The sequence below is a fragment of the Microcebus murinus genome, chromosome 7, assembly GCF_040939455.1.
Source record: "Microcebus murinus isolate Inina chromosome 7, M.murinus_Inina_mat1.0, whole genome shotgun sequence".
NCBI classification, from domain to species: domain Eukaryota; kingdom Metazoa; phylum Chordata; class Mammalia; order Primates; family Cheirogaleidae; genus Microcebus; species Microcebus murinus.
The window spans coordinates 60134477-60206319 of NC_134110.1; the positions used below are offsets into that span (position 1 = coordinate 60134477).

General features: G+C 45.2%; 1 protein-coding gene, 1 long non-coding RNA gene and 1 pseudogene across 2 annotated transcripts; 2 read left to right on the forward strand and 1 right to left on the reverse strand.

The window, feature by feature from the left end:
• Positions 1–28160: 28160 nt before the first annotated feature.
• On the reverse strand, positions 28161–36411 carry ODF1 (outer dense fiber of sperm tails 1). The gene is made up of 2 exons (XM_012784316.3): positions 35971–36411; positions 28161–28763 (listed from the first exon to the last, which is right to left on the reverse strand). Exons 1-2 carry the CDS (start codon positions 36291–36293, stop codon positions 28286–28288), a joined length of 801 nt encoding a protein of 266 aa, XP_012639770.1. The 5' UTR covers positions 36294–36411; the 3' UTR covers positions 28161–28285.
• A 1652-nt stretch (positions 36412–38063) lies between these two features.
• On the forward strand, positions 38064–40462 carry LOC105882168 (uncharacterized). The gene is made up of 2 exons (XR_012920031.1): positions 38064–38182; positions 40348–40462. It is a non-coding gene; the product is annotated as an uncharacterized LOC105882168 (long non-coding RNA).
• Positions 40463–55512: 15050 nt separating this feature from the next.
• Positions 55513–55613, forward strand: LOC142872016 (uncharacterized; annotated as a pseudogene).
• Positions 55614–71843: the final 16230 nt, after the last annotated feature.

The window sequence follows — 71843 nt, forward strand, 5'->3', positions numbered from 1 at the left end:
TCAGCAGATTCTTGGAGGCTTAAGTTAGGCATAGGAGCTTACATCAGAATGGAGGTAAGAATAAATTTCTGCCATCTCTGTGCTCACTTTTGGTAAGTGTGTCACCAATTTAGACATTTATAGTTCTGCATTGGCCTCTGGATAAAAACAAATCAGGGCCACGAATGCTTGTGCTCATGAAGTTGCCTGTCTACAGGTGCTATCTGTATGCATCATGATTTTTCTGGTATAATTTTATGGTGTCGAAACAAAACCTTTAAATATTTGCACGTTTATATTCATCAAATCATGCTTATTTTTCTCATCAGTCAACCTTATAATAGAAAAAGGTCTATGGGGGCAGAATTGAAAGGTTGATGAACTGAGCTATGCCAGTTAGGAATCTTTTGCTGACAAGTGAAAGATGACCCAACCCAAACTATTTTAAGCAAAAAGGTAATTGATTAACCCACCAAACTGAAAAGGCCAGGAGTAGGCTGGCTTCCGACACTGAGCAGGAACTCCCATTTTGTCATTGGGACTGTTTCTCCTCCTTTCCCTCAGTTCTATGAAAGCTCCATCCTCTACGAAGCTTTCTCCCTGCGGTCACCAGCTGGCTGCACTGCTCCTCACCTCCACCCCAGCTTGTGTCCAAAGGAGAAAAACAAAAGCCTCTTTCTGTGAAGCCCCAGCAATTGGGTCTTGTTGGCTCTTGCTGGATCATGTATCCATTCCTAAACCAATCATACCAGTCAGAGAAAGTGAAGCTTATTAACTGGGTGCCTTGAGCAAGTCACTTAAACCCCTCTGTGCCTTAGTTTTCTCATTTCAAAATGGGAAAGATAACAGTACTTATTCATTAGGGTTGTTATGAGGGTTAAACAGGCCAACATTTATAAATTGCTTAGAACAGTGCCTAGTTCAGAGTTGGCAGCATATAAATATTTCTTGAGTGGATACGTGGGCCAGGGCTGAGTCACAAGTTCCCCATTGCCACCCCCTTAGGTCACACAGTGACTGTGGGGGGAGGAACGGTCAGTGTGGGACAAAGGGAAGATGGATCCCAGGTGGGCAAGTGAGCCATGTTCTGTGGCAGGCTGGAAAAGCTGGAACGGAAGAGCTCAAGGTTGAATGAGGTGGAAGGATAGATTTAGGAGGAGGATATGGGATTATGACCAGAAAGGGGAATTTCAGGGTTGCACACTTCAGTAATGTTGCAGTTCTGTGTTGGAGAGGATCCAAGAGTGGCTGTGTTTTGTGTGGCTGAAGTCGAGTCGAGGTAGAGAAAACTAAGAGGCCAGGGGTATCTAAAGTTTCGTCTGTGGCAATCCCTGGACACCTTTATCAACTCAGTTGGGCTGAATTGTCTTCAAAAATGAGATTTTCAAAGAATGTTGGTTTTTAGTATTCTAGGTTTCAAATATGAATATTTTAGGTTTTGAGTAGCCAAAAGCCAAAGCATCAATGTGTGTGGATGTGTGTGGAATGACCCACCATATTCCTTTTTTTTGGTCTATTCTTTTTCTTCAAATCAATCGCACAGGATTTTAGGGCCCAGACAGATCTAAGAGCTCAAGTCCAGCCCAGCTCCTTCAGGCTTTCAGAGTAAAGGGACTTAACCTCACAAAGTGGCAAAGTGAAGCATCAGTGTCATTACCAGGAAAGCTAGACCAAAGAACCCCGAGGACACTTGGGGTGGCAACAGGGCTTCTTCCACCCTCCCCTCAGGGTAGATGCTGTGCTCTGACCCAGCCAGCTCGAGTGCCCCAGGGGTCCACGGCCCCAGGCCCGTCTGCAGTCTGAGGCACCTCTGGAAGCAGGAACAATGGATTGCAGTACTGGAGCCAGGCAGAGCAGCCCTCTCGAGGGAGGCCAGGGGTGGGGAGAGAAGGTCTGAGTTTGCTGACCCACGTGTTCCACTCGCTGCTGGGTTTTTAGTTCTCATCCGTGACCATATATCCGGGGAGAGTCCTCTGAGAACCCAGATTCTTCTTTTGCTGAAGCACTGCACCTTTCTCCCATTTTAGTTTAGAAATCCAATTTTGGGGGACTTTGCCCTCTTTCCTACTTTTATTTCTACTCTGTTTTCTTATTTCTCTCCATGTTAAAATCTGCCTAATGGGGCAGTGTGGTAGGTGGGGAGTTAAAAGCTGGGGCTTTGTCGTCATACAGACTGGGACTGAATCCCAGTCACTCCCGAACCTGTGACTTTGGGGCAAGAAGCCAGGCCTCTCTGGGCATCTGCTTCTTGCCTCCCTATAAAATGGGGATCGTAACAGTAATTACTGTGTGGGACAGGCAGGTTGTGGGAGGTTCAAGTGAAATAATTTTTGCAAAGTGCCCTGCACAGTTCCTGGTATATAGTAACTAGTCAATAAATGTGAGCGATTGTTTCATTTCCAGAAATCTGTGAAGGATATGTATTGAGGGCTCACCTTGTTATGGTTCTTGTCCCTGGGAGCTCTCTCCTGAAACATGAGTCTTTGTTTTGAAGAGAGTTTAGTCCCGTGTGAGTTCAAAATTGTTTTGTAGCCTCAAAATCACATCCATAGCAATCTTGTTTGTCTGTCATTAATCCTGTTTTTAAGCAGTTTCCTCTAGTGATTAAAAAAATGATGCAAGAGAAGATTGGAAAACACATGCCACACTGAAGGCTGTTTTGAGGTGTGTTTCTCTTTCTGAACTTATTTTTGTTGTTCATTTCATAATAGGCTAAGATTTGACATTTGGGCCATAATAATATAATAAAAATACACTTATATGTCTGTGAAATAAAAGCATAATCAGCATAATCTATTATCTGTATGATTTCCATAGCACAAATATACTTAGAATAGAAATATTTAGGGGGCTATTTTATTACTTGCTTGTGTTTTAAATCTGTTTATGATATTTAAAATTCATATTTGGGGGCTTAAGATGAAAGTCTTTCCTGTGATCATATTTTTTGGGAAATAGTTTTATTTTAGCTTGGCATTTTCTATGGCTACAAACTTAAATATAGTAGCTGGCATCCATATTGTATGAACCAGAATATTCTTGCTAGTTACTTTACCTTTGAACTCAAGCTATTTAACTTTTACACAAATGGAAAAAATAGTTCAAAAAGCAACACATCTTCTTCAGTATTACATAGTGGCAGTTAACACCTAATTTACACCTCCAGGTAGAAAGAGAAATCAATCCTTCCCTCAGATGTTAAGAGCCAGTTCTCTTATATTGCATGCTTAACATGATTTTACTATATTATTTCTTCTACTGTTTACTAAAAATAATCTTTCCTTTCTCTGGTTGAAAAGTAATCAATGCTTTTAAGATAACTTGAAAAACAGAATTATCTCTTGACTAATCCTGAACTTTGAAATAGTTCTCTTTTTAAAAATCTTTTCCTCAAAAAAAAAAAAATCTTTTCCTCAAAGTTGAGAGCACAAACAATATGTTACTCCCAAAGTAATAATCAGAAGTACAGGAAGAGATTTCATTTGAAGACATTGTTTCATCATAGTGAGATGTGGAAATAAATAACATTTTTCATTTATTACAATGAAAAATTGCAAACCACCTAGATGTTAGGTAAAATATGGTATATCCATATAGACTAAAGTATACCTATCACAAATAATATATTACATAGCATTTATTCTTTTTCTTTCTATTATTATTCTTTTTATTTATAAATTAACTCAGTACAAAGTATGCTGATTGAAAAGCTGCACAGTGCTAAGACTACAAAGAAAATACTCCATTTTTTAGGACTGAGAGAAATGCTCACAATCTAACAGAAATTGAAAAAAAACATAAAATTGAACATATAGCTTGATCACAGTTATGTATATTAATTTGTGACAATATACTAATATTAGTAATAACAAGCTATCTCTGCCTGGTGGAATTCAGGTAATTCTTAATTTTCTCTCTTACTTTTCAGCACATTCCAGAATCTCTATACTTTTATATGTTGATAATCAAAATTTAATAGAAGACAAAATTTTAAAAAGAAAAATATGTAGTAGAAATGAAAAAACAGAAAATACAGAAGCCAGTGCATTTTTTAGACTTTAGGGGACAAGCCCACAATGGCTGCTGATTCGCAGGTTTGGGGCTGTTTTATATGGAAAGACCTAAGCCCAGGGATGGTTTCTGTTGTCACTAACTAGTGTCGTTCTGCCAGTAAAGGTGTTCACAACTCAGTCTGGCTGCTGTCATGCTGCTCTGCACTGGCCATGCTACTTCATCACCAAGGCCTCAGTTTCCCCTTATGAAGGGTTAGGTCCATACAGTCCTGAGATTCAATTTCATATAATTTAGTGCTTTTTTTTCTAACAGCATCTGTTGAAAAATATTTCACTTTGGCTAAGAAGGTTGAATTCAGTTGAATACACTGAACATTTGCTTTCTGCCAGGCACTGGGATGAGGTGCTATATAGAATCGGGTAAGGAACGATTCCTGCTTTTGAGAAGTTTGCTATCTGCTGAGAGGGCCTGGTACGAACAGAGGGTGAGGGGATGTTAAAAGTATGTGCAGAGAGCCAAGGGCTCAGATACGGGGTTTAGGCCAGACCTGGGCTTGGAGAGTGAGCGGAACCTGAGCGGCTCTCCTGGGAGAGAGGACCCGAGCAAAGCTGTAGAGCAAAGATAAGTCAGCCAGAGCTGGGAACGTACGAATGACTTCCATCCTTGCACATCCTAGCAATGCTTAAGGAGGGACTAGTTTGTTTTAAAATGGAAAGACTTAGAGGCAAAAAGATTTCAAGTGGTTACTCAACAAGGTCAGTGAGTGGTCAGCACAGAGTAGCTCACGCCATGCTTTGTGATGCCCCTCAAATCTGGAAGGACGGGAGGCATTATTATCAGAAAGCAAATAGCCTGCCGGACTTCAACCATAATTCTTTCCTTTTCCCATGGAGGCATCGTTCATTTCCTACACAGACTTCATCCCACTGGTCTCCAGGGCTTTGCCCTCACCAATATCAGTTCCATCACCTTTCCCCTTGGTCCCTGCTACTACCACTCGCCATCTACAAGGCAGCCTAACCTTCCTCTTGTTAAATTTGACCTCTCCAAGCATAACTTACATGTGTCGGGCCAAAGAGCTGCTGTGAGACCTGGCTCCTATCTTTGGACACATGCCTAAAGCCTGTGCCCTTTTCCCCACTGATAAGACATGGAAAGCACAGTGACAAAAGCTGGATATCATAATCAGGCGGAGACAGACGCCCTGCTGGGTCTGCGTCCGGCTCGCAGGGCCCAGTGGGGAATTGGCCACTTGAGGCCGAGGCAGGTCCGGCCAGGACTGTGCAGGTGGAAGGGTGCAACTTAGAGCACTTTCTGTGGGTTTCTCTGACCCTCATTGCTCTCTCAGGGGCCCTTTCCTTTCCTTTAGCCCATGCAATGGAGGAATGGAGATTTGTAGCAACCTCAGACCTGAGTGATTCAGACTATATTCAGATGCATGCTTGCTGAGTGCGCTCCTCAGCTCCCAAAGAACTGCACAGACTAGACTATGGGACAGGAGAGGAAGGAGGGGAGGAAGGGGAAGGAGGGGAGGAAGAGGAAGGAGGGGATGCAGGGCCTGGGGCTGCCAAGGCAGGGTTGGGGGACGGATCCACTGCCTCCAGGACCTGTGCACAGGAGGAAGAGGTCTGAGATGAACTACCCTCAATCTTCTCCGTGTGCTCTGTCCCTGGTGAGCAATTGTAGAACAGTCATGCGTTACTTAACGATAGGGATGTTCTGAGAAATGTGTCGTTAGGCAATTTCATTGTTGTGTGAACATCGCTGAGTGCACTTACACAAACCTAGATGGTCTAGCCTATTACACACCCAGGCTATATGGTATAGCCTATTGCTCCTAGGCTACGACATGTACAGCATGTTACCGTACTGAATACTGTAGGCACTGTAACATGATGGTAAGTATTTGTGCATCTAAACATATCCAAACATGGAAAAGGTACAGGAAAATCATGGCAGTATAATCTCATGAGACCACTGTCTTATGTGCAGTCTGTCATTGACTTAAACGTCCTTGTGCAGCGTGTGACTGTACTTAGGTGAATTCTAGCTGCTGTTACAAATCAACCACAAAATTTCAGTGAACACAATCAAAGTCAATTCTTTTTTTTTTTCTTTTGGCATATTATGGGGGTACAAATTTTAAGGTTTCAATAAATGCCCTTTCCCTCCCTCTCCCCACAAGTCTGAGTTTCCAGCACAAAGTCCATTCTTTGTTGATGTAACAGCTTATTGTCAGTGCTCCTGATTAGTAGGCAGCTTTGCTGGGACAGACATTCTGTCTTCTAGCCATGGATGCTTTGGCCAGTTGGCAGCTGATAATTATCCCTGATGGCTCCGGCGTCTGCAGCAGGCACTGACAAAAAGGGGTCTCTTCTGCTTTACAGACACTTAACTGCCACAGTACAGGAGGGCTTGGAGGGAAGGAATGAAGAACAAGGAAAGACTGAAAAGCTGTTCTCCAATAATTCCCGAAAGCCTTGTTTTCCCCCTGAATCACGACTACAGTTGGCAGAATGAGCTCAGACTTTGCAGTCAGATCTGCAGGCAGATCCCAGCACTGCCACTTCCTGGCTGCGTGATCGTGCGCCACTTACTCAAGTCTCTCTGAACCTCTGTTCCCTCATTTGAAAAACAAGGATACCAATGACTCACATGACTGTGATAAGGATTAAATAAAATGACATCCCAAACACACCAGGCACCTAGGTCAATACATACTCTTCCCCTAGGCAGGGTCTCTAGACTGGTTCCTGAGTGTCTCTTGCTGCTTAAAGGAATCCTTAGGGCTGAACACAGTGGTTCATGCCAATAATCCCAGTGTCCTGGGAGGCTGAGGTAGGAGGATCCCTTGAGCCCAGGAGTTTGAGGCTGTACTGACCTATGTCCTACTGCACTCCAGCCTGGGCAACAGAACATGACCCTGTCTCTAAAACTAGAATAGCATAGAATAAAACAAAACAAAATAAAATATAATAAATACAAAAGAAATTTTGAGAAATGGTGTTAGGGAGACTTCCATTTGACAAAAAGTAAAGCAGAATTCCCTGCCTCCTCCTTCACTCCCAAATAAATCCAGGCAGATCAAAGATTTCACTACTTATCTTGGAGTATGGCCTTCTCAAACATGATTCAAAATCTGGAAGGAAAACAATGCTCAATCTAACTATGCAAAGATAAAAAATATCTGCATGGGGGAAAAATTGACATGTGCAACCACATCCCAAAGTGCTTTCATATATTATTTTGTTTAGGTTTGGTTTTTTTTTTGAGACAGAATCTTGATCCGTTGCTCGGGCTAGAGTGCTGTGTGGCATCAGCCTAGCTCACAGCAACCTCAAAGACTCCTGAGCTCAAGTGATCCTCCCGCCTCAGCCTCCCAGAGTGCTGGGATTATAGGCATGAGTCACTGTGCCTGCCCCCACAGAGCTTTTTAAACTCATGCCCATACCTTCATACCCATTCCCACCTACCTGCATACTTCTGTCTTTGTTCATGCTGCTCAAAGTTCTGGGCAAGCTAGATCAGATGCTGCCTCCTCCAGGAAGCCTTCATTCATTCTCCAGACAAATTAGTCTTGGCCTCTTTGAAAACCTTGAGTACTTTATCCCTCCTATGGAAATCTCTGGAGGGTGGATTCTAGAGGGAGTAAAAGAAAAGAAGGGAGGAAAGACAGTAACACTTATTGTGGGTCAACATCGTGTCTGGCATAATGCGGTGCTTTCACTGATCTAGTATTTTAGATCAGTGCCATGCATCTCCCCAAAGGCCTGGCACAGCTCCCTTCATTCAATGCAAACGGCTTCTGAGACTCTACAACATATCAGGTAGTGTGTGTGGTGCTGGGGATACCGAGATGCATAGGGCAGGGCCCCAGCCCTCCAGCGTGTGTCTAGTAGCGAAGCCAACCATGTGCCCCAATAAATCATAACTGAACATTGTACCAAGGTGGGGTGGAAGAGGCCTGTTGGGTGGTGGATAGATGAATGTGTGCACCCTCTCTGATGCCTACCTTCACTGTAAAACTTGCACAGTTAATCACAAATTCAACCCTTAAAATGTTGCAGATGGTGTCTCATGGCTAAGATTTGCCTTTTCATGAATGGTGTTAGGGTTTCAAAAGTCTCCCTCTCACATTGTCTCCCTAGAACTGCACTGTCCAGTACTGTAGCCGATGGCTACATGTGGCTATTTATATTCATTGCAACTACATATAATTTAAAATACAATTTCTTACTTGCACTAGCCAATAACCTTGCAGAACAGGCATACACGGGCCTCCAGAGTCGGGAGAAGTGCTCAGTAGCCACGTGTGGCCACCGTACTGTACTGGACGTGCAGTTATTATAGGAAACATTTCTACCGCAGTGGCGGATTCTGTTTCACCATGCTGAGCTGCAGCCTCCAAACCCTGGCCCGGGCTCTCCTCCAGCTGCTCCCCGGGTGCCCTGCAGAGCTCACTGGGGGCTCTGCGTTTCAGTGTCCTCCTCTCTGAAGGCCAAGAATGTTCCTTAAAGAGTTCAGAGGCAGCACGGCCCTTCTCTACGTTCAAAATATACCAAGTGCAGTCACAGATGACTGAAGCCATTCCCCTGAGAAGGGGGGGAAGTCTGTGGCAGGATTCAGGGCCCAGGGGGATGTTCCCACAAGAGGAAAGCACCCCCTTTGCCAGGAGTCTCCCCCAAGTCTCCTAGTCCTACCCTGATAGGCAGCAGACACAGACTCCTACATAGATGGAGGACTTGTCAGCAGCCCATCTGGGTGGAACAGTGAATGTGGGACATGAGACCATGGGGGACATTCAACTCTCGAGGCATGCCCATGGGGTGCAGCAAGGTGAGGGGTGCCCTTGGGCCGCAGTCCCGGCTTCCACTCTCAGCACAGATGGGCAAGGCAGGAGTGGCTTCCACACTGGCCTCCCTCCAGGTGCCAGCCCTCCTGCCCTCCCCGGCCTGGGCCGCCTGGGTCACCTGGTGCCTCTGCAGCTGCCGGCAAAGTGCCCGTTCTCCTGCCTGGGAGTGGGGTGGGGAGCAGAAGAAATTGGTCCTCTGCGGAAGTAATTTTCCTCTCTCCTTCCCCTGCCCTGCCCGGACACTCAGAGCCTCCTCTCCAGACCCTGGACGCCACGGTGCTTATTCCGCGGGTTGTTGGTCCAGCTCCCAGAGCAGTTTCCGCCCAGCAAGGACACCAGAGCCAGCCACTAGAGGGAAGCGAACACCCTCCTTTTAATTCTGAATACAGTGGGTGAGAAGGACAGCTCCCAGGGTGCTCACTGCTCCGCGTCCCCGCAGAAGCCAAAATAAAACAGAAAACATTTAAGAGAGAAATTAATGCAAACTAGATTTTCACGTTTTACATGCATTTCCAGGTAGAAGTGAATCCAAAGAAATTCCTCAGGAAATCAAACAAGGCACCTTCCAAAGCAAGCTATTCAGTGTCCGTTTATTACTGTGGAATCTATACTTATAAATTCCTCTAATAACGTGCCCTCCAAAGCCCTGGTAATCTAATAGCATTGCCATGGAACGACGTTTGTTCTGGAGAAGGGATTTCGCAAGGGGAAGACCAAAATGCAGGTTTCTCTCACTCCCTTGACATTCGGCAGCCTCTTTTATTATATTTGTCACATGGTTTAAGACCTAAATTTAGAAATGAAACGAAAATGAAAATGCAATCCTGCCTGAGCTTAGTTCTTGGCAATCAGCTGCGCTGTCCCCGCCCTTGCGCAGGGACCACGGAGTTCCAGAATCGCGCTGCAGCGGCGCCCGAGTCCCGGTCGTGCACACCGATGCCCCCTAGCGGCGGCACCGGAGCCAGGAGGTTGACATAACCTTTGACCTTTCACAGGGCAAGTTGGGGTTTACTCATCAGTAGACCTGAAAAAGCCCCCACCGCTTGGCAGTCAGTGGCTCGGCTTCTACTATGTGTTCTCATGTATTCTTTTTCATCTCTAACGTGTTTACATATCTTTAGAGGACGTCGGCTCCATTCCTTTCCAGGAGGCTGATCCATTTTTCATTGACAGGCAAAACAGAACAAAATAATCCCTGTTGTATGAATTCTGTTAGCTAGATGGACCTGTGACATTTTCACAACAGCCCTGCCAGGTATTTCTTGCTCTGTCTATTGTGTAGATGAAGAAACGGGCACTCAGGGAGGGGAGGTGTCTTGGCCAAGGCCACGCAGCTGTCCCTGGGGGAAGCCTGGGCAGCGTTGCCCTCCGCTCTGGTGAACCCATGGAGGACTGCGAGGTGTCAGGTAGTCTCTGAAAACCCCCAGCACCTGGCCCAGCAGCTGCAGCAGGCCCGCCAGAGGCCCTCAGCACCTGTGGCGTGTCACAGGGGGTGTGCCTACTTGGGAGAAGGAAGAGAGATCTAGAAATTGCCAGACCCCGGGGATCTGGGGGGCTAGCCAGGCTGTGCACTGGTGCGTGCGCTGCAGGCTGGCGGGCAGAATTCACGGTCCAGGGGACTATTATTCCTACTGCCCTTTCGACTGCTGGTTCCACTCTGCAATTCTCAGCTCAGGCCCGGACTCAGCGAATGAAGCGTATTACGACTGGGGCAGGGGGTGGGGAGAGAAGAAGATAATCTAGGGGCATGCCAGGACATTTACTGAATGGGCACCTACTGTTGCCTCTGGTGGTTGGCAGAGTTATTTTATTTAGTACTCTCCAAACCCAGCAAGGCCACAGCCTTTGCTATAGTTGAGAAAAGGAAGCCTCAGAAGTGTTAGTTACTCATCCAAGGAGCAAGAAAACTTATTTTTAACCCTCTTTCATACACACATTTTCCAATTTAAATGTGTGTGTTTCTTTTTTAAAGTGATTGAGGCCGGAAGCAGTGGCTTATGCCTGTAAGTATTCACAGTACTTTGGGAGGCCAAGGTGTGAGGACTGCTTGAGGCCAGGAGTTTGAGACCAGCCTGAGCAATAAGGTGAGACCCTGTCTCTACAAAAAGTTTTAGAAATAAGCCTGGTGTGGTGGAATGCACCTGTGGTCCCAGCTACTCGGGAGGCTGAGGCAGGAGGATTGCTTGAGCCCAAACGTTCAAGGTTACAGTTAGCTATGATCACACCACTGCAGTCCAGCTTAGGTGACAGAGCAAGACCCTGTCTCTAAAAATGAAAAAAAAAAAAAAAAGTGAGAGGCAAGGAAGTGGAGAAAATAGGGACTTTCATGGAGAAGTTGTATTAGGATTTGTGGCTGAATGACGCAAGGGGTTGAGGAAGGATTTCTTTTGTTTTTGCTTATTAAAGAAAAGAATCCTTGGATTTGTGTGCTGCTGGGAATGATCCAACAGAGAGAGAGAAACTGATGATACAGGAGCGGGCAGACAGGTTTGGAGCATGCAGGCGAGGCAGGGCAGACAGAACTGAGTCCCTGGCGAGGGCTCACTGCATCAGGGGCCGCTTCTTCCGTTTTGCTCTGGAAGCAGCTGAGCGCAGTCGGGTGCAAGCAGGAAAGGCCTCAGGTAGATTCCACAGCTTTTCAGCTTATCTCGGGTAAAAACAAAAACATCCAGTCTGGACTGAGATGGAAACCCCGAATCTCAGTCCAATTTGAAAGTTCTTCCCTTCTCAGCTTGGGCCTGCCTTGTGCACAGGGTGGTAAAGGCAATGTAGTTGTTACTTCTCTCTTTCCCTCTGCACCTCCTGCCCCTGCCCCCCACCAGCTGCTGGCTTGTGGCTGTGCTGGGGAAGGGAGGTGGGTCACTGACCTTGACCTTTCTTGACTCCTTCTTGGTGTGAGCAGATACACAATCCCTGATCCCTCCTCTGGGACAGGCACTTAGGTGAATGCTTCAGAGCCTCCCTGCTGGGGATGCTTTACCCACCTGGGGCTGGCCTCCCCAGCTTACAACCCTACAAGTCCAAGTGCGGTCCGTGGACCAGCAGCATCTGCATCTCTTGGCAGAAACGGGGACTCTGAGGCTCACCCACACCTGTCGAATCAGGGGGGCGGAGCTGCACAGAAGTGGCTGCAGGCCAAAAGACTTCTTATCCCTGTATGCCCCAGGACCCTTTCACGACCCTGAGTGTGCCCTGAAAAATGGCTGCCATTGGATTTCCCACCACACATACACAAAATGAGTTTGGAATGGCTATGACTCATGCTTTATAAATGCCAGAAAATAACACATTTTCACTTGCTTTAAATCAAATTTAGTCTCATTGCCTCCACCCTGCCAAGCTGGTGGGAAGTCAGTTCCAAGTACAATCGGTGCTTCCTCGCCTCCCTAATGTTGCCTAGTATCCAGGAGGCCAGCAAGGTGCCCCAGATGAGGAAAGACCTGTCATCTTTGATTCAAGAGGAGCACGCAGGGTTCCCTGCAGTCCCTCTATGGGCTATGATAAGAATAGGACAAAGTCCCCTAACTACTTGAGGAACCCCTAAGCCTCAGGGGATCTCCCCCTACCCCTTTCTACTGCCCAGGACCCAGTCTTTGCCGGGCTAGATAGGGACAGCTCTTGCTTCCTAATCCAGCATCACAAACCTCCCCCTGAGGCAAAGGGTGAGGGGCGTGAAATTCAGGGAGAACCAAACACAAATTGCTATCTCACTGACCAAGGGTCATAGCAGCATCATCCCCTAAGTCACTGTGAGGATGAGGAAAGAGGCCAGCATTGGCCAGCACCGGGCCAGGCATAGAGCTCATTCTTGGCCATTATTATGCGTGGAAAACCTTTCCAAGTGGATGACGTTTGTTCTCCACCTTGCATGTTCCTTAATCTTGTCATCACAATCAAAGTTGCACGAAAGGTTCAGGCAAGTCCTAGAAAAACTTTACATTCCTTCCAGCTAGTTACTGTACCCCCCAATTAAGAAGTGCCACCACTCGATGAGAGATGTCGGTACCGGGGTCCAAGCGCATGAAGCGCTCGCCAACACTTGCTTGGCAGAACCGAGGATCCCGGTGGCGGCCAGGATCCTGCACGCCTCTCCTCCAGCTGCAGGGAGTGGCGTTGACCGACAGCCCGGGCAGCTGGGCTCCGAAATCCTGCGCCGTCTACACCGAGGCCACGCCTCCCGCTGGCCACTTCCGGCCAATGACGGGGCTTGGCAGGGCCATGGAGGCGGGCCCACTGCTGGGGGCGTGGCCCCCTGTGACAGGTGACGGGCCAGAGGACTCCCTGACAGCCATGCCAATCCTTAGACGGCAGGGCCTGCTTTCCTTCCTTCGCGCCTTCACTCAGCATCAGATCTGCCTTGCGGTCTGAAGCCACATTCAAGCCTCTTCTGGCTCCCTCCCAGATGTTTCCCCTCATTTCTTGCATATTTCAACTTGTCTCGCATCTGCTTCTGGGAGGACCCAGCCAAAGAGCCTCTCCCCATTCAATGCATTCACTTTTCTTTTCGGAGCATATCATTCATTTAGATAGCAAATGCTAGGTCAATTCACTTCCTGTACTTAAGCTGTGAAATGAAGCATATAGGGACGAACGTTTTAAGTGTAACTGTTCAGCTTTCTTCCTACATTTAGCATCAATTCTTGTTTCAACTGCAGTTTAACTTCTTCCCCCACCCCCTGAATTTGGCACCTGCCACCATTCAGTCTGATTTTAAAACCTCAAGTGGCTGTCGAGTTCCCTTTGCTCTTAATTCTCCCTAGAAACTCTGAACTATTTAGAAAAAAAAAACCCAATTGCATTAAAAAATATATAAGCAATGTAAGGACATTATGGTCACAGTTGGTTGTGCCTGTAGTCCCAGCTACTGGGGAGGTTGAGGGAGGAGGGTCACTTGAGCCCTGGAGTTCAAGACCAGGGCAACATAGTGAGGCCCTATCTCAAAAAAACAAAACCCATAACCTGCTCCCCCAATATAATGACATTAAAATTAATTAAGAAGATACAGGAAGAGAATTCCCCATGATGCCATTGTCCTAACACAAGAGCTGCCATTTTGGGGACCCTCTCCCACTTCTTTTTTTTTTTTTTTTTTTGGTGAGACAGAGTCTCACTCTGTTGCCCTGGCTAGAGTGTCGTGGCATCAGCCTAGCTCACAACAACCTCAAACTCCTGGGCTCAAGCAATCCTTTTGCCTCAGCCTCCCAAGTAGCTGGGACTACAGGCATGCGCCACCATGCCTGGCTAATTTTTTTCTATATATTTTTAGTTGTCCAATTAATTTCTTTCTATTTTTAGTAGAGACAGGGTCTCACTCTTGCTCAGGCTGGTTTTGAACTCCTGACCTTCAGTGATCCTCCTGCCTCAGCCTCCCAGAGTGCTAGGACCCCTCCCACTTCTTGCCTTCTCCAGAGCCCTGTTTTCTCTAGAGGGTTATTTACAGATCTGCCTGCGTTAGGCACGGGCTATGGGCTCTCAGCCCTGGGCGCACATCAGAATCACCTCTGGAGCTTTTAAAAATGACTGAGGCCTAGCCCTGTGCTGGATCTTCTTAAACCTGCATCTTTTTTTTCCTTCCTTTTTGAAGTCCAGGTGCAGAACTGCATTGATCAGACTTCTCAATAAATAGCACTGTACCATCAGCAGTGCATTCCTAGTGCCTGTCTTTTTATTTTATATATTATTTTTCACCTCTTCATCTCTCATCTCTGCTCCCAGCCCCCTGTTATGGGTACCCTGTGGATTTGATATATGTTCTTAAATGTGTATCAATCCTTATAAATATGTACTGTTGTTTTGATATATGTGTTTTTAATGTGCATTAAATTTCTTACCTGTTCTCCCTCATGCTATGTTTTAAGTTTCTATCGTCATCGATGTATGAATTCCGCAGAGCAGCCCTCGCTTCTTACTTGCCATTCTCCCAGTGATAGCTGCCCACGTGGCCTTCAGCTCTCCGCCAGCAGCAGTCCTGCAGTGAGCATGCTTGTGCGCATGTCTCCCTGTGGGCCCGAGTGAGAATCCCGCTGTAGGCCTGTTCTAGTAGTCCTCAGCTGATTCTCCTGCAAAGCCAGCTTTTAAGGCCCGCTGCTGTCCCTCAACACCTTTTATGATCTTTTAAGGTTTTCTTCACACTTCTCTCCTACAGGACTGAATCCTCCCAAAATAGAATCTGAGATTCTCAGACTACTTTTTAAAAATCTTCATAAAAATCTCCCTTTAGGGACTCAGAAATACTAAAGTAGAAGTGATGAACTGCATCTTGAGTTTTTGTTTTTTCTCTCTTTGAGACAGGGTCTGGCTCTGTTGCCCAGGCTGGAGTGCAGTGGTGCAATTACAGCTCAATGTAGCGGCAGCCTCAAACTCCTGGGCTCCAGCAATCCTCCCACCTCAGCTTCCCAAAGTGCTGGGATTACAGGTGTGAGCCATAACACCTGGCCTGGATCACATCTTAGATGGGACCCTGTATTCATTTTATATTGTCAATGTGGCAAAGTCCCACAAACTTAGTGACTTAAAGCAGTGCAATTTTTTTTTTTTTACAGTGTTGGAGGTTAGAAATTATAAAATCAAGATATCTGCAGAACTGCATTCCTTTTACAGACTCAAAGGGAGAATCCATTTTCTTGCCTCTTCTGGCTTCTAGTGGCCTCCTGCCTTCCTTGGCTTGTGGCCCCTTGGCTGGCATTACTCTGTCTTCTGCCTGTCCTCAGATCTTCTACTGGATGGGGCCCTCCTTCCTCCCTCTTCTAAGGCCATTGTGATTATATTGGGCATGTGTGGATAATCTAGGATAAATTTTTCATCTTAAATTCCTTAACTTAATCTCACATGCAAAATTTGACTTAATAGTTTTTACCTTGTAAAGTAAGATAGTCAAAGGTTCCAGGGATTAGGGCGTGGACATTTTGGGGGAGGGGGACATTATTCTGCCTACTATATGACAACTGAATTTTTTATTTCAACTTTATTGGAGTTATTTATTTATTTATTTTAGATTCCACATCTTACTCTGTTGCCCAGGCTGGAGTGCAGTGAAATCATCGTAGCTCACTGCAACCTCAAACTCCTAGGTTTAGGCAATCCTCCTGTATCAGCCTCCTGAGTAGCTGGGTCTACAGGCACATGCCACCATGCCCAGCTAATTTTTATTATTTTTTGTAGAGATGGGGTCTTGCTATGTTGTCCAGGCTGGTCTCAAACTCCTGAACTCAAGCCATCCTCCTGCGCTGGTTTCCCAAAGTGTTAGAATTATAGGGCTGAGCCACCAGGTTCTGCCTATTAGCTTTTTTAAAATTAAAAAGCAACACATTTGTTTTATGTTACAAACAATACAAAGATGTATAAAGAAAAAGGTGATGGGGCTCAGCCTACCCTCCCCTAATAACTCCTGTCAGGTAAACAATATTCTAAATTTGAATTGGATCTTTCATCCATGCCCATCCTCACATATGCAGATCTGGGTGTTTTTGTGTTGGATGGTTGTTGTTTTACAGAATCAAGATCAAACATTTTCTCTTTTTTTTCTTTTTTTTTTTTTTGAGACAGAGTCCTGCTTTGTTGCCCAGGCTAGAGTGAGTGCCGTGTCATCAGCCTAGCTCACAGCAACCTCAAACTCCTGGGCTCAAGTAATCCTTCTGCCTCAGCCTCCCGAGTAGCTGGGACTACAGGCATGCACCACCATGCCCAGCTAATTTTTTCTATATATATTAGTTGGCCAATTAATTTCTTTCTATTTATAGTAGAGACGGGGTCTTGCTCTTGCTCAGGCTGGTTTCAAACTCCTGACCTCGAGCAATCCACCTGCCTCGGCCTCCCAGAGTGCTAGGATTACAGGCGTGTGCCACCGTGCCCGGCCAAGATCAAACATTTTAATCTACAACTTTTTCCTCTTAATGTATTATATCATGAAATCCCTCCACATCAGTCCACAGGGATCTTACCTATCATTTTTGTTAGCTAGTCGAATATTCCACAGGATGAGTAAACTGAACTGATTCAGCTAGTCTCTTATATTCAGGTGTTTTTACATTTTATACTCCTTGAAACAAAGCTTCAAAACCCACCCTTTTGTTTGTATTCAGCCAGGGTCTTATTGCTGAAAGGTGCCCACAGTGGACTGCATCATCCAGAGATATGTACATTTTTAGTAGATGATGCCAGATTATTTTCTAAAACTTTTAGTAATATACTGTCTTACCAGCAAGAAATGAGTGTGCCCTCTTTATTGCAAAAATAGCCTCCCAGCCAGAGTGATATGGTATTCCTCTTTATAGTTTCTCTAATTTAATGTGTGAAAAAGAATATGCAATTATTGTTTTAATTCTATTTCCATGAAGACCACAGTGGTTGGGGGGCGGGGTTGTATGCTTATTAGCCATTTATATTTCTTCTTCTATGAATTGCCTGCTTGTATTCTTGCCCATTGTTTTAAAATTTTATTTAATTTTATTATTTTAAGGTGAACTTTATTTTTAATTTTTATTTATTTTTACTCCTGAGAAACTTTATTTTTAAGACCAATTTTACAGAGATGTTGCAATATAGAGAGTTCCCTTATACCCAATACCCAGTTTCCTCTAATGTTATCTCTTACATTAGTATGGTACATTTGCTATAAGTAATGAGAAAATATTAATTTATGATTGTTGACTGAAGTCTTTACTTTTGTAGTGGCAAAGGGAAAACTTCCTCTTCACCCTCTGAGGGTCTCTGAAAATCAGCTGACAGAAGACAGACTAAGAGGAGAAAAGACACAAATTCATTAACGTTCAGGGGGGAAGGGAAGGAAATCATTTTCTTGAGGTTTCCTTAGTTTTTACCTAATGTCCTTTTTCTATTTCAAGATCTCATTCCAGATGCCACATTCTATTTAGTCATAGATCTCCTTAGGCTCCTCTTGGCTGTGAGTTTCCCAGACTTTCCTTGTCTTTGTTGACCTTGACAGCGTTCTGAGGAGTACTGGTCAGGAGTTTTGTAGAATGTCCCCGTATTGTGCTGTGTCTGATGTCTTTCTCTTGAATACACTAGTGTCACGGTGCTTACCAGCAATGTGACTTATCACTGTTGGTGTTGACCTTGATCACCTGGCCGAGGTAGTGTTTGTCAGGTTTCTTCATTGTGAAGTTCTTCTTTCTCCTACTGTCCACACTGTGCTCTTTGGACTTCCGTCGTTGTGTGCAGCCCACACTTACGGCGAGTTATACTCCACCTCCTTGAAGTGGAATATCTTCATAAATTATTGGGAATTCTGCATGGGAGATTTGTCTTTCTTCCCCCACTTAATTATTAGCATAGATGCATGGATATTTGATTTATACTTTGGGTTATAATCCCATACAACTTAATTTTGTTGCTCAAATTGTTTCAGCTGTGACCATTGGGAGCTCTTTTGGTTTGCTCCCATGTCCTTTTGCCATGTTTGCCACGTCTCCTTCAATGTGAAATTTTTTCTTTTCTTTTTTTTTTTTTTTTTTTTGAGCACTTCCTTACTTTCTGGGACTACAAGATGCTGCAGGTTCCTCTTGTGTATTTCTTGCCCCAGTTCTAGAATCAGCCATTTTCCCAAGGATTCCTGGTTCCTTTAATTGGAGAATGGTATTAAAAACAAGGTCTGGGCCGGGCGTGGTGGCTCACACCTGTAATCCTAGCACTCACTCTGTGAGGCCGAGGTGGGAGGATCGTTTGAGCTCAGGAGTTTGAGACCAGCAAGAGCGAGACCCCGTCTCTACTGAAAAATAGAAAGAAATTAGCTGGACAACTTAAAATATATAGAAAAAATTAGCTGTGCATGGTGGCGCATGCCTGTAGTGTGAGCTACTTGGGAGGCTGATGCAGGAGGATCACTTGAGCCCAGGAGTTTGAGGCTGCTGTGAGTGAGCTAGGCTGACGATGCCACGGCACTCTAGCTCGGACAACAGAGTGAGACTCTGTCTCAAAAAAAACAAGGTCTGGGTACAAGATCTGCTCAATGCTACTGGGATGTCATTACTTCAAAGCCCATTGAGCAAATAGAGCAAGGAAATATACATATTTATAAATATTTCTATATGAATATGAGTTCATTTCTAGGTCTGCAACTCTAATCTATTACCACATGGATCGTTCTAGCCTCCTCCCCTTGCTTATTTCTAAATTCCTGCTTCAACAGTGAGAAACCTGGCTCCCACCATCCATTAATGTTTACTCAATTAATTGTTCAACTCAGTATATATGCATGGCAGTATTGGAATTGTTAACCTGTACCCTGATGGGAGAAAACTTTTCTCAACTAGAGTACAGTGCTTATGTGCAGTTCCTTTTGCCTTTAGTCTTAGGGACTTTCCTCATTTCCAAAGTTCCTTACATTTCCCCTCACACTCTTCAGCGAGATGTTGCGATACATTTGTAACAGTTATATTCTTAAGTCACAATCTGCTTTCTATTCTAGAATCCTTTGATCTCCTAAGTGATTTTTAAAAAATTATACATTGGGTCACTTCTTTGTGCTGTAAAGTTTTATGGGTTTTGACAAATGCTTAGCGTACCATCATAGTACCTTACATGATATTGTCATTGCCTTTTAAAAAATCCCCTGTGCTTTAAATATTCAACCCTCTACCCCACTCCCATCAAACCCTTGGCAATCACTGATCTTTTTACTATCTTTATAGTTTTGCCTTTTCCAGAATGTCACATTATTGAAATCATAAAGCATAAAGCCTTTTCAGATTGGCTTTTTAAAATTTAGCAGTATGCATTTAAGTTTCCTTTATGTTTTTTATTTGTACCTGATAGCTCATTTCTTTTTATAACATGATATTGCCTTGTATGTATGTTCCACAGTTTATCCATTCACCTATAGAGAGATGTCTTGTTTGCTTCTAATTTTTGGAGATTATGAATAAAGCTGCTATAAATGTTCTTCTTGCCCATTTTATTTATTTATTTATTTATTTATTTATTTATTTATTTATTTATTTATTGAGACAAAATCTCGCTTTGTTGCCCAGGCTAGAGTGAGTGCTGTGGCGTCAGCCTGGCTCACAGCAACCTCAAACTCCTGGCTCAATCAATCCTCCTGCCTCAGCCTCCCGAGTAGCTGGGACTACAGGCATGCGCCACCATGCCCAGCTACTTTTCTTCTATATATATTAGTTGGCCAATTAATTTCTTTCTATTTATAGTAGAGACGGGGTCTCACTCTTGCTCAGGCTGGTTTCAAACTCCGGATCTGAAGCAATCCGCCTGTCTTGGCCTCCCAGAGTGCTAGCATTACAGGTGTGAGCCACTGCGCCCGGCCTTGGCCTTGCCCATTTTAAAGTTGTTTTCCCCTGGCTTTTTTTTTTTTTTTTTTTTTGAGACAGAGTCTCACTTTGTTGCCCAAGCTAGAGTGAGTGCCGTGGCATCAGCCTAGCTCACAGCAACCTCAAACTCCTGGGCTCGAGTGATCCTTCTGCCTCAGCCTCCCAGGTAGCTGGGACTACAGGCATGCGCCACCATGCCCGGCTAATTTTTTATATATATATCAGTTGGCCAATTAATTTCTTTCTATTTATAGTAGAGACGGGGTCTCGCTCTTGCTCAGGCTGGTTTTGAACTCCTGACCTTGAGCAATCCGCCCGCCTCGGCCTCCCAAGAGCTAGGATCCCCTGGCTTTTAAATTGTCTACTAAGGATATAAGCTTTATCAAGTTTCAACTATTTTTTCTAGTCTATTATTTCTCTACTGACTTTATGATTTTTGCCTCCCAATATTTAGAAATGTAATTGAATACATCTATATTTCAATTATGGCTTCTGGATATGCGCTGTCTTGCTTAGATTGCATTTTGCCATCCCAAGGTTAAAAGATGTTCTTCTGGATTTCTCTTCCATTACATATTAAGAGAGCATGCACAGGTTTAAGCAAAAGGGCTAGAAGTGCTAACGAATAGCAGAGGGCACGGGGGATAGTGACTTAGGGCTATGCGTCACTCTGCCTCTTAATCCTGAGTGGTCCATCACCTGGGCTTCCCAGGATCAGCTCCGAGTAAGAGTTTTCATGGGATCTTATCAGTCATTGTAGTTCTGGGGGCAAGAAGCTACGTGGCCTGACTTTGGAGAAGACAATCCAGAGCCCAGGGTTGTTTCCCTGAACCCATCCATCCCATTTCTGTACCCCTTTATTTTCATTTATTTATTTATTTATTGTTTTGAGATAAGGTCTCACTCTGTCATCCAGGCTAGAGTGCACTGGCATCATCATAGCTCACTGCAACCTCAAACTCCTGGGCTCAAGCGGTCCTCCTGGCTCAGCCTCCCAAGTAGCTGGGACTACCAGTGTGCACCACCATGCCCAGCGAATTTTTCTATATTTTTGTGGAGACGGGGTCTCGCTCTTGCTCAGGATGGTCTTGAACTCCTGACCTCAAGCAATCCTCCCGCCTCAGCCTCCCCGAGTGCTAGGATTATAGGCATGAGCCACTGCGCCTGGCCCTCCTGTATCCCTTTATTTGTGTGTTTCATATTTGTCTCCCTTCCAGACTGCAGGCTTCATAAAGTTGGGGACCAGGTCTGGGTTTTTGATCTTTGATTCCTCAATGCTTGGCATGATGCCCTGAGGTCAGGTAGAAAAGCAAGTAAGGAGGAAGGAAAGAAAGAAGGAAAGAAGGAAGGAAGGAGGGAGGAAGGAAGAAAGGAAAGCAAGAAGGAAGGAGGGATGCCTCAATCTCTGGCATGTTGTCCTGTGGTCAGGCAGAAAAGCAGATAGGAGGAAGGAGGAAGGAAGGAAGCAAAGAAGAGGAAGGAAGGAGGGAGGAAGGGAGGGAGTGCTCGTTATTTTCCATTAACTCTGAAATCCCACATTAAGTTCTCTGGCCTACGTGCCCAGGTGGCTAACCGCATCAAACTCCATCATCAGCTCCCTCTTGCCTTCTGGTGTCTCACTGGAGTCGGCCAATCAAAGAATTAGAAGTGGGGAGGAAAGGGAGGTGGAAATATTTATTCCTCACACTCCGCACCTGCTGGGCAGTCCTGGCGGGTCAGCAACCTCCTACCACCCCAGCTCCTGTCCAGCAGCCCCCAGGCCAGGCCTTCAGCATTTTTACCCTGGGCACCTGTAATACCATTTCTTCCCGTCTCTGGGCCCAGTGTGAGAGCGGCGTCCCTCCGCTGGTCGTTGCTGCCAGTGCATCAGCACGCCTCATTACTCACGGGAAGCTGCCCACACCTCTGTAAAGTCACTGCATTAAAAAGTCCTTCCAAAACCCTGGCTGAGTGTGCTCTGCTTCCTGCCTGGACTCTCACAGGTCCCTAATGGGGAGAAAATAGGGACAGAAGCAAAGGGAGCCTGGAAGGATATGGGCTTCTCACAAGAGCTTAGTGAACTCAGAAGGAGAAATTCAACTCCCCAAAGACAGGGAGTTGGATAACAAGTTCTTTGTTATCGCCCTCATGGGAAGGACTTGAGTGAGGCCCACCACCATGTGGCCGCCTGTCCTGGGGTTAGTGGCTCTGTGCTATCAGTGCTTGCTCCTGTCCCAGTAGGAACCCTTGACAAGGTGGAATTGGGATGTACCATGTCTGTCTCCCACACTGGGCTGAACACTCCCCACAGCCAAAGGCTCAGGGCTTAGCCGTGGCTGCCTCCTGCCCGGCCTCTCGCAGGCTGCCTGGCACACGCGGCTCCCACGTGGCTTCCCGTGGAGGAGGAATAGAGGCTCCTCCCACAAATGAACTCTATGGGTCCCCTCTGCTCGAATCCACCCCCTCTCTCAGAGGTAAAGCCACCTCAGAAGCCCGTGGCCAGGCCCTGAAGGCTAAAAAATATTTGACACTGATGAAACCGGAAGATGACTAAGCTGCTGACTCAGAAAACCAACTTCCTCTTCCAAGAGAACTGCCTAATCTATTGTTTTGCTCAGCCAAATCCTGGCCTCATGCTTTCCTTCGCCTTTGCACGATTCTCCAAGGGTGCCAGCTTGTCTCCGATGCCTTTGTTGTCCTTGTACCTTTTCCCCTGTCACTGTTTCAGTTGTATCTGAAGGATCTATGCTGGCTCCTTAACACCTCGCTCAGGAAACCCTGACCACACACAGAAAACACGAGGGGACCACAGTCTCCCGTTCCCAAACCAGGATATGGTCAGCTGAAATCTTGCCTGTCCCAGAAAATCTGGAATACATCCTCATTATATTTATAGAACCAACACTAAGCCTTGAACCATTTCAATTAAAATGTTTTTTTAATAACCATGAAAATAATTGGAAAGAAATAGTGGACAAAGCTTGTTTGTGCCCAACTGTAGTTATTTCCACAGACGTGGCAACCATATTTTTATCTAAAGCTGTATTAATTCCAAATGTTCCATTAGTGGAAACATGTTTAATGCTGAATATTGTGATTCTCCTTATGTTGTATTGTTTTCAATAAAAGCAGTTATATGTATAATAAAGTATGGTATTTTCTATACCACTATAAGACTTTTCATCTAAAATCATAAACTGGGGCCGCGCACGGTGGCTCATGCCTGTAATCCTAGCACTCTGGGAGGCCAAGGCGGGCTTATTGCTCGAGGTCAGGAGTTCGAAACAAGCCTGAGCAAGAGCAAGACCCCGTCTCTACTATAAATAGAAAGAAATCAATTGGCCAACTAATATATATAGAAAAAATTAGCCAGGCATGGTGGCACATGCCTGTAGTCCCAGCTACTTGGGAGGCTGAGGCAGGAGGATCGCTTGAGCCCAGGAGTTTGAGGTTGCTGTAAGCTAGACTGACGCCACGGCACTCACTCCAGCCTGGGCAACAAAATGAGACTGTCTCAAAAAAAAAAAATTAAAATAAAATAAAATCATAAACCGGATTAGAGCACCAGCTCAGCTCAGCCCTGGAGTCATCCCAGCCCAAGTGTCCGATAGTGAATGAAGAGGCCTCTGGGGCCGGGCACGGTGGTTCACTCCTGTAATCCTAGCACTATGGGAGGCCAAGGGGGGCGGATTGTTCAAGGTCAGGAGTTCAAAACCAGCCTGAGCAAGAGCGAGACCCCGTCTCTACTATAAAAAGAAAGAAATTGGCCAACTAATATATATAGAAACAATTAGCTGGGCATGGCGGCACATGCCTGTAGTCCCAGCTACTCGGGAGGCTGAGGCAGGAGGATTGCTTGAGCCCAGGAGTTTGAGGTTGCTGTGAGCTAGGCTGATGCCACAGCACTCACTCTAGCCTGGGCAACATAGTGAGAATCTGTCTCAAAAAGGAAAAAAAAAGAGGCCTCTGGAAGATTCCAGCCCCCTGGGCCTTCCCAAATGGGGCAGAAACAAAGCATCGCCACAATTCTTGTCTGAATTTTTGACCTATAAAATTCATGAGCATAACAAAATGGTTTACATTCTCCCCCCTGCAATTCACAGACCAGAGAGTAAAAAGTCTTTTTAGACCATTTCCTTTAGTTTGGTATATGAAAATGCAGTCATCATTGATGTTGGAGTTGAAAAGAAGGGCAATCTTCCCCTAGAACCTTCAACACCAGCCAGAAACTCCTGACATTTTGATGCATGGTGGTCCCCAGCTCACTGAGAGCAATGTTATTCCAGACACGTGGGATTATTGCATCTCACTGGGGGTGCTTTCTACTGTGCAGAGAGAAAGGTGACCAACTGCAAGAGACTCTAAGTGGTGGACCAGTGAGTGCTGGATTTCAGGCACCCTGCCTGGCTTTCAGGCTCCAGGGCTCTTCCTGTCACTGGAATGTTCTCTGAAGCACACCCAAGGCCCTAGAATCACTGGCTCCATCATCTGTCCAAAGCCAGGTTTCCAACCCTGCAAGGGGTGTTAGTACACCCACCAGGTTTGCTGACCTTTGCGTGACAAAGGCAGGTACAAAGGCTTGGTGTAGCTTAGGGAGAGGAGAATCCCAGTCTGATCGTCAAATTTTATACATTCATCAGGATTCGGAGGCCTAAGCAATGGATGTATCTGTTTTTGTTTTATATCTTTAGAGATAGGAACTAATACTTACTGTACATCTCCAGCCAGGAAAGAAGTGCTTCTGGGTTAGCATTAAAAACATTTGCTCCCTCGGGATAACTTCTGAGTTGATCTTCCAGTCTGAATCACAAGCCATGTGACTTATTCAGGCCTCTGTTGAAAACTGTGTTGTGTCAAGGTCAAAAACCCTACAAATTTCACTGGAATTCATCCGGGTCACCCAGCAACACCCTCCCCACTTACTTTTCTTACAAATCCAGTCTTTTGGTTTCAGTATCAATTTTAGCTTAACCTTCAGTTAAATCTCCTCAGTCAAAGGGCTAAATCAGAGTGTCCCAAACTTCCACCTTGTGACACTCATAGGCACTAGAATGGGAGAGGAAGACAGAGATGGAAGGGGAGAGAGACAGAGAGAGAAACAGAAAGAGAGGCAGAGACAGAGACAGAATAAGGACTTTCTGGGTAGGAAGTTATTTCACTAGTCTGGGACATGAACAATTCACTAAATAAAACTATTTTACAGTGACTAAAGAACAGTCAACTGAGGATCTTTAATATCATTTTACGAAATATAACTACCCGAGTTTTGAAAGAAATCAAACAACACACGATAGCCACTGGGTATGAATCCCCCTCCATCCTATACCTGAGAAAAATTTAATTCATGATAGAATTAAATAGCTCTTCAGCTCTAGAATGCAGTCCATGAACACTAAGAATGGGAATTATTCTCCTCTCCAACCTTATTTCTAACACTCTTTATTAGAAGGCAGCGTATGTACCTGATTTCTAAGTTCATATGCGGAAGTTTATATTCCGCATATGCTGGAAAGTTCAGAGCCTCCCTCATCTCCCAGTTCCCATCTGAGCCAATTTCTGGCCTCTGTCCCTTTAAGAGAAACCCCACTCCTCCCACCCAGGTAAATGGAGTAGAGTGTTTATAGTTGCACCCGGATCTGCAAAATTGTATTAAAGGCCACAGCAGAGCTATCCAAGCCCAGGGATCCATTTTACCAGCCAAAGATAATTTTGGAAAGAACAAATGCTTTTTTTTTTTGAGATGGAGCCTTACTCTGTCACCTGGGCTAGAGTGCCATGGCGTCAGCCTCGCTCACAGAAACCTCAAACTCCTGGGGCTCAAGTGATCCTCCTGCCTCAGTCTCCCAAGTAGCTGGGACTACAGGTATGTGCCACCATGCCTGGCTAATTTTTCTATTTTTAGTAGACACGGGGTCTGGCTCTTGTTCAGGCTGGTCTCAAACTTCTGACCTCAGGTGATCCTCTGGCCTTGGCCTTCCAGAGTGCTAAATGTTCCTTCTTTCTTCTCCCTGTGTCTACTTCCTCCCTGTTTGCAGGAACCCAGTTAGGTCATGGAATCAGCCCTGCTTTGTGTCTTTCCTCAAGGTCTCGGACAGTGCCCACACCCAACCCGACCTGCCACAGCCCTTTTCTGAGGTTGGAGGGCACTTAACATCCACACCCTACAATTTAGTTCTGGATCACAAACTGCCAAATGCTTTGATAGTTATATCACGGGGTTGGTCTTGCCTTCCCCTACAGAATTCCTGGAAAGGTACTTATTGACAATAGCTCCTGGCACTGTGCGTCGCCCAGAGCAGGTACTCAGTGGATAAACGCTTGTCTCTCTAGGAAGTCTTTCCCTGTGAGGGTGGTGAGCAGACAAAGCCAGCCTCTGACTTCCCTGAGTTGTCATGCAAGGCAGTGATGTCAACAATAAGCACCATGGAAATGCATAAGGCCGGTCTGGAAGGGCCCTCTGGCCTCTCCTAGCCCTTATAAATTCAGTTTCTGGGGACAACTCTCCACCCTCTGTCCCAACTTCATCCACAGTGTCCCTTCTTATATTTAATTTGAGGCATTTGTGAAAACAGTACTTTTCCTCTTCACCCCCGTTGCAAAGCGTAGTACCTGACATTTAAAATGATTGTCTGGCTGGTTGGTTGATGGATGAATTGCTTTGGCTGACAGATAAGCAGATGGGTGAATAAAAAAGAATGAACTGTGCCTAGGAGTGCCCTGGAATGGCACCTTCCGCAGGACACAGGCTTCTACATGTTCAAGGGGTTAAGATCCCAGTGGGATCCCATGACTCTATAGGGTGAAATTTTTTCATAATCATTTTCAAAAAATGTATAGCTTAGAAAAGAACATATTTATAAATATGTGTTCAAAACATGGCAAGACACCTCAAGGGTAACCTACATTTTTGAAATGTTCAGTGTTTTTAATTCACACCTGTATTAGAGGGCCATTACTTCCCTAATTAAAAGCAAAATATGTTTGCTATCACCATCCAGTATTCTTCAACCTTGAAGGAAGGTTTTCAAGAGAAGGCTGGGAGAGCTTTAAGATCCTGTCTAGAGCTAATCAACCTTAGCTACATGCTTGAGTCACCTGGGGAAGCTTTTAAAAGTCACAATGCTCAGGCTGCATCTCAACTCTATCACCTTAGACTCTGGAGAGAGGACCCAGACATCTAGTTTTTAAAAATTTTTGTCTTCTTAAATTTTTGTTTTGTTTTGTTTTGTGTGGCATCCATATTTTTAAGGCTCCCCAAGTGATTCCCAGGTGCAGCTGAGAACCACCACTTTAACCCCACATGTGGCTGAGACTGGTGAATAGACTCGCTTTGCAAACTGGAGGGTTTTATGTTCCCTCTAAGAGTCAGGTTTGAAACCAGCCAGTGTGCTCATGCTGATCCCTCCCTGTCATCTTGTTCTTCCTTTACGCTTCTATCTGTCCTGGCGATGAAGAATGGCGCGTGGGCTGTGTTCATGGGTTCAGGCGATCTATGCTACCTTCTTAAGAAAGCTGTGCTCTTTCCACTCCTGAACTTTGAACTGAACTTCTGTGCCTAAAAGCAGCTTCAGGAATTCAGAAAAGGAGGTAGTTGCAATAAGTCTTGAAGAAGTCACAAACTACCCTGCACTAGAGCAGGCTAACCCCCCCCCCCCCAAATTACAGGAATGTTGAAAAATGACAAGCTGCATTCCGCCCTCGGTCAGTGATGTGCTCTCTGCATGTCCCCCCGCCACATACTCTTTTATTCTGATTATTGCCCAGTAAAAACCTCAACCACATTGTGCTTGGGGAGTTGCTCTCTCTCCAAAACTCCCTACTGTGATAGCTGTGAAACTGCATGCCTTCAGCCCTAACAACTCTCTCTCTGCTTTGGCAGTTTGGTTTCCGGGCCAGGCCATTTCACTGGATCATCTGGAAAAACAGTGTCTGGGGATGCCCTTGGGTGTGGAGGAGGGCACTGGAGGGCGCATCTCACCATCTCCTCTTCCATTCCCATCCGTTAATTCTTCCAGAGCTCCCGTAGGGGGTTCAACAAAAAGACACAACACCAGCAGATTGCAGTTATGTATTCAGTTTCCTATCTACTTACAACACGGGCTATGGGAAGGGGAAGAGAAACACTGGAAGAGCTGCCTGGCTGGAGTACCTGACTTCTACATATGGTCCTACACACACTTTACAAAATCATCTTCCTACAGGAAAATCGGCTTCCACAGGGATAGCACGGGTTACAGGGGTCACATGGGCTGCAGGGTCCGCAGGGTCCGCAGGGTCCGCAGGGACCGCAGGGGCCACAGGGGCTGCAGGGGCTGCAGGGGCTGCAGGGGCTGCAGGGGTTGCAGGGGTTGCAGGGAGAAGTGCAGGGGAAGCACGGAGACTCGATCTTGACACAGCTGCCGAGCCCGTAGGAGTACGTTACATCTTTCTCGTCCACACATGGCGGCAGGCTGAACTCTTTGCAGATGTTCATGTAGCTGTACTTCTTCGATCCGAGGCAGTCGTACCTGTTCTCCCGCTCGGCTGACACACATACCTTTCCATCCTTCACTCGAACTTTGACTTGATCAGGTTCAAAGCCACATACGTTCACCGATCCTAAAATGTTACTGCTACAGCAAGAGGAGGCCAGAATTCTATTCGTTGTTCTTCTCAGTCTGGAATTGAGAACAAGGAAAGGGTGGGAAAAAGCTCAGAACTCAGAATTAGTTTTATTTCTATTCTTTTGAAATTGCAAAAGTTAACACTGGTCTTTGTGAAAACACAAAACATACAGAAATATATAAAGTAAAAATTGAGGATCCGCACATGTAATCACACTGCCCCACAGGTAAACCTCTATTAAACAGATAGGTGCTTGGCCTTCTAGATCTTTCTCTTGTATTTAAATCCCAGCTCCTCCTCTTACTAGTTATGGAGATGGATAAACTCGTTAACCTCTGTGCCTCAGTTTCCTCATCTGTAAAGTGGAGATGATAATGCCTACATCATAAGGCTCTTGGAGGATTAGATTAAATTATGGCATTTTACTTAACTCTGTGCTTGGCACATTAGAAAGTCTGCTTAATGATTACGATATTCATTATTATTATAATTATATTATATATAGACAAAGCTTTTTTTAAAAAAAAATGGGACATAACTAAAAATATACCATTAAAATCTGCATTTTAAAGATGGCTGTCAGCTTTAGAATCCAGCCCTGCTGGTTCATAGGACAGTTGCCACCACTGGGCAATCGCACGGAGACTCAGCCTTAAAGTTCCATCAAGAAACGACATGGCAGGAGAGCCCCTTCCTGGCTCTGCCTCCCTGCCTGGCTCTGCACCCCAGGGCCTGACTCCTCCTGCTGCTGGGTGGCTGCTCTAGGCTCTGGACAGCGGGCACTAGCAGAGGTCCAGTCGGCAGGGAGGGGCCGTGTTGAGCAGCTGCGGAGTGGCCTGCCAGTGGTATGCCAGATCGGGATGTCACCAGCTTGCAGGACCTGACTGTGCACATCTCTTCCCAAGTCCTTATTCAGTGACTTCATGTTGATAACTTGCAATCAATCATGGTCATGGCGGGGTTTTGCACCATGGAAATTAAAAAATGCTACAAATCAGGACCCCCTGCGGTCCCTGCGGCCCCGCCCCTGCCCACAGAGCTGGTAGTTAGATAGCACTGCCATGGTTCCTAGGCAGCTAGGTGCTGCTATTTGGCATCTTGCTGTGTAAATCCTTAGTAATAAGAAAAGCAGCACCTCATGCTAATTGATCATTTAGCATTCAACAAGAAAAGGTAAAGCAATGTGCCTAAGAACATAGTCTCTAGACCTGGAGTATCTAGGTTTAAATCTTGGCTCTGTCATATGGACAAATTATTTAACTTCTCTATGCCCCAGTTTCCCCATCTGTAAAACTGAGACAATAATAGTAGCCTGCCTCATTGGGTTGTTGTGAGGCTTAAACTAGTTAATAATGCATGAAAGGTTTTTGCGATAGTGCTTGGCACATGGTTAGGATGTTAGGCTTTTGCCTTTTTTTTTTTTAAACAATGTGTCATGGAAGGTGCTAAGCATGTTAAAGGTATAATTTCATTTAATTTTCACAATAACTTTGTGCTACAGTTGTAATTATAGCTGTGTCACCTTTTTACGCTGAATTTTGTTTGTACATTTATTTCTTTTTGTTACATAAGTCATACAAATTCATTGTAGAAGACTAAACAAAAATGTAGAATATTTTTAAAACACCTATAATTCCAAATAACACTTAGCATTTTGATGTTAGACTTTCTTTGGGGGATATGTGTGGAGGTGTTATTTCTATATACATCTAGAAAGAGAAAGAGAGTTTTGTGTATCTTCCTATGAAATCGTGCTATTCATACTGATATTGATCTGTACTTTTTACTTGATAAACACTAACATGGTTGGTTTAACAGTGTGAGTGTTCACTACCCTTGTACTGAAAGTTCCAAGACTCTTAGTGACTAATTACAAAATGATCAAGTAGCACTCAGTCCCAGAAGACACTGAGGCAAACAAACTACTTGTGTAATATATAAGGACTGTAATGGCCATTCAGCTCCATTCCAGCCCCCAGCCCATGGACCCTAGGGGTGTCATGGGCATGGCTATCTTCCTTGCCCTGCGTGTGCCAGGATACCCTCAGCCACACTAAGGAGAAAGGAAGAGAACTTTGGACTCTGAAATCTTTCTCTCTGTGATGTAAGCAGAAGAACAAGCACCGTATCTGGATGGGCAGAGAATAGCTCACAAAGATGTGAGGAACCAGCCCAGAGTCCAGACATGGTATCCTTTCTGGATGGGTCACAGGTCAGAGCAGCCAAGGCCGAGGTGAGGCATGGAACAGGATGGGCATTGTCCGGGGGCTCTCAATAACCTTGCCTGGTGTGTACATGGGCTGAGAGTCAAACTTCTGTTCAGCTCAGATCTTCCCCTCCAAGATGAGAAATGTCAAACCCTGCCATGAAGATGGAGGCAGGCCTTACAAAGGAGGGCCAAGGACCCTAACAAAACTGCTAGTGGCCCCAACCAGCCATGGCTGGTTTAGGCAGGCAAAGCCTCCCACCCTCTGTGCGAGCTGGACCTGGGAACCAGATGGATAAGCCCAAGTCAGATCCAGACCCATCTCCTCTAAGCAACCTGGGTCCCAGAGTGCAATGTCCTGTATTTTCATGGTTGCATTACTCCTTTGACTCTGTTTTTGTCACTTTGGCTCCTCTGGCTCTGTGGAGGCTGCTCAGGGGTCTCACAAAAGCGAATCTTGAGAAAGTTGCCTAAAAAGTCTCGGCCAGGTCATGCTGCTGCTCATGCTGCTAGGTCAGTGGTTAGCAGTGAGGGCGTGTGGGTTTGGGGGAAATTCAGTCGCCCCATTTCACTCATCAGACTCAACTCTCAACTTGCAACTTGACTCCTGCTTGGTGATGTACCCATCCCCCCACACGGAATTTTCCCTGGCTCTATGGAGCTCTGAGCAAAAGGAGAATGCCTTCTATACTAGTTACCATGGAGGTGGAGCTTAGCCACGGTAAACATGGGCAAGTCGGCCCCTTTGGTTCTTTGCACAAGCCTCTTAGGAAAGCTAGGGAAAGCCAATGACAGCAGTGCCTGTGTCTGTCACTGTGTGTGACCACCTCTTCTCCTTGTGGAAGTTGAATTTCACCTGTATGTACAACCAAGCTCCTGAATGTGAAACATGCTGACCACAGCAATGAGCTATATAGTCAGCCATGTTCGCAAATATATAAATCAGAGTCAACTTGGTCATGAATGAAGTAATAAAGACATCAGTAATGCCTGTCTCTGCCAGGGAGCCCAAGGAGACAGGCCTCCCTCCAGGCTTCACTGGAGTGCTTGCTTTCCTTCCTGAATTTAGCCCCATCCAAAGACCCACTTGAACTTGATTCCTCCTTTCCATCACATCTTTTGCTTTCTCTTCTCCTTTATTCTTCCCTTCTCTTCTTTCCTTCCTGCCTCTTCTCTCTTCTCCAGGCTTTTGGATTGTTACTGAAGACAATACCACTCAGCAGGGAGCTGGGTAGCACAGCACAGGTGCATCTGACTCCCCTGCACGGCTGGCTAACAGATGGCTGGTCCCACTGCTCGAGTTTCAGATTCAGTAAGTCAGGGGCGGAGGTGCAAATTTGCGTTTCTAACAAGTTCCAGATATGCTGCTAAATGCTGGTCCAGGAACCATACTTTGAAAACCACTGACCAGGTGGTTAAGCTCATGGATTCCAGACTCAGGCAAACACAGCTTCGAGTCTTGCCTTTATCACCCCCTAGTGATCACGACCATTGCCTCTGGATCTGTTCCATTGTCTCTAAGATGCCCGTGACAATATTGCCCAACGAGGATGTCACAAGGATGAGTGCAAGGCACAGGGTTTGCACTGATACGGAGTAAGACTTCTTTATCAGGCTGTGCCAGGCTCTACCTTCCATGGACTTGTCCTAAATCTGAGGCTTTCAGTCTTATATCATTAAACGATGACATCGAATAAAATAATAGCAATGCACTTGGCCTAGATGGGCAGCAACACCTACCCCGAGCAGCCATGGAGTGATGGGGTTCCCAGGACCATGGGTATGAAGAGGTTAGGATGAGAGGGGCCGAGGTGCCCAACTCACTTCCACCTCTGCATAGGATGTGGATGGAAACAAAGGGGCTCTCCCCTCTGTGGGAAAGCCAGGCTTTCACCAGCTAGAAAGCCCCAAGTTTCCTCTCTGCCCTTTGCACAGTTTAGCTATGCTCTGACCTCCAGGAAATTTCTCTGAGGGCTTAGACCTGGACGAGCCACCACTGAACCACAGAGAGCTCACCATGAGGCCCGTCGTCAGCCCCACCATGTAAGAGTGGATTCAATCAAAACCTCATACTAAGAGCTTGAATGAGGAATCAAGAAGAGAAATGAGAAGGCAGATTTTTGAAGTTTTGATGATGCCCCTGGTGTGGGGATTTTTAAGGGAATTTTTCACTGATTTCAGGCCAACCACAGACACTTGGGTGAGCAGATAGAAATGGTCTCAGGATTAGTTCCTAGGTCACAGTCCAGGGTACAGCTGCAAATCAAGGTTCTTGTGTTCACCAGGACTGGTGCCAGGCATCAGAGCCACACGGGCATCCATTAATCAGAGAATAAACTCCTGCGGGCAGGACTGAGGAGGGGCTGGCTTTTGTCTGTTTCTCCAGTTTTAGATGAGAGGACAGGGAAGCCCACGAATGGTGGGGGCGGGGGAGGGGGCGGGATCAGGTGCAGACTGAAATGAGGCTGATGGCCTGGCTTCTCACAAAGGAAACCAGCTGGGTTCCCTTAGTCCTAAATCCAGCAGAGGAAAGAAGAGTCGGGGCACTGCTAGTGCTTGGGGTGCAAGAGCTAATTGGGTGAGGAAAAGGAAATATTAAAGAAACTAACACAACAAAAGTGCTTACTTGGGTCTCTACTAAGGAAGACACCGCCTAAGGGTCCTTTGAAGTAGCTGCTCAGTGAACAATGGAAATAGATCAGAACTTCTAGGCCACACACACACACACACACACACACACACACACGCATCAGAAATAACATATGCTTAGGAATGCTCAAGAAATATATGGGGGGAAGTTGGCCAAGGCTCCTTGCCAGTTATTAAAGGAGAACCCAGAGACAGAGCAGATGGACTCTCATACAGAAAAACAATTTCAATGGGGTGGAGGCAACTATAGACCAGGGAGTCTTTACTTTCTCACTGGGCAAAGAACCTTCAGGACAACACACGCTGACATCTGAAAGGATATGTCATAACCAACCCACACCTTGGCATTCTTTGAAGGGGTGAAAGGTCATGTGAATATGAGTTCTAAACTCAAAAGGCCTTAGGCAAGATTTCACACTAAAGATTGTTTTTAAAAAATTGAATCAATATGATATTTCTGGGTCTATATAGTCATGAATCAGGAGCTAACTTAGAGATAAGAAAAAAGAGGCATTTTATTTGTAGAAAAAAACATTAGCAGTGGGAGTTCTCTGGGATTGGGGCTAGGATCATGGCTTAACATTTTCACCCACATTCAGGAAAATTGAATATTTAGGTTTGCAAGTGACACTAAGCCCTTCTAGATAGTGAAATGTCAAGCTGTCAGAAATAGAGCACAGACATTTCACAGGGTGGTATGAATTGGAAGAAAAGTGGCTGGGAAGAGATAAAAGGGGGTAAGCCTGAGGTCATTTCTAAAATGGACTTGGAATTATTGGTTCAGAGATCCAGGAATTAATGTAAAGACATCAGCAGCTTCACATACTGCCACAGGCGCAGAAAAAAATTGGCAAAGACCCAGGCACTGTCAGGAAAAGCATCACAAACCAAAGAAAGCATTACCTCTTGTCTCAACTACATTGCCAAGAATTAAACTTAAAGTTGTGACTATGGCACACTAAGAAATAGGGATGTCCGAAGGAGTCATGAAGAGCCCAGATGGCAAGGGACAGAGAGGACTCTCGACCTGCAGAATCTGGGAACAGCGGAGCAGCCAGAAGACCAAGGCTGAAATGACTTGGATCAAGGCTAATCCAGTACTCAAAGGTATAGGGAGAGTGGACACAGGTCTGCTCACAAGGACTCCTTAATTTGGACTAAATATTAAAAACAGTCCCTGCCTCACAATGTGAGCAATTTACATAACTTGATTCCTTAATAAGTATAAATTAACACTGGTTTTAAAACAGTGTAGATGAATTTATAGGTGATAGCCCCATCCCAGACTATGGGAGGTCTGTTGCTGACCTTGGTTGTCTGATGACCTAGACAATAAGTGTCCTATTGCCCTTTCCAATGAAATGTGACTATCAACTGTTGTCAAAAGACTGTAATCTATCCATCTACCTACCAACCTACTTATTTATGTATCTGTGCCCATCTTTTTAAAAATAGTACATATTGGACAGTTTTTCTGTACCTTGTTTTTTCACTTAATACATCAATATGTAAAAATACTTCATCAATCCTTTTTATATCTACATATTATTCATATTCATAGATACATATTGTATATGTATGGATGTACATCATTTATATAACCAGGGACAGTGCTTTTACCCAGCTTTTTCATCAATGTAACCGACTAAATGGCATATGTAGAGTTAGAAAAGGAAAGCTTCCTCCAGGCATAAAAGAAAATGTAATTAAAAACAAAATATCTAAAAAGTGGCTTTTAAAAATTACCCAGTTCAATTAAAAACGCTTTCAGGTCTATTTCAAAAGCTGTGACTTGGTCCTCTAGTTCATTTGCACAACCCTTGCTAGCGTTGGATTGGGAGCAATATGATAGACCCAACTCCAGATGAGTGTTGAGTTGTCTGGGGTAGGGGGATGGGAGGAAAGTGTTGCTATGTAGCCAAGGAAACGCCTCTATTGTTCAATTTGCTCCCTGGCTCTTAAAGCCTCTGGCAAACATTAAGGATTTGATCAATTATTATTACTTCTCCTGTAGTCATTTTCTGTAAGTCCAAATATACTCAAATCACTTTACTCATAACCAGGAAAAATGTTTAGTTTGCTGCTTCCAATGGCTTTTTAATGACACCCCCTGTTTCTTCCCCTCATTAAAGCCACATTATTTATCACGTTGGCACTCCCGCTCCAAACCGCCGACGACCTTGCCAATCGGCATCATTACATCGTCTTTTGAGAATCTTAAAATTCCCATCATGGACTTGTTCACTCCTCTTTCCTTAAAATTTTCCTAAGCCACCAGAGCCATTATCTTGAACCCTTTAATCTTTGTTGAAGTTTCAACCGTCACATTTCCCCCCGCCCCCACCTTACTCCAACTTATAAGCCTAAAATACCAACTGTAAAAGTCTAAAAATAAGTTCTCTTACTTGGCAAGCTCTCTCTTTTCATCCTCTATGGCTCTAATGGCTTTTCTCTCCAAACTTCTGAGAGATGGGCGAAGACAGTAAAGCTTGTAATCACACAGGCAACATGGGTAGTAGAGATCACACAGGCCACAAGAGCGCGATCGCTTGGAGTAGCACAGGCAGTACGGGTATGGGTGCAAGTCGCAGCAGCAGTACGGGTGCATGTACAGGTCGCACAGGCATCGTGTGCTGAATTCGTCGATGCATCTCAATTGCCTCAGTTCTCTGTCCACCTTCTTTATGTCCCTTCTAACACTGTCCAAAAGACAACTCAGTGCAGCCATTACAGTCACACCTTATTGTTTTGTGAGTACCTTTGGGAAATGGCACTCAGGGGAAAAAATTGTCCTAAGCTCTTCTCAGAAGTTTCTTTTAAAAATAAATGAGGCCCAGGTGATTCACTTACTTTAAGGCCAGTGTTCTGTGACCTCACTGCCCTCTGAATATGTCATAGTCTTCTGGTTACCATGTGAACTGTACACAGTCATGGACTTCAGAGCCCCTCCTTAGAGTTACAAAGCTGCTCCCAGAACCACACTGATGTTGAGATTTCACTCACCTTGAAGTGGGGTGGATCTCCCAAGCAATCACAGTTCTTTGGGGTTCACGGGGTTAACCTTGAGTGTCCTTGACTTGTGTGTGCCCTGTGGACAAGCCACGGCTGTGATAGTGCTTGTTGAACGTGTGGGCGATGGCAGTAGCTGCCTGGGTCCCTTTCTCTATCCCCTTCCAGCTCTAGCCCTGACTGGAGACTCAGCCTTACTCCTTTTACTGTGGGATTCATTCTGGCTCCAGGCAGGTAGAATATAAAGAACAGTCTCATGGTTCTCCTACCAAGACATCCTCACATCAGCCTTTGTCCTTGACCTTCTGAATCCCAAGTCTCTGAGTCCTGCCCGTTCTTTACTAGCAGGGGTCATGGTTATCCTGGTTATCCTTAGTTCTCCACTGACAGTGGTGGGCCAGGTGAGAAGGGACTCGTAGATCAAACTAAGGACTTTAAACTTTACTCTGAGCTCAATGAAGGATCACCCATATTCTTTTCTGTTGATGGAAGTTGAAAGATAATCAGACACCCACACTGAAGGTCAATTGCCAGGGGACAACAGTAGAGGTGTCTTCTGCTACAAGACAAGAGACCACGAAAGTCTCATGGCCATGAGACTGGCCAGGAGGAAGCCAGCCGGACTGCCTCCCCCACCTGCACTCAGGCTGCACCTAATCCATTCTCCACATTGTGGCCAGAAGGACTTTCACATACAAATCTGTCACCACGTAGCCTTCCCCACCCCCACCCCACCTGCCTTAACAGTCTTCAAAGTCTTCTCTGTCCTCTTAAAAGACCAAAATCCTAACGAGGTGTTGAACAGTAGGGGCTCTGCCTTCCTCTCCCATCAGTATTTCTATAATTCATTACCCTGAAGCCATAGTGGCCTTTCTTGAAGGCCACTCATTTCCTTGAAGGCCATTCCTCACTCCTCCTGATTCATTAAGGGCTTACACGCTGGTCTGTCCCCCATGCCCTTGATCAAGTTAATTCCTGTGGCACCCTCCAGCTCTCCTCTTGCATGTCCCTTCCTTGGGGAAGCCTTCCCTGTCCCCAAACTAAACACTCTCATAACTCAGTGTACATTTCTTTTATAACATTATTTGTATGTTTCCCCAAACCAGAGCCAGGAGGGCAGAGACCTTGTCTATTTTTGCTCCCCAGTAGATACATAACAAAATGAGTGGCACATACTGTGTGTTTAAAATTTATTCACCAAAGGACCAAATGAGTGAATTAAACAGGATTTCATGAACAGAATGAGGATGGAGTGAGGATGGGATCAGTCATGACTCCCAGGTTTCTTAGCTTTGTAAACTCGCGGTGCCACAGAGACAAGAAACACAGGAAGAAAGTAAGTTTGGGGGAGCTGGTGAACAGGAGCTAGTGATGATTTAAGGTAGAGATGTGGAGTATTCCGTGGATAAGGGAGCTGGAGCTTGAGGAAAAGCTGGGCAAGAGATGTAGATCAGGGAGCCCCAATTCCACAGGTAGCTGGAACACTGGGAGCCAGCAAGGTCATCAGGATGGAAGAAGAGGGCTGAGGCACATGCCCAAGGAAAAATAACTAGAAATGGAGGAAGTCAAGGAGCTCACGAAAGGCTCAGAGAAGGAGTAATCAGAGAGGTAAGAGCCTCCTAAGTGGCAGTCCCTGTACTGCTAGACCAAGTGTGACATTCCCAGTGGCTCCCTGCTCCCCATCCTTGAACTAGGAAGCCCCTTTCTGTGCAGATGAAGTGTCTCATTAAAGAAAACAAGTGTCCGTGGAGGTATTAGAATGGGAGGCAGGCCCCTTGGGTCACATGGAATGAGTCAAAAAGCAAAGTTGAATAATACTCCTCTGTGGACAAATTCTAACCTTTTTCAAGAGTGATTCCACAGTGCTTTAATTTTGAGGGGTACACTCTGTTAATAGGACCATGGCCTACTTTGTCCTGAGAGTTAATTGCAGTTGTGCAGATTTCTCTAGCTCCAAGTAGATAGACTTCTGAACTCTTTATATCACCTTGAATTCTATCCCTTAGCAAATGTCAGCAAAGGTTGAAATAGACAGGCTCTCAGTTTGAGATTGTTAAATACACAAGTTCAAGATCTTAAATACACACATCCGTATATACACAGCACATTATTAAGGTGGTTATATCTATATTTCAATGTGGATTCTTCCATTATCTCACCTGCCTAGTGATTTTACTTTTCATTATGAAGTACAGGCAGTCCCGGGTTACAGATGCCCTGACTTAACAGCGTTCTGTACTTACAAATAGGCTCCCAAGGCCCCCAACAAGGAAAATTTGTAATTAAACAATTAAATTAATAATTCGGGAACGAATTTCTTCCTCAAATGTAAACAATCCTGCATGATGTAAGTGGTTCTTTGACGCAGTGTCCTTATGGGTTAGGCTAGTCTCATAGGTAGACAGAGAAGCAGCCGATAGAAACACAAGAATATGAAGAATCAGAAGATCCAGAGCCGAGAACATTCATGGCAAAAGAATTATCTGAAGGCTTTTGTCTCATTTAAGCAGGATTTGCTTGGCTTGAGAAGCCAGATCCCAACAGTGAGCGGTTTATAAAGGTTTACTGTGCAGTTAATGAGAACATCAGCTGCTACAAGGCCATTTATGATGAAAAAGAGAAAAAGTCTGTGCCAACAACCCTAGATATCTTTTTCAAGAAACAGACTTCAGTGGTCAGCTCCCTCCCTCCAGCAACAGAATCAAATCCTGACCCTCCAGCACCCATCCCTTCCTCTCCAGCATAATGTCCATCATCGTGACCAATGTCAGCTACGGTCCTGAATCAAAAATGCCCCTACGCTCAGCCCTTCAGCCAACTGACCCTCTGAAGGGCCTCAGGACTCGTCAGAGAGTCTCAGCCAGCAAGGAGGCCCTCACCACATGTGACTCTCTGACAATAGGCTTATTCTAGACAGATGGTTTCCAAGTAAAAAACAACAACAAAAAACAAACAAAAAAAGAAAGAAGAAAAAGAAAAGAGAAAGACAATAGACTTATCAGCCTACTTAACTATAATAAATACATTTCTTTTCTTTATAAATTAAGAATAATAGCCCTTCTAGTAAGCAAGAGATTGATGTAACATTAGGTGTTAACCTTTAATATTCTTTTTTGAAATTTCTCCTATCCAAACTTTGTGTGTGAGTTTGTTTTTACGTTTGTTTGTTTGATTTAGAAGGAGCACAATAGTTTCTGTAACTTATGATTACAGTACAGAACTATTATTATTACTACAGTATGACACTGTATTATTATTACCACATATGAGCCATTGCAGTATTGTTATTATTACCACATATGCTCTGTTCATCCGGGATCCGAGTTACACAAAAATCTGACCTAAAGACATTGTGAGGAACATATCTCATCAGTAACCCGGAGACTGCCTGTGTAGTCTTGACATCATTGCAAGTGACCAAACAAAGGTAGTGTCTTCTTAAAGGTCAGATGGAAATGTGATCTATGCACGTCAGAAGGACAATGTTGAAATTCATCAGAACCTGTTAAAACCCATAAACATGGCCTACAGTCACAGTTTCTTGAAGCATAAACACAAGGAGTGTTTGTGGACACTAGTGTGGAGGTGGAGGCCCTTCCATATGCAGGACTGTGTCCACGGAAGCTCCCATCCACCTTGGCTGGCATCCAGATAGAACCTCTCTGGGGTGGAGGGCAGGCCTTGGCAGCTTCCCAGGCTGGGCAATACCTGCTTGGTCCCCAGTGTTGGTGGAGCCATGGGCCAAAGAAGGTCCCCTCTGCTTCTTCCTCCAGGTAAACCAGCTCTAGGTCAAGTCCATCCACTCGGCCAATGTTACAGAGACACTCCTCTGACCTTTGCTGGATCAGTATACAGTGCTTAGACATTAAATACAGAATTATGCACACAGTGTGACCTCGACTCTGTCCAGAATAACCCATAGGAGAGAAAGAGCTTGAAAAATTAACTGTGGTTATCTCTAGTAGAATTACAGATAGCTTTTAAAATTCTCTTTTCTAGACTTTTCTGTGATTTATAAGTTTCTTTAAGAAGAATATCACCAGTTTTATAATGAAACATTTTCTGATCTTGTACTGTCCAGCACTGTCAGCTTTGCACTGAATTGCTAAGCCCACCTCTGGCCCCTGCCTCTAAAATCCAAGTAAGCCTCAGGACCATTTCCCTGAGCATGCCACTGGGGAAGCCTTCCTGGAAGGGACATCTTGATGTTTGGCCTGTCATCATCCATGGCACCTTCTTTTGGTAAAATAACTTTCTCCCTTCCGCTCCTGCCCTCCATCATTAGATACTTGCCAATAAAGTTGCCTAGCCACAGGGCAGGCACACAGCCAAAGCTGGCCAATCCAACTCTCTTCTGGGAATTTGATCTTTAGCAGAGAGACATAAAGCCTGAAGATAGCTGGAGCTGATTCATTCTGACAGTGGACCCTGATGAGGTGACATCTTAGTCCCTAACCTGCTTTGTCATTTTCAAGTTGGTCCTTAGCTTTTTTGGGGGCCTGTGAGCGCCTCCAAATCTTTCCAAAAGTTCCTTTTTTTCTTAAGTTACTGAGTCAGTTTCTGTTTCTTATATCTAAAGAACCCAAATGAGATGACAGCCTGTCCCCCTGGACCTATCCACAGCGGCCACTCCAGGCTGAACTTGTAAGTCAGCTGCGACTTCACTGCCCCATGCTTGTCTAGTTCCTCCTTCATAACCCACATGCAGCTGCACCAGGGCAGCTGCCATTCCTGAAGGCCCTGTAGATACAGGACAATTATGGTGACCCAAACTAGGGAAAATGACTAGAAACAGCCAGGAAGACCCATCCATGAACACTGTCCCTAGAGCAAGAGGGACTTCACTGGGGCCAGAATCTCAGCACTGTAGCTTTGGGAAACCCCAGTCATCCAGACAGCTTCCTACTCTGCAGAGAATCCCTGCTAGAGCACCCTGGGCAGATGAGCAGGGAAGAAAAGGGGGCTTGAGGCGCCCACTTATTGGCTTGAGTGGCCCATCCTCCTACAACCAACCACATTGGCTCATGCATCTTCTCTCCCTCTTACCTCCCTGCCCCACAAGGTCATTAACAAATATCCTCCTGCTGAATAAGGTGAGGAGTGAGCTGCACCCAAGGGGAGTGAACTTGAAAGTCCAAGTTGCTGTAGCAGGGAGGTTTGCTCTTGCCTGGCAGGGTCTGAAAGCCAGAATGTAGCTCAGGATGTATTTTCCTTTTTCTTTCAGCAAATATAATCATTCAGTCATTGAGAAGGAGCCCTGGGAATTTTACATACCAAATAAATACATGAATAAATTTGTCAAATTAAGATCTGAGGAGTAGATGGGGGTGACCAACCATCCTGATATGCCTGGGACTGAACACTTTTCTGGGGTGCAAACTTGTGTTCCACCCTCTGGCTATAAAGGTCAGTAAGGAGTCTTATCACTCTGAATTCTTTGTGACAACTGTAGTTTCTAACTTCTCTTTCTCCCACCTCTTCATCTTCCCTTGCCCCTCCCCACCTTTCAGTCTCATGAATTCTCTGAGAAAAATCAGCAGCAGCAATCTGGATTTTTCTTGATGTGGACAGAGACCAAAAAATTTCCTTGAACTTCACACTGGAGTCATTCAATTGCAAGAGCACATTTCCATGTCCCCCCGGGAACAGAAGGGCTAGCTTCTGCTGCAGTGGTGGCCTCATCAGCTCGAGAGGGTTGGGAATTTTTATATTCCTACCACCACCATCGCCATAACCGCCTGTCTCTTAATAGATGCTTACTTGAATAATAATGATATCTCACACTTAATGATGCTTGAGTGTGTGCCAGGCCCATGCTCACAATGACCCCGTGACATGGGACTATTGTTATCCCCATTTCGTTGATAAGGACACCAAGGCAGAGTTCCGTCAGGAAGAGGCAGGGCCAGGGCTTCATCCAGGCAGGGAGCCTCCAGTCTCTTTGCCGGGGAAGACGAATGACCCTGGAGAAGAAAATTTCTCTTGACTTTGACCTTAAGCATAAAAGAGGGATTAGAGTCAAACATGAGGACTTCAGATTTCCTGCTTCTCCCATTATCCACACACCTAGAGCTTGATTTGCTGCACATTTTGTTATTCAAATGGAGTGATGTGCTTTTCTGCTGTGGCCCCACCTGTCAGTGCACCTTCGGTGATTAGCGCCCTCTCTCCCCCCTCGGCAATGCAGGTTTTCCTCTCTCCCAGAAGAACTTTTCTTACCAAGAATGCTTTCCCTCACATGGCGTGGATCGCTTCTTTTACAGAGGAGTTGAATTGTCATTGTCATTTCATTCCAAACACTCAGAACAAACATTTGCGCAGAGAAGAACACGGAGTCTCTCTGCTGGGGCTTCCCTGCACAGGGAGTAGATTCTCTGCCTGAACTTTGCACCTCCAGCTGGGGTTGCTTTTAACCAGAGAACGTGGAGTCCAAACCCTTTTCTTACCTAATGTTCTGTGTGACTCAGCTTTCCAGGGAAAGCTTCCAGGTGCTGAGGTATGTTCTGATCCCCGACTCGCAACTCCCTGAGGGAGCCCAGCAGAGTGAGAACAAGGTGGGACTCCTGAGGCCAAAAGCTGGAGGGAGGCCAAGACCCAGGGTCCCTTTGAGCTAGCTAAGGGACTAGATGGCTCATAGAGGAGGAGGGGACAGAAGAGAGGAGGGTGAAGGAAATGTGGAACCTGTCTTCTTGAACTCATTCAGTGGCTCACAAACTTCCCAGCCTCAAAACTACTTGACACGTTTAACAAATATTGAAGACCCAAATGAGCTTTTTGTTATGTGGGTTTTATCTATCAATATTTACCATATTAGGAATTAAAACCAAAGAATTTTCAAAATATGTATTAATTTATAAATTAATAATCCATTAAAATTTAATACAAATAATATCTTTATGGGAACTATGTTTTCCAAAACAAACAAAAAATTGAGAACAGGTGCATTGCTGAACATTTTTATAAATCTTTCTAATGTCTGGCTTTAGAAAGAGCAGCCGAAATGTCTTCTGCCTTCAATCTGTTGCAATACGTTGTTTTAGTTTAAATAGAGGAAAATATCCAGCCTTACATAGATGTGTAGTTGATAAAGCAAGACCTCTCACATACCACTGAGGAGTATTGGGGTCCCGTGTGAGACTCAGTGCTTTAATTCATAGTTCCGGAAGCTAACTAGTGCCTCAAAGCCATGATAACTACACTTTCCCTAAAACATTTAATTCAGCCTCCGGTGCTGAACTCCGTTATAGAGCTTTGGGGGAATCTGCCTGCCCACTGATCCCTTTCTCTAAACACTGAACCCCCCACCTATAGGGGGAAGGTTGGAAGGCCATCCTTCTAAGACATGATCTGTTCCCAGCCTGGACACAAGTTTCTGCACCAAGAGAGAACGCCAGCAACAACTGGGCCAGCCAGGTCCTTTCTTCTGGGAATTTGGTATTCTGGGATGGATTGCAGGAGCTTGAACTTGGAAATTGAGGCTGCCACTGTGGAGCAACTTCTTTAAGAGTGGAACTCTTGGTCCTTCGAAGCTTTTAGGTCCTGCTTTCCAATGAGGAGGATGAGGACGCTCCTGTTTTAACAGTTTGCTCATTTGTTATGCCATTCATTCTTTGTTTTAGCAAACATCTCAAAAGTCATTAGCAAAAAAACCTTAAAATGCAACTGGTAGGGTTGGGCGCAGTTGGCACAGTGGCTCATACCTGTAATTCCAGCAATTTGGGAGGCTGAGGCAGGAGGATGGCTTGAGGCCAGGAGTTCACAGTCACAGTGAGCTGTGATAAATAAGGTCAATAGCATTAGGAAGTCCTAGGATCTCTGGTGGGAGAAAAAAGGTCAGTAGCAACTGTGGATCTCAAAGAGTAAGAAGTAGGAGTTGAAAGTTCAAAATCCAGTTGTGGAAACGCATGTGAACATGCACATGGATTTGTGAAAGAAAGGAGGGGAGAAGTTTACCAGTGATAAGTGAAGTTTTACAAGCCTATGTAGCAAGATCCCAGCTTCAGCCAAGTTGCGATCCTGTTAGGGTCTGGCCCAACGTGTGGACTAGGCTGGTAGATCCAGCTCAGGTCCATTGGCTCCTTGAGAAAGAACTCATCTAGAGGAAGAAGGAGTGTAATACTCAGGTTAGAGGGAAGCCTGGCCTCTGAATACAGCCTCTGAATACATGGAGCCTATGGCTTGATTTTATTCTTGGTCCCAGTCTACACCCACCCCATCCCCTGCATAGATTCATGTTGGAGTCTTTGTACAGGAAGATGGCCAGGGCATATGAAAGCCAAAAAACAAAACAAACCAGAGCTCATTTTGTCAAAGATTCTGTAAGACAAGGGGTTGGAAGTAGTAACAATGGCTATATATACCAGGCAGTGTTCTAGGTGCAGGTGTTTGTGCTTTGGGGCCTCACTGCCAGCCCTTCGAGGTATGTGGTACCATTGTCACCATTTCAGACAAGGAATCTGAAGCGCAGAGCAGCACAGTAACTTTCTACGGCCCCTCAAGGACAGACCACGCAGTGGTGTAGGCCAAGGGAAAAGCTCCCCTCGGCCCTCCAAAGGTTCGCTGAAAAATCAGCTCACAAAAGGCAGACCGATTGGAGAAAAGGCACACACATTTATTTAACGTGTGCCCAAGAGCCTTTTGAATGATGACCCAAAGACACAGAGAAATTGTCCGTTTTTATGCTTAAGTTCAACAAAGTGTGACCACCTGGGTAAAAGTATGATTGGACAAAAGGCCTGTGATCTCGTACTAACAGACAGAGTGGGGAAACCCAGGCCTGTCTGTCGAGATTCTTCTCGGCCTCTCTGAGCAGCATTCCTTCCTCCTGGGTGTGGGGCGGGACCCTCTCTGGAGTGGGGGTCTTATGACCTACAGCTAAACAAGGAAGGTCAGATAATTTCTTTACAGCCAGTGTTTACGCAGAAAGGCAGAGGGGAATTAGAGTAATATTTTTAGGCTTTATGGCTGGCTTTGGGGAAAAGAGGCTCTGGTTTCTATGACCTGCCTGGGGGAAGAGGGATTCCAGTTTCTATGGCCAGCCTCGGGGGAGAATGGCACTGGGAGACAGGAGGGCAGGAGAAGGGCAGAGAGACACTCTTGCTTCTGAGGCTGCTCAGAGGCCTTCGTTTGGGGTGTTGTTCTCTGAGTCCCAGCAGCAGCACGGCTGTGGCTCCCCATGGCACAACCGCCACACGCCACTGCCAGGGCTGCCCTGCCCCGCCCTGGACTCATAACACATCCAGCGGGGCGAAGAGTTTACTCCTAAAAGCTGGCACGAGGATTTCTCTTAGGGAGGGGACAGTCTTTATTCAAGAAGAGAAAGTGGCGAAGGGGTCTGGAGGGGTGAACCCTGCGGAGGCAGCTCACCTCCTGTGCCCCAGAGAGGACAACCAGGACCCGCAGGGCACAAGGAGGAGACGGAAGACGGCCAGTGGGAAATCCCTCAGTGGCAGGAGTGCTTTCTTTTATTTAATGTAAATTTTATTGAGGACAAATATACATACAGGAGAGGGAAGGAATCGTAAGTTCACCGAGTGAACACACCGTAACCAGCACCTGCACCCAGAAACTGGACATCCAGAGCGTCCCTGAAGGTCCCAATCGTGCGACCCCCACCCCCGGGCTTTGGCCTCCCCCCACAGGTCCACTATCCTGTTCTCTAGAGCCTGAAGTTGGTTTTGCCTGGTTCTGAGCTTTATGGAAATGGAAATACACAAAAACCCACCTTTTCCTAGCTCACTTCTGTCACTCACATTAGAGGTGAGACCCATCTGTGGGGTTTCCTGTAGCTGCATTTCATTTATTTTTGTTGCTGCATGATATTCCATTGCATAAATATACCACAGCTTACTTACGCTTTCCCTGGAGACAGACATTTGGGCATTTTCCTTTTGTGACTATGGACCAGGGCTGTTGTGGTCATTCTGGTGCATGCCTTGGTGAACATTCATGGCGTTTTTGTGGAATGGAATTGCAGGGTTGCGGGGTAAACATTTGTTCAGCTCTACTAGACACTGATAAACAGTGTTTCAAAGTGTATGTACCTGTGTACAATCAGAGGCGGGTTATTTTTAAGACTCGGGAATGTGCAATCTCATTCTGAATTTGTGCTGCTGTGTTATAAACGTCCATACCCCTCTACATGTTCAGTAATCTCTAGCACATCTCTCAGATCACTTATATAAGTGGAGTGTTTTTTATTTTGTTTTCTTTTTGAGAAAACCCGAAGAATGAACTGAGGTTCGTGGTGGGTATAGCAGGTGGGGAACAGAAAATCGCATGTGGGAGATGCTGGGAAACCATAACCGACCTGTGACCCAAGGAGGTCAGGCCGAGAGGTGGCTATGAGAACGCAGGCCTCCTCTAGGGCTCTCTGCAAGACAGTGCACAGAGGGCCCCGCCTGTAGTCGCCAGGGCCAGAGGTGCCCCAGACAGATGGCTTCCAACCAGTCTTCCAACCTTGATGTGAAACACGGGACAGCTTTGGTGCTTCAGCAAACAGAGCAAAGCTCTGGCCTGTTAACAGTGGCCCCGGCTGCCCGAGCTGACCTGGAGGGGGTCCCAGTGGTATTAATGGAGGCACCTAGGAGCACTGCTGCTCCAGAGAAGCTGCTAGAGGCAGCACCACTGCCGGAAGCCCCAGGACAGGCATCCTTGGCGAGGGTGTCACAGTCCTCAAGAGAGAACTGCCCTGGGAAAGGGACCAGAAACATACAAGTGAAGTCTAGGCTAGAGGAGCTGGAACCTCCACAAAGTGAGCTGAAGCAGGGGACGGGCAAGGGCTGTTGTGAGCTTCTAGAGACATCCCTGCAGAGCTCCCAGGAATAACTGGGGAAGGCCAGCAGAAGGCCGAGGTGCTCAGCCCTGTGGACGTCATGCAAAGAGAGGTGGCTGGTCACTGTTGAAGTTACCTTCCGGGGGGTACCTCTGGGCCCAGGAGACCCAGGGTACAGCCAGAACATTCCTAATGCCTGAGTTTTTGTTTCTCTTATAAAATTTCTTGTTCTCCATGAAGTGGAGTTGAAATACCACTTCCTGGAAAATAAAATGCATCTTCCCCAAGTACCTGTCTTGTGATGTTATGGATGGAATTATCTCTTACCCGCCCACCCAACATGACTGTATTTGGAGTTTGGCCCTTTAAAGAGGTGATTAAGGCTAAATGAGGTCATAAGGACAGGGCCCTAATCCAATGACTGGTGTCATTATAAGAAAAGGAAGAGACACCAGGGATGTGTGTGCACAGAGAAAAAGCCACATGAGGTCACAGTAGGAAAGACAACCACCTGCAAGCCAAGGGAGAGGCCTTAGGAGAAACCAAACGTGCTGACATCTTGATCTTGGACTTCAGTCTCCAAAACTGTGAGAAATAAATTTCTGTTGTTTCAGCCACCCAGTCTGTGGTATTAATATTTTGTTATGGCAGCCCGAGCTGCCGCACACCCATGCTTGTGATCCATCCTCTCAAGAGGATGACTTGCCAGCAGCTGTGTGATGATAAATCTTTAACAACCAGCTCTCCAGGAACAAACGGCCTGATTTGTAGGATTTGCCCATTACCATGGTATAAGTACTCCCACAATGATGGCCGACATCGAGCTATCAGTGTGGTATCACTGCACATCAAGTTGAGATGAGATGTGTACCATCGGCTTTTTCGAGCCAAGGTGAGCTGGCTCCAGCACTCCCCTGCTTGTCAGCCAATCTCAGGAGCGAATATTTTTAATAGCACATTGTATGGCAGGATCTCATCTTTTGAAAATAAAATAGTATTATCCTAGCTTACCCTTCCCCCACCCCAAAGGGCACCCACATACTCTGGACTGGGGCTCTCAACAGCGGGAGACTTGAAAGCGTAGCAGCCCATGTGTTCTGCTGTCCTCTGACTCCTCACTTTTCGTACCCAATCTGTTTGAACATAGGAACAGAGTTGCACAAAGCAGCCAGCTTTAGTTTCAGAGCCAAACAGCACTCCAGGAGGGCTGAGAAGGGGAAAAGATATTCCCACCAAACCGGGAATCTGGATTTTTGTATTCCCAACCCCCCCGTACATTTTTGTGTTTTGCACTCACACAAGCAAGGTATTTTCCAGAAACCTCTTCTTTCCCTCCTATTAACTTATCTAACACATTTTAACCCACTTGGGAAAATATGTGCTAATTTTGTGACCATCATGGATTTTACATCTCTCCCCCGAGCAGTTTTTAAAAGTGCTTGAAATTCATCACCGAGCGTCATGGCTCCTTAGACACAACTTTGAATGATTAGTTGAATATTTTCCATTCCTCCATTTCAGGTGGTGCAGAATCTACCCTCTGCCTTGGCTGCCGCTAATTGTGAAGAATCTGCCTGTCTGTGACAGGGGGCATCATCTCCATTTCCTTTACTGTGAACTCTGTCTTTACTGAGTGATTATGAGCTGGATTCAAAGAGGGCCCCTTCCCCACCCGAAATTCCTGGTTCCTGCTTCCTCCGCACGTCCCGACTTCCTTAGGAAACCGGGCTCTGCCTTAGGCAGGCTGCTGGCTTTGGGTGCAGAGAGCACGAACTTGGCCATGATGACAAGTGGATCTCCCCAAACCTGCGAGAAACCTGCTGCCAACTGCGCAGTCAGGGAGCTCTGGGCCCCAGTTCCTCTGCCTATGCCTGGCCCTATGGAATTCCAGTATGGGCACATTTTGGCGATGCTGCTGCAGAAACTGCTGGATAATTTCGGGAAGACCTTTGAACACAGGGAACTATCCAGAGGCGTGCTGGAGCAGGCACGTGCCAACAGAGGGGCCAATGATGCATGCGTCTTCCTGATTCCACGTTAGGTGATCTCATATTGGTGACAATGACGTGCAAACATCACAAATCAGGGTTCCCCCCTCCACCACTACCCACACACAGCACATCACTGCAAATATCCCCTTTTTAAAAATCCCTCATGAGAGTCAGCAGCCTGTGCGATTAGAATCCTCCCCAACCCACCCTCCTCATCATTTTCTGGGTGCTCCTGGTGCTAAATGGGATCAAAACAAATTCGAATCGCACAACCTTTGCGGAAGGGACGTCTGTTTGTCCAGTCCTCATTGGCTGCCTTCCCCTTATTAGGCCCTGTGGGAGACGCCCCATGCCATCCATCGGAGGTCTTGTCTCTTTCCTATGTATCCACTTCTCTGTGGGTTCATCTCTAATAACTTTACGATCCAACCAGCGGTGCTGTCTGTTCCTGGTGGTTCCCAGACCCTGGGGAGGATACAGATTTCAGGGCCCAGCCTCCAAGCCACTTTCTCAGTGGCCCAGGAATCTATGTTTTACATAAGCTCCCCAGATGGCTCTGGTGTAGCCAGGCTGGGCTTGGGGTGACATTGAGAAACCACAGCTACACGGCTGCAGATATGCTGGGCTCTTCCTCAGCAGCCTCCGGGCGTTAGAGCCCAGCTGGGTGAGGCTGCAGGACTCGCCTGGCCTGTTCTCCTGTTCTTGGCTGACATCAGAGGGCTTCTGCTCTGTCACCCTTCAGCCCACATGATGTGGGGAGTCTCAGTGGTTTTCCCGACGACCCGGGGACACAAAGGCTGGCTCTGAGGTACAAGAGGAGGTGAACTGATGAACTGCCTGGAGAAAAGCTTAATTGCACATCCTTTTCTAATCTGTCATTTCCAAATCAGCACAGGCTGCCAGGCGATCAAAAGTCAGACCCCGTCGCTCCATGACTGACTCACAGTTACACCCCAACCCCGAGCTGCTGATGAGTGGGTGTCCCCTGTCTCAGCAGCTCCCAAATTTTAGGTAGTACATGAATCACCTGGGGAGCTTGTTGAAAAGCCAAATTTCTGGGCCCCTGCCCAGGTCCCTGTTTCAGTAGGGCCAGGCTGGGGGCCAGGAAACCCCTCTTTTAACAAGCTCCCCAGGTGAATTCACCTGATATAGCTAGTTTCACTTAAGCCAAACTGTTTTTCATGAAACGTCTGGTTGTCTTTAAGGATATTATCTTCCCTAAAGGAATTCCTCTCAAGTAACAATGAATCAGCTTTTTCCTTAGCTCTTTTTAAAAATAAATACTGAGTTTCAGAAATCAAACCATGCATTTCAGCAGAGGACAGTGAGTAATGCTGGGGCCATCTGGCCAGCACTTGCACTCAGAGCACAGGGATGTGGTGAGTGACAAGGCAACATCCAAGCGGGTGGGCTGTTCCTTAAAGGGAAGGAGGGCAAGGAAGGGGGCAGAAAGGCACCCCTGAACAGCTGGATGGAATGTTCCCCCATCAGGGTTAATTTGAGCAGTTTCTTTTTGTGAGGGTAATCACCAAATTAAATGTTTTAATTACCGAAAATACATATGCATTTCTTCCGAGAAAAGAACATATCAGAACACAGTATCCGCTCCCCAGAGGGCAAAGCTGCTTTGCTTCCAGGGAGAGGGATGTCTGGAGGAGTCCATTTTAATTTCATTATCAGACCAGCTTGAGAAATAAAGGCATAGGATTGACACGCATTCCCAGCCAGCTGTGACTTAATGAGCACAATTCAAAGCTTGGAACCTGCTAGCCACATCCATATTAATATGTCTGTGGGAAAAAACAACAACAGAGAAAGTGACAAACTGCTATTCCTGGTATTTGAAATGCATTTTAAATTACTGTTAAAGTGGCTGATGCAGACGAGCATCGCTTGGAAGCAGCCCAGCTGTCATCCTCCCTGCCTGTCAACAATGCCCCTGGTAGGAAGCAGCAGCTCTCTCTCAGATCAGCAGCCCCCCAGTCCCAGGGCCAGGCCAGCGGGGTTGGCAGCAGAGTGCAGCTGTGTTCTGCTCCTGGTTCTGAACCAGGTCCCTCCCCCCTCCCTCCTCCCCCCAGAGCTGGGGAGCCCCGCAGGGCCTCTCCCCTCCAAGGCTTTGTTGCATAACCCTCAGAGTCATTATGATCATAATAGTCTTTGTGATTCTGATTTCCCCAGCCGTAAGCACATGAAAATAAGAAAAATGTCTTGTTCGACCATTTTGAGATCCTAAAAATAAAAGGTGCTGTGTAAGCCTGTGGTGTTAATAAGTACAGGGTGTGGGTGGGGGTGGGGGGAGACGAAGGAAGTGCTGTGTGGAGAGAAACCTCAGCCTGTGTGTTTTGAGATTCAAGGAGAAATAGCCACCTGGGCCTGCAGGGCAAAAGCCTCCCTGCCCCCACTGTCCCCCACTCCCCAAGGAAGTGATTTATTTTCTGGGTTCTGGAGAGCAGGCGTAAACATTGCCAAGGTGAAGGTCTCTGTGTTCCCCTAAACTTGTACTCTGCTGAGTGTGGGTTGCTGTTTTGTGTGTGTGGCTCGGACCAGTCTTGATTTAGCGTGGACTCTCAAATCAGGCACAACCTGCCTCCTCCACTTAAAAGAGTTTCAAATGGGGCGTGGGCTGCAACTTTTTCATCTGGAAATGGGGTTAAATACCAGTGTCATTGGGCATTTTCTGATAATCAAATGGGAATGTTTACATCCATGCTTTGACCCAGGGCCCGGCACAGTCCCAGCTATTGGGGGATGGGGAGCTGAGGCAGGAGGTCACTCGAACCCAGGAGTTTGAGGTTGCTGTGAGTTAGGCTGACGCCACGGCACTCTAGCCTGGGCAACACAGTGAGACTTTGTCTCAAAAAAACAAAAAAACATCTTTCAGTGCATGCTGGGCACTCGTCCTCTGTGATAAACCTGTTAGAGCGGGGAGACTGCAGTACCACAGAACAGAGAGACAGAGTCACTGAGGCTGAAATCATCAAAAGGAGTTTTATTGACTAGCTCGAGCTAGGGTCAGAGACTCAGAGAGCCAATCGCAGTTGCCTCTATTCTGACAAGGACCCCAGCTTGGGCTACAGGTATCCCTTAAGTAGTTTTCCCCCCTCCCTCCTCCCGCAGTCTTCTTCAGCAGTTTATTTCATCTCTTTTCTGGTTGGCTCTGGTTGGTTCCTCTTACCAGCTGATTGGTTCTGGCATTAGGGTTTTCCCTCTGCATTTTATTTCAGCATTTTACTGCAGAGTCATCTGGTGTTTGGCCCCCTCCCCCTCGCTTTTCAACCTCTTATCAGGAAATGACCTGTGGTTACCGCCTTTTTTTTTTTTTTTTTTTTTGAGACAGAGTCTCGCTTTGTTGCCCAGGCTAGAGTGAGTGCCATGGCGTCAGCCTAGCTCACAGCAACCTCAAACTCCTGGGCTCCAGCGATCCTTCTGCCTCAGCCTCCCGAGTAGCTGGGACTACAGGCATGCGCCACCATGCCCGGCTAATTTTTTATATATATATATCAGTTGGCCAATTAATTTCTTTCTAACCTTTTGAGGCCCAGCACTCGCTAAAGCCTGTCATGGCTTCACTTAAGCTATATATTGTAAGCAAGCAAGCTGGGGAGACAGAAGCTAAAATAAGCTGTTAGCTTTGAGCTTTTCTTATAATTTTCATTTCTTACAAACCGAGCAAGCAAGCCAAAGGAGATCATTTTGCTTTGAGCCACACAAACATTCATACTCATTTTCTCCCAAACCAGTGTTTTCCAAATGATGTGCCCTGAAATCTTAGAGTTTTTTGGAGAATTCTGTAAACATATGCTTTCCATACTTTTTATATATTTCAATTATTTTACCAGCTTTAAATAGCAAAACTTTATCAAATATATCATGATTTTTTTTCTCATTTGGTCTTGAGGTCTCTCTCTTAAGAGTGGCCATAAGCCAAGACAGCCACCCTCTGGGAAGGCCTGGATGGGGGGTGGGAGCGGATGGTGACTTTAGGTTCAGATGTGTATCAGGTGAGACACAATGGGGAAGTGAAACCAAAATTCATCTTACACAAATTTATTACTTACAGGTCCCAGAGGGTTTAGGGTGCCAACAGGAAGTCTGGAGGTGGCAGTGACTCAGCCATCAGGTGGAGAGAGAAGGGGGTTGGGGGAGAGAAACGACCTGTAGGGCCACATCTTTGTTAAGGGCCATAGGACTTACCCCTTAGGCTTTCCCACTGGGATTGTGGGTTGGCTAGTTTAAAGAAGACACAAGCAAAGGGACGAACTTATTTACATGACTCTGGCGTTGACCATGAGGTTTTATTATGGTCAGCAGCTGTGGGGTGTGTTGGGTTTTGTGTCAATGGGATGCGGAACAAGCAGCTTGTATGGAAAACAACCACACAGGAAGGGGAAGTTTTAACTAGGCCAAAGGTGATGGGTGACCAGGTTTCAAACAATTTATGTCAGGCCTAAAAATAGATGCCAGCAGGAACCTTATTAAACAAATTTATGGTTTTATTTACACGAATAGCTCATTTAGTCACCACAGCTATCCTATGAAGCAGGTGCTGTTGTTAGCATTTTACAGATAACGAAACTAAGGTACAGAGAAGTTAAGCAGTTTTCCCAAGGCCACAAAGCTAGTAAACGGGAGCTTTGAAATGGAGCCAAGAAATCTGACCCCAGAGCTTTCATTGGTAACTATTGAGTGTTGTTTCTAAAAAACTATAACAGGCCAGGTGTGGTGGCCATGCCTGTAATCCTAGCACTCTGGGAGGCTGAGCTGGGAGAACCACTTGAGGTCAGGAGTTCGAGACCAGCCTGAGCAAGAGCAAGACTCTGTTTCTCTTTTTTTTTTTAGACAGAATCTTGCTCTGTTGCCTAGGCTAGAGTGCTGTGGCGTCAGCCTAGCTCACAGCAACCTCAAACTCCTGGGCTCAAGCAATCCTCCTGCCTCAGCCTCCTGAGTAGCTGAGACTACAGGCACATGCTACCACATGCAGCTAATTTTTTCTATTTTTTAGTAGAGACAGAGTTTCGCTCTTGCTCAGGCTGTTCTCAAACTCCTGAGCTCAAGCGATCCTCCCACCTCAGCCTCCCAGAATTGTAGGATTACAGGCCTGAGCTACCACACCCAGCTGAGACCCAGTGTCTGCTAAAAAAGAAAAGAAAAGAAAGAAAAGAAAAGAAAGAAAAGAAAAGAAAAGAAAAGAAAAGAAAAGAAAAGAAAAGAAAAGAAAAGAAAAGAAAAGAAAAGAAAAGAAAAGAAAAGAAAAGAAAAGAAAAGAAAAGATTAGCCTGGCGACCAAAATTGGAAAAAATTAGTCGGGGCATGGTGGCTCTCGCCTGTAGTCCCAGCTACTTGGGAAGCTGAGACAGGAGGATTGCTTGAGCCCAGGAGTTTGAGGTTGCTAATGATAAGGAAAACCCCCATCCATTACTTGGCTCATCAAGCACCTGAGACCCCACCCCTCACGGAAGACCTGCACCAGCATAATACTAACCTATTACCTGGCACATTAACTAATCTATTATCTGGCGCATCAGCATAACACTAAACCGATTACCTGGACCATCAACTACCCTATTATCTGGTGCATCAACATAATAGTAACCTATTACCTGACACTTCTACTAAGCTATTACCTGGCTGGCATTAGCCACCTGATACTCCAACCCTTAGACCACCCCAACTTAATAAAAGTGGGAAAAATTGTGTAAACGGGGCTCAGAATTTGGTGGTGAGACCCCTCTGAGCACGCCGGCAAATAAACTCTGATTCTCTGACTCTCCATGTGCTGCTCAGTTTGTCCTTGGGACCACCCGCTGTAACACTTGCTGAGACACTGTGAGCTAGGCTGACTTCAGGGCGCTCTAGCCCAGGCAACAGAGCAAGACTGTCTCAAAAAATAAATAAATAAAATAAAAACTATAACAAGCACAGACAAACACACATATGCACACTTAGATGTTCCATATCAGATTTTAACATGATTTTAACCACCACAGCATAAATTAGTGCTACCAGGCTAATTCTTTTGGAGGAAAAAATCCTCATTCATTCATTCAATTAACAAATGTTTATTGAGTATGTGTACTACATGCCTCTATGACCTTCCTATAATTGCATTGATTAGGAAGGTCACGTCCCTACCCTATCCCCTATCATTTCTTAAAAATATTCAGGTCTGGTATTTGCTTCCAGCATATATATTAACATTGGAACAATACAGAGAAGATTAGCATGGCGCCTGCACAAGGATAACGCACAAATTCATGAAGTGTTCCATATTAAAAAAAAAAAAAAGTAAAAAAAAAATTCAGATCTGTGCACTTCCATCCACTTAAAACCAAACCCAGCAAAATAGTGAGTTTTGCAAGAACTGATGAATACAGAGCACTTCAGGTGCTAAACACATTATATTAGTCATTTTAATGTTTATTATAATTTGGTTGCTACATGACTGACTTTTGTATTCACAATAAGAACTGTTGACAGTTGAAAGAGAATGCTAGTGATTCCAGTTTTTTTTTTCTAAGAGACAGGCTCTCACTCTGCAGCACTGCCTGGGCTGCAGTGCAGTGGTGTGATCATAGATCACTGCAGCCCCAAACTCCTGGGCTCAGGTGATCCTCCTGCCTCCACCTCCCTCAAGTAGCTAGGACTACAGGCACGTGCCAACATGCCAGGTAATTTTTTTATTTTTTTGTAGAGATGAGGTCTCATTATGTTGCCCAGGTTGGTCTCAAACTCTTGGCCTCAAGTGATTCTCCTGCCTTAGCCTCCCAAAGTACTGGGATTACAGACGTAAGCTACCATGCCCAGCCTGTGATTCAGTTCTTATTTTTATTTTTTTAATTTAATAAGTCAATTTATTATTATTTTTTTAGAGACAGGGTTGCCCTCTGTTGCACAGGCTAGAGTGCAGTGGCATCATCATAGCTCACTGTAGCCTCAAACTCCTGGGCTCAGGTGATCCTCCTGTCTCAGCCTCCTGACTACAGGTGTGCCACCGTGCCTGGCTAATCTTTAAATTTTTTGTAGAGATGGGGTCTTGCTATGTTCCCTAGGCAGGCAATCCTCATGCCTTAGCCTCCCAAAGTGCTGGGATCACAGGTGTGAGCCACCACATGGGGCCTGTGATTCAATTTTTAAATAAAAATTTTCTACTACCTTTCTTTCAAGCTTTTACATCAGTTTAATTTGAAGGATATGCTGAGATTACAAAGCAAGTTGTTAAAGACTGTTATCATTTGCAATCACACATAGGTGGGAATCAGGATTTTATCGATTCCATGCAACAGAAACATAATACAGGAGGAAACACTTTCTGCTGAGGCTGAACGAAAACTAATTTAAATTTTTTAATTTTGTCAGAACAGCCTCATTTGTTTTGTTGTTTGATTATTATAAATGTTGCCATTTGAAATTACAAAAATACCTTTATACAGATAAAATAGTGGATTTATATATATAGATATATAGATATAAATACAGATGATATAGATATAGATAGGGATTCTGTGTAAAATTTCTTTTGAAAACTAATGAAAGGTTCACAAACCACCATACTAGACCACCACCGGCTAAGGCTGATACTGGACAAAATTGACACAGCTAATTTTCATCCCCCTTTCAGCTACCCCCATCTCCTCGAACCTGTGATTTTGGATCAGTCAGGAATAGTTACTTCCAATCAGAGGTGCAGTCTGGCATAAGCATTCTCAGGGGGCAGGATGTCAGGTTCCATGACTGGAGGCTGCCTATGGGGCTGCCTCTTCTGCCTCCTTTTCAGAAGGCTGAGCTGGGCTGTGTGTGTGTGTGTGTGTGTGTGTGTGTGTGTGTGTGTGTGTCTCTTATGTTGTCACCCAGGCTAGAGTGCAGTGCCATAATCATTGCTCACTGCAACCTAGAACTTCTTGCCTCAAGCAATCCTCCTGCCTCAGCCTCCCAAGTAGCTGGAACTACAGATGTGTGCTACCGTGCCCAGCCAACTTTTCTAGGTTTTTGTAGAGACAGGACCTGGCTATGTTGCCCAGGCTGTTCTTGAACTCTTGGCCTTAAGCAAGCCTCCTGCCTCAGCCTCCCAAAGTGCTAGGATTACAGGTGTGAGCCATTGTTCTTGGCATGAGCTGGGCTTCTTGAAAGTCTGATTCTACGTCCTAGTAATGATGAAAAGTGTCCTCCTGGAAGTTTTCTGCATTATGTGGTTCTAAGAAAAACACCAGGGCTTTTCTTCATAGGAAGTCCTCAGCTTTAATGCAATTTTCCACTCCTGATAAGACACTACATTCCATAGAAGTGAGCCTACTTGCCTGGCAAGAATAAAAGAGTACTTTTCCTAGTGACACATCGATCAACTTGATTGAAGGAACAGTTTCTGTTTATAAACCTGATTTTACAAATAGTATATTTTTATAACATATTAATACATAATCATTGCAGATAAGTGAGAAAGTACAAATAAGGATTTAAAATATTTTTTAGGGAGAAGAATCACAGTCATTTTTTTCAGGTTTAGCATAAATGGTTACTTGACAATGAAAGTTTTAATAATAGCTTTGGTTAAGAAGATGAGAATTAGAGGTTCAAAAAGAACTATAAGTTCAATTTGTAGAGTCATTAAAATTGGCATCATTCTAAAACTTATAGGCAAAGATTAATAGCTTAACAACATAAAAATTTTATTGGCCAATGGGAAGCTGTGCATGAGCAAAAAAAATTATATTAAATTAAATTAAAAAATAAAAAAATTTTAAACTGCATATCAAAACAACAGAAACCACGTGTAAAAAATAACAAACCTACTGAAATAATTGAGGAAACAAACCAATAGTTGCTATATTTTATAATATAAAACACTCCACAAACTAAACAGAAAAAGATGAACCCCCTGATGGGCAAAGGCAATTCACAAAAGGAAACTAAACATATAAAAAGTACTAGCCAGCCTGGGCAGTGTGGCAAGACCCTGTCTCTACAAAAAATCGGAAAACTAGGTGGGTGTGGTGGTGTGTGCCTGTAGTCCCAGCTACTTGGGTAGGCTGAGTCTGCAGTGAGCTATGATGGCACTACTGCACCCCAGCCTGGGCAAACACAGTGAGACCCCGTCTCTAAAAAAATAACCAAAAAGTACTTGTGTATCTTACATATAAAATGTCATGTGTTAAGTTGTATAGCTATTATACATAACATATAACTTATATAAGATAATCATACATGTTACCTTAATATATTATATACTATACATACTATATATGACATTGATTTATTAGGTCACTTTTTGTAAAGAATTATTACATATCTACTTGTACATGTTTATGTCATGTATTTGTTATATATAAACACAATATACATGTTAGAAATAACATACATGTGTATACGTGCATGAATGTATAGCTCTCTTCCAGGTGTCAGCTGAGGGCATTCAGTCTTTTGGGACTGAAATAAAATTCATGGTATCCTCTAGTCCACATTTGGGTAAACTACAATGTACATTGTCCTCAAGTTTATGTGGATTCCCAGGGGCTTTCTGCTGCCTCCGGACTCTCGGGCTCACTCTCTGCCCAATCAGGCTTCACGCGTCCTTTCCCCGCCCCAGCATTCAGACATTTCCCTGAGTTTCTCCAAAACCACCTGCACAAGGAAAATGAGGGTGTGTCGGACTTTTTCTTAACACTCAGAGCGCTGTGTGGCTGCCTCTCCTGTAGTAACCCGAGCTCCCCTCTCAGGCTCTGACTGAGGGCCGGGACAGGAGGCGGCCTGGGGAGCCAACGTGGGGTGTGTGCCGGGGGAAGGGCAGGCCAGTCCCTCCTCACTGCCCCGTCTCATAGTCTTTGATCGGAATTACAATCTAGCAGTCTTTGTGTAACAGAGCAGCCGCCCTTCCTTCTACAGATATGGAAGGGTAATATTGACAGTGAGGAATATGTAACAGAAGGAATGGCCTGGACAAACTGGCAAAAATATTTTCTGTCTCTTTAAAATATCCCCCACTCCTTTTGGAGAACTAAAACCTGCATCTCCGCCTCAGGCCAGTGGTCAGGAGGGGCAGAGGCATGCCCTTTGTTCTTCGGGCTACAGCACATGGCTCCAAGGAACTGTCCAGGTGGAGGCCACAGAATTGTCGTCAGAGATGGGACAGAGATGGGAATGTCAGCATCATAGACTGTGGTTGAATGGCAAGTGCCTGAAGCTGAATGGCCTCCCTTTAAAAGATCTGTATTTCCGCTTATGATTAGGAAAATTGGTACTTTTAGATGGGAAACTGCCAGTTTCCTCATTTGCTGGAAAAATTTTTTTTTCTTTTCTTTTTTTTTTTACAGCCCTACCCCACTTCTGGCAAATTAATAAATCTCTTTCCTTTTCCCCAACCACTTGTCCTTGTTCTGATGTGGCCTTGAGGACAAGTACCAAGCTTTTGGTAACACTTGATGACCTGACACACGTCAGGTCTCGGACAGAAGACAACAGGAGAAACTCAATGGTCCCTCCCTCCCACACCCGCCTGGCTAAGGGGAAGGAGGGCAAAGGCGACGCTGGCGCAGCCCAGCACGTGTTTCCCGACCAGATTCCGGAGCAAGTCCCTGCTCCATGACTTACCAAATGTGTGGTTTGGGGCACAGTTCTTTCCGTGCTTCAGTTTCTTTATCCACAAAAAAGGAATGGCACTAATATTTAAGAGTTGCTGAGAATTAAATGAGTTAAATGTAGAAGAATATCTGTGATTTGGTAGCAGGCAAAAATTTCTTAGAGTTAGTATGTATAAAGTGCTTAGAATAGTGTTTGGTACATAGTGAATAATAATGTTAGGGCTTTTTTCCTCTGCAAATATGAATTATGTCCTCACCCCACTCCTTCCATGAAATGCAGGTTAGTTTTGGTAAGTGTGACTAATTTTTATATATATATATATATATATTTTTTTTTTTTTTTAAGAGAGGAGGGTCTCTCTATGTTGCCCAGGCTGGTTTCAGTCTCCTGGCCTCAAGGGATCATCCCGCCTCAGCCTCCTGCATGGCTGGGATTATGTGCTCTGGCCAGCATGCCGGCTCTCAGTTTGGTTTTGAATTACATGTTTATAGTTATATCCAAACTACCAGAACAGTGTATTTCAAAATGTAGGAGGTGGAATTATAGTGTTTATTTTTCCCTTTTATTTTCTTTGTGCCTTTTCAAGTTTTCCAAGTTTTGTACATCCAGCATTTGTTATTTCTGCAACTATGGAAAATGCAGCGTTTTTTTCAAAAGAAGACAAGAGAAGCCTCGTGGGATGATACTGGTGTGGGTTAGGAGAAACCTGTCCCCTGTGCTCTGCGAGTTGATTAAACCCCCAAGACCAGGCAGAGCTCCTTGGCTCCTTGGGAAATTCGTGGACCTTAAAAATTAATGATTCCCTGCTCTTTGCCTTTCAGAAGAAACCTGGTTTTGTTTATTGCTCTTCAGACATACCATTTCAGCATGTTAAAAAGAAACCAAACAAAGAGAAATTTAAGTGGGTGACTTGACTCCTTCCCACAAACCAAATTGTTCTAAAAATTTCCCCTTGGAGTCTCAGATTTTAAGATGCTTAGCCTGCTTCCTGCCTCTAATTGCTCAATTAATTTAATCTGTGCAAAGTCTCCCAAGCGTCTAAGTCACCGGCCTTTGAGCTGGCCCCGTCTGGTCAGGACGGGGGTCCTCCGCAGAGAGTTTTGCTTCGCTGCTTTACACGTTACCCTGAGCTCTGTGCTGCTAGCTGTCTCCTTCCACGAGGGTTTCTCCTGACCTAATTAAATGAGCTCTGGTATCTGGGCGAAGTGGCACGTGACACGAAATGATGCGAGCTTAGTTTCCTTTCTTCAATAGAGACCTAGAGCTACACATTTATCCTCATCTTCCTGTTTTGGTTCCTGATCATTTCTCCTGCTCACACTCAGTAGCTTCACGTGTAACCAGAGTAAATCGGTTCTTTGCATAAAAACAGACTGTGAGCAAGTTTGTTCATCTTTCTGAGCCTTCATTTCCTCACCTGTAAAGTGGGGATAAAAACATGGGTTCATTTCCTAGGGATGCAGTCGCAGATGACCCCAAACTTGGTGGCTTAGAACCGTAAGCATTTACTCTCCCATGGTCCTAGAGGTCAGGAATACAGAATTGAGGTGTCAGCAAGGCCTTGTTCCTTCCAAAGAGAATCCCAGAAAGGGAGTGTTAAAAGAAAAACTTTAGATGAATTAAATTTAACAGAGTTTAATTGAGTAAAGAACAATTTGCGAATTGGGCCCCCACCGCCAACTGAATAGGTTCAGAGAGGCTTGGGGGCTGCGCCGCAGCGTGGGGGGGTAGAAAAAAGAAAGTGACGTGTACAGAAAATGGAAGTGAGGCACAGATACAGCTCGACTGGTTACAGTTCAGTGTTTGCCTTATTTGAACACGGCTTCAACCGTTGGCCACCTCTGTGTGGCCGAAACTCGGTGATTGGCACAAGAATAGGTTACAGTCTGTTTACACATCCAGTTCCGTTGTTGGAGTTCACTATGTGGAGAAACCTGCAGCCTGAATTTAAAATGTGTAGGGGACAGGTTTAGGTCAAACTTAATTTAACAGGAAAAGGAAGGCTCTGTCCTTCCGTGGCTGTGGCAACACAATTCCAACCTTCTGCCTCTGTCCGCACGTGGCCGTCTTCCCTGGGCTCTCCTGCCTCTAAGCTCCCTCTCCCTCTAAATCCACGACGATCTCAGCCCAAGACCCGTAACTTAATTACAGCTGTTTCCAAATAAGGTTACATTCACAGGTACCTGCGGTCACCATTTGGACATGCCTTTGCTGGGATTGGGGTGGGGGGCCCTGTTCAACCACTACAGCGTATCAACCTCGTTGAGTTGCTCTGCGAGTATTAAAAATGATATGAAAATGCATGTAATGCAGCTAGCATAGAGCTTTGACACAGAGAAGGTGCTCATTCAGTGACAATCAGCATAATAATTACTGTCACCAAGTGAGCACTCACATTGGGCCAGGCCTTACTCCAAGCCCATCTGTCCCAGAACTGAGTTCCAGCTCAGGGAGCTGCAACCGGGAGCCCGTGCCCTGCTCCAAAGCACTTGGGTGCCTTGGTCTTGTCTTTGTTCTGCTGCAACCCAGCCTCTCCCTCCATCCCCACGAAGCTTTGCACTCAGGGCTGTGCCTGGTGGCTTTTGGTGGGAAGAATTAGCAATGCAGAATGGGAAGAGAGAGAGAAGTCTCTTGGAGAGTCCTGGTGAAGAGCAGCCGACTTGCCCCCAGGGTGAATAATCTAAGAGAAGAGGGACTTGTTGCCTTTTCTGTCCTCATCTGGGAAGTCACATGTCATTTCTGCCACCCTTTCATTGTTTGGATTTGAGTCACTAAATGTAGCCTACGCTAAAGGGGAGGTCCCTTTAGGTGTCACCTTTTGAAAACAGAAGTGTCAAAGAATACATGGACATATTTAAAAACTACTGTGTTACCCCATGTGTGTGGGGAAGATGGCTTTTGTCTAAGAACTTAATCAGGCTATGTGGCCAAGCCATTAGGAGTGATGCAAAGGGAGGCCTGGGCCAGGCATGGTGGCTCACGCCTATAATCCCAGCACTTTGGGAGGCTCAGGTGGGAGGATTGCTTGAGGCCAGGAGTTCAAGAGCAGCCTGGACAACATAGTGAAACCCCATCTCCACACAAAATAAAACACTCAGCCAAATGTGGTGGTGCACTCCTGTGCTTCCAGCGACTCGGGAGGCTGAGTCAGGAGGAGCACTTGCACCGCTGCACTGCAGCCTGGGCGACAGAGTGAGCCCCTGTCTCTGGGTGGGGGGAAAAGGGAGGTCTGGAGAAGAGTTTAGGGGCAGGGGCTGAGGAGGGCTAAATTGTTCCATGTAAATAAATGGGAAGAATTCGAAAAGAAGGAAAGAAGGGGAGAAAGGAGAGAGAGCAAGAGCCTGGCAACAGTGGGGTGGCTGCAACACTCATAAGAAGGAAGCTCCGTAACATGTTTGCTGCTGTGCTGCTGCAAGGGAAGGCCCCCCCGTTTACCAAACCATCCATGAAGCTTGCTACACATGCCCACTCTCTCTCTCTCTCTCTCTCTCTCTCTCTCTGTCTCTCTCTCACACACATGCACAGGCACACCCCTTGTGCGAGAGGCTTTTAAAAGCTAGGTTTTAGGTCTGCATCGATAGAGGCCGAGCAGTGACCACACTGCAGAGCAGCAGGAGATCCACGAACTCACCTAATGTTAGAGGCACATGCTCAGGGCACAAGGCCCCTGCAAGGTCAAGTGATCTAGGAAAAGGCAGTGACTTTTCCCTGAGCCGGGAGAGGAAGGCCGTCGTGAGCAGCAGGAAGCGGGCCGGGGCCAGTGGCTGTCCCTGCCTTGGAGCTGTTACTAAGTACAGCCCACCTGAGAGGCTTCGCCTGGGAAGGGCAGGGCCTGTCCTAATTTCCAAAAGCCGTCTTCAGGCAAGAGGAAGTGGTGATTAGCCACCCCGCCACAGTGCAAGGGGTGGGTATTAGCTCTTTGGGATTAACTTTGCTGTTAACTGTCTTTGGAGGATTCGGTGTCTTCTGACAAAACGCTGAAGTTTTTCTTCATTACTTCAAGTCATTTGCTTTTATCTTCTGTAATAAATGGTGGTTTGGGAGTGGGGATATTTGTGTGCTTTAGGCTTAATTAAGTCTGAAAAATAAATTTAATGTCACTCAACCTCAGGCATGCTGTCAGCATGATAGTGCCTGTCATTCTGTTCCCAGTAGTTACTGAACTTGTGCATATCTTCTCGTTTGAGACACATAAAGCCCTGTTGAGAAATCTCTTGAAAGAAAGGACATCCCTGAGATATATATATATATATATATATATATATATATATATAATCCCTGATATATATTATATATAATATATTAATAATTATTAAATATATATATATATTTTTTTTTGAGAAAGGGTCTTGCTTTGTTGCCCAGGCACGAGGGCAGTGGCATCATCACAGCTCACTGCAACCTCAAACTTCTCGCTCAGATCAAACAGATCCTCCTGCCTCAGCCTCCTGAGTAGCTGGGACTACAGGTACACACCACCATGCTCAGCTAATTTTTCTATTTTTTTTTAGAGTCAGGGTCTTGCTATGTTGTCCAGGTTGGTCTTGAACTCCTAACCTCAAGTGATCCTCCTGCCTTGGCCTCCCAAAGTACTAGAATTACAGGCATGAGTCACTGTGCCCTGTCAAGCCCTGATATTTTAATACTTAAAAAAGAAAACTCTTTTGATAAGGAAAGGCACCAAAAGAAAGAGGGTTAAGTCTAGGAGCAAGTATTTTGAAGCTTTGATGTTGAATGTTTCTCCAAGACTCCATTTAGAGGCCAGGTCATTATACATTCAAAACTCTTGCCTAGACTTTTACAAGTCATTGCAATCTGCCAGTGGGGGGCTTGGTCATGGTTTTTTCTACCATTCTCAGTGCCTGACATGGTTTGTGCTCAATAAACATTTGTCGACTTGGGCATTTCACAGGAGACCATTGACACTGAGAGATTAATTAGGATCTAGTTCTAGAAAATTTCCAAAGGGCAAAATATTTTCGAAGTCATAATGAAGTTCCTGATCAAAAGGGCCTGAAGTTTTTAATTCCTTACTAATTTTGATCAGGATTCAGGAGGGGGAAGAAGGCAGTTCCCAGGGTGGGATCTGAGGAACGTGGGGGAAGATGGCAGGTGGCTGGTGCATTTGTCCATGCTATATACACACATTAAGGCTAATGTTTTTAAGCAGCCTGTTGCCTACTTTCAAAAGCTGTCACTACCAAAGGTCATTCAAAATAACTCAATGGTGACTATACTTTGAAAGGGATCCACCACCCATGTTAATTCTTCCCTTTGACACTAAATTAGGGACCTTATTGTACTGCTTTTATCTGTATATTTCAGGTCCCCAAATGGACATTGAATTCCCATCTCAACTCCCTACAGCACTCTACCACTCTATTTTGTCCCTGACTTCCAGGCATACCTACTAAGCCCTTCCCCAAGTTCGGCTCGCATCTCCTGCCTCTAGGAACACCCAGTTCCTTAAATAAGAAAATGCCAGCTGGAACCTTCTTGCCCCTTAAAATTCAGAGGCAATGGTCTCAACCCATTCTGCAGACCTTGGGAAGCCCATACCTCCTCTAAAACTGCTGCAAGTTCCCAGGAGAGCTAAGGTCTGGGTTACCTCTTGTCCTGACCTTCTGTTTCTATGAATTAGTTCAGCTTAGGGCTCATCTTGCCGTTTTGAATAACTCAAATGTGAGCCTCAGCCACTTCCTCATTCTCTATAAATTCGCACTGACACGTCTTTGCACATGTAGCAGACTCTATTGTTACTAAAAATTCAGAAAGATGGAGTGGTATACTTTGCAGAAAATCAGGCAACTTAAAAGTGAACATTAGCCATCCTTTATGGCCTCCTCGGTCACGTTCTTAAAAACATCCTCAGCCATTTCTGCGGCCTTCTGCCAGGTCACATAACGACCACTCCACCTTCTTTCCTTTTTCTTCTTGCCTCTTTTTCTTTGTCTCAGGAGAAAACAAAACAACACAAAACCACCATCACCACCCTGCCCCGTGCATGCACACACACACACACACACACTCACAACCTCCTCCCATTTTCCAGGCCTCCCTTACACAGTCAAGGATTGTACTGGAGTTTTGAAATTACCACTCTTAAGGAAGGGTTCTTAAATTTTTTAATTCTAAGAAAAACTAACCCCCATCCCTAGTCTTTGCCTGGGTATTTGGAGGGGGATGCGATGATGATTTAATTTTCTAGTTACTCTGATTCCCAGTTTCCCTATCAGATGAGGATATAATGGTGTCTGCTTCACAGAATTGATGTGAGAATGAGTAAGTTAGTGCAGAAAGCCCTTCACACAGTGCTTGGAACAGAATGCAGAGGTAAATGTTGCCTGCTCTTACTCCTCCCTCCCTTCCTGTCCACTGAGATCCTGTTCACACATTTGGGCCTAGGTCAAGTGCCAGCACCCTGTGGAGGATTCTGTGAGCTCTCCTGGCCAGAACTAATCGCTCCGTCCTTGAATGTTTATGGCACTGGTCTCACACAGCCCTCTGGCACAGAGGAACACAATAGGGAATAGGACAAGCCCCTAAATGAGCTTAGACCCTGGAGGGGAAGATAGACATGGGCGTAGGGAATGATGCAAGGAAGCCAGGGATGGGGCACAGGAAAGATTCTAGAATAAAAGGGTAAATGAGCCAACTTTGAGATCTTAAATTCAAAGTCAACAGTGTGATGATAGTGTCAATGTTGTCAGCCCAGAATATCATCTGGCAGTTCTTCAGTCAACTTTTCCACAATTGCAAATTTTACCACTTGCAGTTTTAGGGCTTGCCACTTTTACATTTTGTTGACTATTTCAACATGCGTGTGTCAGCTGACGTTCATTCACAGAAGCAGAACCACTATAAGTTATGGGATATGGAATTTATCATAGGATATGGACTTTGCACAATTTGGGGAGGAACTGGGGAAGTAAAAGTCTAGAAAGGGGAGCTGATGAATTAGAGAAGTCTGTAACCAGCCCTGGCTTGCAGGGAAATCTGGTACCCAGGAATGTCCAGTCTGTGGAGAGTTGTCGGGTATTCATGACTACTGCCTCTGGGAGTTCACGGCAGGGCACCTGGGGTAGCCTGGGGTTGCTGTTGTCGGCAGAGCTAGCAGACAGGAAGGACAGCTGGGGCTGGGTGAGGAAGGATGAGGGCAAGCGGGAACCTGCCGGCACGTCTGTGTCTGCATCTCACCACCTCTCACCAATAAGCATCTTTACATCGTAATCGTGCCAGCTTCATCTCTGCCTCCTAAATCTCACACAACTTCACTTTTGGCCAACTCAGCCTTGGAGTCATACTAAGAAAGAAATTCTAGGAAGCAAAGGTCCCAATAGAACAATCCAGCACAGCACTCATCACGAATCTCAGTGGGCGTTGCAAATTGGATAAATGACTAATCTTTAATATCTATCTCTTAGAATAAGGAATAAAGAATACTAAGAGGAAAAAGTTATAGGATCTGGGTAAATGGCAGAGTAAAAATTTCCAAATGGAGAGTCTACAGTCAGACTTGCACATATGTGGACACATAATGTAGGAAAGAGATGGTTCTGCCAAACAGTGGGGAAAGGAGAGCCGTTTCAAATCAACGGTGGCTGGGCCAACTGGATGTCCAAATGAAATAAACATTAATCTTGACCTCACAACGTATACAAACACGAACCCCACGTACATTATAGATCTAAATGTGAAAGAGAAAACAATAAATCTTCTAAAAGATAAAATGGGAACCTATCTCAACAACTTTGACTTTGGTAGGATTTCTTAAATAGGACACAAAAAGCATTAATCCTTTTTGAGGAATATGTAGAAAAATTGTAAAATATAATTGTTAAGTGTAGTATAAATTAATTCAACCACTGGAAAACTGATAGTATTCACTAACGTTGAATATGTTCATAGCCTATATTCTAGCTATTTCACTTTCAGATGTGTACTAAATGTGTACCTAGGTATACTAAACACTTGTATACACTTGTTCATAGCAGCTTCATTAATAGTCAAAACCAGAAAGGAAACTAAATGTCCATTAATAGTAGAATAAGTAAAGTCGACACATTCCTACTATGGAATACTATGCAGCAATGAAAATGAATACACTACTGCTACATGCAACAACATGGATGGATTTCACAAACATAATTTTGAGCAAAAGAAGCCAGACATCAGTGAATACATGCTGTCTAACTCCATATACAGTTCAAAATGGGCAAAACTAATCCATGATGTTAGAATCAGGATAGTGGTTTCCTTTGCAGGGTTAATGACTAAGAAGGGTTATGAGGGAGGCTTTGGATATGCCAGGGATATTCTGTTCTATGATCTGGAATGTCGTCACTTGCTTAAGATAATTCATTAAGCTATACATGTGTGATATACACTTTCTGTATGTATGTTTACTTCAACGTTTTAAAAGCTATCTTTAGAAAATCATTGAAAATGTTCTATTTTATTCAGCACCAATTATCATATCCAGTAGTCTTTTCCTCACTTCTCAATCTCTTTTATCCCACCTACAGTTTCCTACCCCCTTTCTCTAAAAATATTTTCCTCCTATAATTCCTCTTGCATCTCGGACTTCATTACTCAACCAGTATGTTCTGAGAAGCCAGCACATGCCAAGCTCTGAGCCAGGCACAGGGTTTATGATGGTGAATAAGTTGGCAAGAAACTGGTCCTCATGGAGCTTCCACTTCCAGTGCAAGGAGGCTTCTAGACAGGTAATCAATTCATAACTGACTCTTCTTCCCACCTCCTTAAATTTAGAATTTCCCCGAAGTTCCAGACTCAAGGCAACTTCTCAAAATTACCGTTTGTGCCCATTAATGACTGTGTTACTTCCGACACCACACCTTCATCTTTCACAATTTCCTCCATCCCACATTCAAAGATCTACCTCAGCCTGCCCATTTCTACCTCCAAAATGTGCTCATCCATTCCCCCTTCTTCCCAGCCCTGGCTCCCATCCAAGTTGAAGTCCTTACTACCTCTGTTGCTATGGCTTGTCCTCATTAAAGGTTCATTTGCAGAAACAGCCACTCAAGCTAGTCTGAGCAGAACTCAGGCTCAAGTGGCTTACAAACTGCTGAAAGATCTGGAGAAGATATTTGAAGCAGGGCTTCCAGGAACAACATCCAATTCTTGCACTCCTACTCCCTCTGTCAAAAACTGGAGAGCCACCATCACCACTGCAGAAGGCCCAGAAGCAAGAAGCAAGTGACCCCAGCGCCATGCTGCCTCTGTATCATCCATGCGGGCTATGGATCCTTGTCCAGAACTCTAGCTCCAAAGACGTGTGTGAACTGTAGTCTTCAGCTTTCTGACCAGCGTGGGCTGGGACGGGTGTTGAGCAAGCCTGACCGCCAGCCTCCCTCCCAGCTTCCTTGCCCTTTCCCACAATTTCATTCCCTTTCCTGCTGCTGACTCTCCTCACATCACTCCCCAGCTCCAAGCCTCTGATGACTCATCCTCGCCACTGAACTAGGGTTAAGTGATCCCACCTGTCATTCAAGGCCCTTTGTGACCAGCTCCAGACTTGTCTTTCTGGTTTATGTCCTCCTCCACTCCTGCAGTTTCCTCTACTCCAGCCATGCACCACTCGCCAAACTTGCCCTGCTCCTTCCCTCCTTGTGCCTTCCTGCATCCTCTGCCCTTCCCATCCCCATTTCCCATTAAAATACAAACAGCCTTCTAGGCCCATGCAAATGCCACTTCCTTTCTACCTTCTTCTCTGATCCCCTTAACCAAGGTGGCCTCTCACCCCAGCTCCACAGACAGCTCCTCCTAACACATTATGGAAACACAGGCAGCTATTCAAACATTGTGTCTGGGGACAAAGAGATGTGGGCTAGAATCCTGGCAAAGCCTGAGCAAGTGAGATCTTCTGAATGCAAAGCCTCAGTTTCCTGCTCTGTAAAATAAGGATAATAGTAGTACGGACTTCACAGGCAGGTTGGCAGCACTAGTTGAGATAAGCTACAGTGCACACCCCTGCAGTGGTAACTACTACATGGGTATTGTCTTCGTTACCTTCTCACCCCCTCACCCTGCTCAATAATCACTCCAGTAATGAATGGACTAGCCAAGCAGCAACATTGACCTTAGGTCATCTAAGTTCAAACAAATGTGATGCTTGCTCCCTGCTCAGTAACAGGCCCCCAGGTTGGGTCAGTTTAGCACAAAAGTGTGAGCAGAGGAAGAATTTCCACTTGTTTTACCAAGTCAGGAGAAAATAAACACTAGAAGCTTAATAGTTGGCTGGGCCATGACCCCAAGGCACAGGCCACAGCAAGTTCCCAGAGTGTCCAGGATTCAAAAAGTTCAGGAAAGATTCCCCCCAGAGGCCTTTATTGGGAGAGTTCTCATCTGCATGCTCAGAGAAGTAGCTTCCTGAACATAGAGGAGTAACAGGAGGCAGGAGGTCTCAGACCAGGTACATTCCTAGCTAAGCCTAGGAGGAAAGAATCCATGCAATCTCAGGTATTGCTGGAGGAGTGAAAGTTGATATGCTCCACCTTGGAGACCCACTTGGCAGTATTTATTAAATATGAAGGTACACACACCCTACAGCCCAACAGTTCCACTTCTAGGTCTCCTCTCTAAAAAGATAGAAGGAGATGAGTTTAAGGAGATCCATTGCTGAGTTTTTTTTTATAAAATCATGATGTTAAAAACAACCCCAGTATCCATTGACGATGAATAAATAAAATTTGATGCATTTAAATGTTAATATACAAAATAGAAAATGTAAAGCATGAACATGATTTTCATATGTCAATACAGACAAATTTCAAAAGTACAATTTCAAATGAAGAAAACAAGTTGTGGAATAATACATTCAGTACGATATCATTTACAGATATAAAAGCAATACTACATATTGTTCGGAGCTATATACACACACAAGCTTTAAACAATGAGCTGAAGCGATGCATGCTAAATTCATCATCATAGTTACTTTTGGACAGGGGAATTCAACTGGGAACCAAGAGGACTTACATTTTATCTATAATGCTTCCTTTCTTTCAATTAAAAAAAAGGGAAGAAAAGGTTTAAAGCCTCGAAGGACAAATATTAACAACTGAATTTAGGATGATGGTTGGAGTATCAGAACACTTTTCTATATTAAAAAGGGTTTTGTTTTCTCAGAAAACAAAAATGTGGCTTAAGTAGTCTGGTTTGGGGTATATGTGTGTGTGCTGTGATGCAATGTGTTGGGCAGAGAGGGATTGGTGAGAAACTTTGGCTACAGTCCTTCTGGAATATCTACTGCAGGTAACAGAAATTAATCATTGTCGTGACATTTAAATTTGAACAATTGGCTGAGGTTTTTAAACACCCAAGGTCATCTTTGACCCTTTTATGGAAGCTATGTCCTCTTGACTCTAGGGAGGAAAATGCACGTGCACACAATTTGGCATGCAATTTCAGGCGGGCTGTAGCCCTTGGGTTAAGAGTGTGCGCTAACTGCAGAATATCACGTGGTTGGCTTTTTTTGACCTCCGGAACAGCTAAATAGAAATGCATGGCAGAAAGACCAAGAAGACTTGTTAAAATAACATATAAATACAAGGTTCTCTTTGAAGAAAGAAAGTTTGGACTCTGTGTGTGTGTGTGTGCACGTGTGTGTAAAACTGCCGAAGGCCTAAAAACATAAGCATAGCTTCTCAAGAGCTCTCAGTTTGCATCCTGAACCTGAACGTGAACAAGTCAGATCAGTCTGAGAAACTTGAGCCTTAGGAAGCCCAGCTTCTGCCTGTGTAAATGCCAGCGCCCCAAGTCCTTGGAATCAGCCTCCCTCAGCCTGGAGCAGGACACTTAGAGAAACCTGTTCGGTCTTGCAGACGGATTGCGCTGTCTGTTCTCCCACGGGGACCGTGCGGTGGGCAGACTGTGGTTGGCCGAGATGACCAGCTTGCTCAGTGCA

Coding starts and splice junctions, on each gene's coding strand:
- ODF1 (XM_012784316.3), bottom strand. CDS start 36,293: ATGGCTGCACTGAGTTGTCTTTTGGACAGTGTTAGAAGGGACATAAAG. Junction 28,764..35,970: donor GAAAAGAGAGAGCTTGCCAA/GTAAGAGAACTT, acceptor TCTCAATTCCAG/ACTGAGAAGAACAACGAATA.